The sequence below is a fragment of the Anomaloglossus baeobatrachus genome, chromosome 1 (genome assembly GCF_048569485.1).
Source record: "Anomaloglossus baeobatrachus isolate aAnoBae1 chromosome 1, aAnoBae1.hap1, whole genome shotgun sequence".
Classification (NCBI taxonomy): Eukaryota; Metazoa; Chordata; class Amphibia; order Anura; family Aromobatidae; genus Anomaloglossus; species Anomaloglossus baeobatrachus.
In genome coordinates this window covers 338,896,814-338,968,902 of record NC_134353.1, presented here as the reverse complement: position 1 = coordinate 338,968,902, position 72,089 = coordinate 338,896,814, and the positions used below count along the sequence as shown (strand labels likewise).

Here is a 72,089-nt window from a genome sequence, read left to right as displayed (position 1 = left end):
AGGTAAAAGCTCCACTTATATGTGTGTTTGTTTATGTATATGTCTGTTTACACTCATATATATAAAAAAAATAGTCATATAATCTGTATACATGTGTATGTATTTCTGTCTGTATGTAAATGTGTGTGCCTTCATGCATGTGCCTGTCTGTATTCTTGTGCGACTGTGCATACATGTGTCTGTGTGTCTATCTATTTGTGCATGTGTCTGACTGAATTCTGTGTGCATGCATGTGCCTGACTGCATTCTGTGCATGCATGTGCTTGACTGCATTTTGTGTTCACCCATGTGCCTAACTGTGTTCTGTGAGCATACATGTGCCTTTGTGCGTTTTTATGCATGTCTGTGCATGCATGTGCCTGTGTGTTTTTTTACATGTATATTTGTGCATGTGCCTATGTTCTGTGTGCATGCTTGTGCCTATGGGTCTGTTTGTTCTTGTACATGTCTACATATATATGTGTGTGTGTGCGCATGTGCCTGGCTGCGTTCTGTGTGCATGTATGTGCCTATGTGTGTGTGCATGCATGTGGCTGTGGATGTGTGCGTTCTTGTGAATGTCTACATTTGTGTGTGTGCATGTGCCTGGTTGCGTTCTTGTGCGTCTCTTTATATGTGCGTGCGTTTGCGTGATTATATATGAAGGGAGACATTATTAAATTAAGGGGGCCAGGATGATGGACATAATTACTATATGGGGCCAGAATGAGGAACATACATTTTTCGTTTATGGTGGCAAATGGTGGACATACCGTATTTTTCGGACTATAAGACGCACCTGACCATAAGACGCACCCTGGTTTTAGAGGAGGAAAATAGGAAAATAAAATTGTAAGCAAAAAATGTGGTCATGACACACTTATGGGGCGAGGATCTGCTGCTGACACTGTTATGGGGTAATGTCCTGCTCATATACTCCCCAGCTTGCTCATATACTCCCCAGCCTGCTCATATACTCCCCAGCCTGCTATTACCCTCATCCTCCTCATATACTCCCCATCCTGCTCATATACTCCCCAGCCTGCTCATATACTCCCCAGCCTGCTCATATACTCCCCAGCCTGCTCATATGCTCCCCAGCCTGCTCATATGCTCCCCAGCCTGCTCATATGCTCCCCAGCCAGCTCATATGCTCCCCAGCCTGCTCATATGCTCCCCAGCCTGCTCATATGCTCCCCAGCCTGCTCATATGCTCCCCATCCTGCTCATATACTCCCCAGCCTGCTATATACTCTCCATGCTGCTCATAATATACCCATATCCTGCTATATGCCCTCATCCTGCTCATATACTCATCATCCTGCTCATATACTCCCCAGCCTGCTATATACCCTCATGCTGCTCATATACTCCCCATGCTGCTATATACCCTCATCCTGCTCAAAAACTTCCCAGCCTGTTCATAATATTCCCCTATCCTGCTATATGCCCCCATCATCCTGGTGTATGGCCGCATCCTGTGGCACATAAAAAAAAATAAACGTTCATACTCACCTCACCTCACTCCCTGCAGCACCGCTCCTCTTAGCGTCTATGTCAGCGGCAGCGCCGCTGAATGCAGCCGTCCCCCTGCAGCGTCGCGATGTCCTCCGGTGGTCTGTGCCGGCAGCTGTGTGTGGACACGTGCGCGCAGCGATGACGTCATCGCTGTGCGCGCCGCTAGTCACGCAAGTCAGCTGACCGGACAGACGGGAGGAGGAGCGAGGCTGCAGGGGAACTGTGAGTAATGTGTACTGATTCACTGCCCCCCGCACTGATGATGATGCGCGGGGGGCAGTGAATACAGCCGCACATGATCACTCCAGGCTGCAGTTGCCAGGGGTGATCATGCGGGCTGGCTGTTTATCCCTGCCCATCCTCCCGCCCACCTGTCAGTGCCTGCTTCAGCGCTAAGAGATGGGCGGGAGGATGGGCGTGCATATTAAATGAGCGGGTCCACGTGGTCACGGCAGACTGCTACAGCCTGCTCGTGCCCCCGATGACCCGCTCCACAGCAGCACCCTCATTCCCCGCAGCCACAGTCAGACCATAAGGCGCACCCCCAACTTTCCACCAACATTTGGGGGGAAAAAAGTGAGTCTTATGGTCCGAAATATGGTAATTACTGTAGGGGCAAATTAGGAGACATTATTACTGATGTAATTTAATTTTGAGGATACTGTCTTTAATGGGGGGAACAAAAGTCTGCCATTTTGTAGAAATTGGGGGAAAAGTGTGGAATGTGCTCTGGAAGCGATCAGCTATAAGTGACTGTTATTTTCTGCAGTCACGTTATGGCAGGAAGAAGTGATGGCGGTCAGCGTCGGATGAAGAGGAAAATGAAGATTAATAACTTCAACTAGAGATGTCACTAGTACGTCAGTGTATTACCTGTGTACACACACACACACACTATACTATATACAGAACTCCGGTTTATAGAGTTATCGGTGATCACTGTATTACCTGTATGCTATATACAGAATTTCTGTGTATAATGTCACAGGTAATCACTGTATTACCTGTACACTGACATTATATACAGAGCTCCTGGGTATAATGGCACTGATGGTAATATTATTGTTATTGGTATTGTTTTTATTCATGATCATTACTGCAGTGTTATTCGGTCACTGTGTGGTCTGGTCATGCGGTGTTGGTATTTGACTCTTGTATGTGGTTGTATTCGGTCACTTTGGGGTGGTAATATGTGGTCTGGTCACAGTGTGGTGGTATTTATGTCTTGTATGTGATATTATTTGGTCACTATGTGGTCAGGTCATGGTGTGGCAGTATTTTTCCGTTGTATATGGTTGTATTTGGTCACTATGTTGTGGTAATATGTTATCTGGTTACGGTGTGGCTATATTTCTCCCTCATGTGGTATTATTGGTCTTTTCACCAAAGAACCCCTTTAATGCAAAGTACCGTAACTGTACATCCCAGTTATGATGTGTGCACAATAGATGTGCAGGGGCCGCCTGTGTTTTACACTCAATGCTCCACTATAATGGGGATAATGGCTAACACATATTTGCACCCCAGTCTGACACTGTCCACACTATATCCTGTATTACAGTGTATCTGTATATAGTGTGTAGAGTATGGTGCTGTGTATACACTATATATGCCCTGCAGCCTCTATTGTGTATACACCCCACAGACTCGTGTATTCAGCCTCTATTGTATATGCAGCCTCTATTGTGTATACCAATGAAGAGTAAGCCCGGCTCAACCGTGTGGGACGGTGCTCTGAAGTAAAATTTAGCCAATATAGAATAGAGAAACTTCGGCACACGTGAAAGAATAGAGGAAAATTTGCTTGAATTTAATGTCTTTATTTTGGGAAAAAAAGGGGTAACAAAAGAACGTCCCTCATACCACCGACGTTTCAGCGTGTAGCCTTTATCTGGGTGATAGGGATCTAGCAAAGACAATAACGATGAAGAGAAAACACTGAAAAATACGTTTCGTGTTGAATCAAAGAGGCTCTCCATTGCGCTGGGGGGGGGGGGGGACTGTGTGAAAGGCCCTATCGATCCTCCAGGATCACTATTCTTGTGAGATGCCAAATGAAAGGATATAATATCCCTGTATGTAGGACAATGAATAAGGATATGGTAAATCCTTGTGGTATATATTTTGTGGAGCACTAAAGGGTTTTGGCATGCGTTATGTCCCTTATCTGCAAAGTTGTACAGAGGTATGTCCCTGTATGTCCAATAATGAATTACGCGCTTAATGGATAGTATTAATCCAGGGAAAAGATGGTGAATCCTGTTCTCTGGATCAAGGTGGAAGGAGCAAATGGCCTTGGGCAATGTGATACAGCGCCTGCAGTGGTGGCTGGAGTGAGGGTGAGAAGTGGCAGGGACATACCTCTGTACAACTTTGCAAATAAGGGACATAACGCATGCCAAAACCCTTTAGTGCTCCACAAAATATATACCACAAGGATTTACCATATCCTTATTCATTGTCCTACATACAGGGATATTATATCCTTTCATTTGACATCTCACAAGAATAGTGATCCTGGTGGATCGATAGGGCCTTTCACACAGTGACCCCCCAGGGCAAAGGAGAGCCTCTTTGATTGAACACGAAACGTATTTTTCAGTGTTTTCTCTTCATCGTTATTGTCTTTGCTAGATCCCTATCACCCAGATAAAGGCTACACGCCGAAACGTTGGTGGTATGAGGGACGTTCTTTTGTTACCCCTTTTTTTCACAAAATAAAGACATTAAATTTAAGCAAATTTTCCTCTATTCTTTCACGTGTGCCGAAGTTTCTCTATTCTCTATTGTGTATACAGCCAGATACTCTTTTGTGTATACAGCCAACAGACTCTTGTGTATTCAGCCTCTATTGTATATGCCGCCTCTATTCTGTATACAGCCACCAGCAGCCTCTATTGAGTATGCTGTATACCCAATAAAGGCTATGGGCTGCACTCCGCAGCCTCTATTGGGTATAACACCCTCAGCAGCCTCTAAAGGGTACTTTACATGCTGCGACATCGCTAGCAATCTCGTTAGCGATGTGAAATTTTAGATCGCAAGTGCGATCTTTCGAGATCGCACATAGGTCAATTTACGCATGTGCGATCTCGAAAGATCGCACTTGCGATCTAGAATTTCACATTGCTAGCGATGTCGCAGCATGTAAAGTACCCTTAAGTCTTTATAATCTGCATATATGAGTACACAAGCTGCATATAAATAGGAGAGTGGGCAGTGGGATTGTGGAATGTTTGAGATATGGAGGTGGAGCTGGGGTGGAGCTTGGGTGGAGTCTCAATAGGGCCCAATTATTTTGGCAGTATAGGGCCCTTAAATTCCTAGTGGCAGCCTGGTCTCCAGCCATCCCATTTTTTACCCTTTCCTAAAAAATTTACATGACACCCTATTGCTTTTCAATTGAACAGAGGTTTTTTGTGTATACACACAATATGTTATTTGTATAATTTTATTTGGAATTTAGAAAAAAATGGTAGGTTGCTGTTGTTGTTGGTTTGCCAGATGGTAGGTTACTGTTGTTGTTGGTTTGCCAGATGGTAGGTTGCTGCTGTTGTTGGTTTGCCAGATGGTAGGTTGCTGTTGTTGGTTTGTCAGATGGTAGGTTGCTGTTGTTGTTGGGTGTGCCAGATGGTAGGTTGCTGTTGTTGTTGGTGTGCCAGATGGTAGGTTACTGTTGTTATTGGTTTGCCAGATGGTAGGTTGCTGTTGTTGTTGGTTTGCAAGATGGTTGTTTGCTGTTGTTGTTGGTTTGCCAGATGGTAGGTTGCTGTGTTTGTTGTTGGTTTGCCAGATGGTAGGTTGCTGTTGTTGGTTTGCCAGATGGTAGGTTGCTGTTGTTGGTTTGCCAGATGGTAGCTTGCTGTTTTTGTTTTGCCAGATGGTAGGTTGCTGTTGTTGGTTTGCCAGATGGTAGGTTGCTGTTGTTGTTGGTTTGCCAGATGGTAGGTTGCTGTTGTTGGTTTGCCAGATGGTAGGTTGCTGTTGTTGGTTTGCCAGATGGTAGGTTGCTGTTGTTGTTGGTTTGCCAGATGGTAGGTTGATGTGGTTGGTTTGCCAGATGGTAGGTTACTGTTGTTATTGGTTTGCCAGATGGTAGGTTGCTGTTGTTGTTGGTTTTCAAGATGGTAGTTTGCTGTTGTTGTTGTTGGTTTGCCAGATGGTAGGTTGCTGTGTTTGTTGTTGGTTTGCCAGATGGTAGGTTGCTGTTGTTGGTTTGCCAGATGGTAGGTTGCTGTTGTTGGTTTGCCAGATGGTAGGTTGCTGTGTTTGTTGTTGGTTTGCCAGATGGTAGGTTGCTGTTGTTGGTTTGCCAGATGGTAGCTTGCTGTTGTTGGTTTGCCAGATGGTAGGTTGCTGTTGTTGGTTTGCCAGGTGGTAGGTTGCTGTTGTTGGTTTGCCAGATGGTAGGTTGCTGTTGTTGGTTTGCCAGATGGTAGGTTGCTGTTGTTGGTTTGCCAGATGGTAGGTTGCCGTTGTTGTTGGTTTGCCAGATGGTAGGTTGGTTTGCCAGATGGTAGGTTGATGTTGTTGTTGGTTTGCCAGATGGTAGGTTGTTGTTGGCTTACCAGATGGTAGGTTGTTGTTGGTTTACCAGATGATAGGTTGTTGTTGGTTTGCTAGATGGTAGGTTGCTGTTGTTGTTGGTTTGCCAGATGGTAGGTTGCTGTTGTTGTTGGTTTGCCAGATGGTAGGTTGCTGTTGTTGTCGGTTTGCCAGATGGTAGGTTGTTGTTGTTGTCGGTTTGCCAGAAGGTAGGTTGCTGTTGTTGTTGGTGTGCCAGATGGTAGGTTGTTTATGTTGTTGTTTTGCCAGATGGTAGGTTGTTGGTTTGCCAGATGGTAGGTTGTTGATGTTGTTGTTTTGCCAGAAGGTAGGTTGTTGTTTTGCCAGATGGTAGGTTGTTATTAAGTTGTTGATGTTGTTGTTTTGCCAGATGGTAGGTTGTTGTTGTTTTGCCAGATGGTAGGTTGTTGATGTTGTTGGTTTGCCAGATGGTAGGTTGTTGTTTTGCCAGATGGTACGTTGTTGATGTTGTTGGTTTGCCAGATAGTAGGTTGTTGATGTTGTTGTTTTGCCAGATGGTAGGCTGTTGATGTTGTTATTTTGCCAGATGGTAGGTTGTTATTTTGCCAGATGGTAGGTTGTTGATGTTGTTATTTTGCCAGATGGTAGGTTGCTATTACGTTGTTGATGTTGTTTTGCCAGATGGTAGGTTGTTGTTGTTTTGCCAGATGGTAGGTTGTTGTTTTGCCAGATGGTAGGTTGTTATTTTTGCTAGATGGTAGCTTGTTGTTGTTTTGTCAGATGATTGGTTGTTTTTTTGCCAGATGGTAGGTTGTTGATGTTGTTATTTTGCCAGATGGTAGGTTGCTATTAAGTTGTTGATGTTGTTTTGCCAGATGGTAGGTTGTTGTTGTTTTGCCAGATGGTAGGTTGTTGTTTTGCCAGATGGTAGGTTGTTGTTGTTTTGTCAGATGGTTGGTGGTTGTTGTTATTTTGCCAGATGGTAGGTTGTTGATGTTGTCATTTTGCCAGATGGTAGGTTGCTATTAAGTTGTTGATGTTGTTGTTTTGCCAGATGGTAGGTTGTGGTTGTTTTCCCAGATGGTAGGTTGTTGATGTTGTTTTGCCAGATGGTAGGTTGTTGATGTTGTTGTTTTGCCAGATGGTAGGTTGTTGTTTTGCCAGATGGTAGGTTGTTGATGTTGTTTTGCCAGATGGTAGGTTGATGTTGTTGTTGGTTTGCCAGATGGTAGGTTGTTGTTGGTATGCCAGATGGTAGGTTGCTATTAAGTTGTTGATGTTGTTTTGCCAGATGGTAGGTTGTTGTTGTTTTGCCAGATGGTAGGTTGTTGTTTTGCCAGATGGTAGGTTGTTATTTTTGCTAGATGGTAGCTTGTTGTTGTTTTGTCAGATGATTGGTTGTTTTTTTGCCAGATGGTAGGTTGTTGATGTTGTTATTTTGCCAGATGGTAGGTTGCTATTAAGTTGTTGATGTTGTTTTGCCAGATGGTAGGTTGTTGTTGTTTTGCCAGATGGTAGGTTGTTGTTTTGCCAGATGGTAGGTTGTTGTTGTTTTGTCAGATGGTTGGTGGTTGTTGTTATTTTGCCAGATGGTAGGTTGTTGATGTTGTCATTTTGCCAGATGGTAGGTTGCTATTAAGTTGTTGATGTTGTTGTTTTGCCAGATGGTAGGTTGTGGTTGTTTTCCCAGATGGTAGGTTGTTGATGTTGTTTTGCCAGATGGTAGGTTGTTGATGTTGTTGTTTTGCCAGATGGTAGGTTGTTGTTTTGCCAGATGGTAGGTTGTTGATGTTGTTTTGCCAGATGGTAGGTTGATGTTGTTGTTGGTTTGCCAGATGGTAGGTTGTTGTTGGTATGCCAGATGGTAGGTTGCTGTTAGGTTGTTGATGTTGTTGCTTTGCCAGATGGTAGGTTGTTGTTTTGTCAGATGGTTGGTTGCTGTTGTTGTTTTGCCAGGTGGTAGGTTGTTGATGATGTTGGGTTGCCAGATGGTAGGTTGTTGATGTTGTTGGTTTTCCAGATGTTTGGTTGCTGCTGTTGTTTTGCGAGATGGTTGGTTTCTGTTGTTGTTTTACCAGATGGTAGGTTGCTGATGTTATTTTGCCAGATGTTGTTGTTGGCAGTCCTATGTAGAGTAGAGATAAACAACAATGTTTAAGGACAATCCATTCACAAGATTTGGATGAGCTGTCCCCAGGACTGAAAAATCACCTGCAATAAGCGTTTCTAGGACCTGACCTACATTTTCTGGCGTTAACCACTATACATTGAATTCAGCGGCATATTGGATCACTACTGCATGTGTTTACGTTTAGCCGGAGCTTATAATGGGGGGGGGGGGGGCAGGTGTTTGGCCCAAACTAATCTGATATAGATGACCGATACTAAGTATAGTTAATCAATATCTTGTGATGTAAAAGGATACCACTTTTAAGAAACAGACAAGCTATATTTTTATGACTTATTATATTATTTACTACATAGTTTGTTAGAACTACAAGGATGGCATTTAATGTTGAAACCATCCAGCATGCTATGGCAAAATGGTGGTCGATTTAAAAGAAATGCCTTTACAATTACTGTATGTAGTCATTGGGACTGCTTACACTTTAAAAATATTTATATGTTTTAAAACCGTTCATTTAAAGAGGTCCTTACAATATCGTAATATGGTCTTAATTTTGTACATACATATTTATTGGTTTAGACCAATGCAGCTTCTATTTAAGTTTTACCCTTTTGGCAAATCTTCCCCCCCTTCATGTTGCCCTCCCACGTCTCAAATGCTATCAGTTAAACATATGCAGTGTTGTCCCTTCTTTTCTGCAGCTAACTGCGTTATTTCACTCCATTGACTGTAATGTAATCATGAAATAGCGCAGGTATAACGCAGGTAGCAAGTGATGTGCGCTATTCCTGCGTTATACCTGCGTTATACCTGCGTTATTTCGCGTTTTCAAGACATAGTGTACTTCCCTGCACTGCGTTTTGCAGGGAAGTGATGTCACTAGGACAGGAAGAGGAAGGAGAAGAGAAAAAAAAAAGCGTGGGCTCCGCTGTATTTTTACCTTCCAGCCGGGTAAACACACAGCAGCGGTCCGGTATTCTCAGGCTGGGGAGAGCGAGGGACAGGGTTAATGCCCCCTCCCCCTCCCGCAGCCGAGAATATCAGCTGCAGCTGCCCCGGGACTGTCGCATCCATTATGCGACAGTCCCGGCGTGTTACCGGCTCCTCCAGATGCCGTGATGCTGGGGCAATCCAGGTAATATGGAGTTAACAGCAACTAATAGCTGCCGCTAAGTCCAAGATTAGTGATCGCAGCGTCTATGACACGCCGTCACTACTCCATACCTCCCAACCGTCCCGGATACAGCGGGACAGCCCCGATTTTATAGTCTAGTCCCGTTCTCACGCCCGGGAGCTCCGTAATCCCGCATTGTAGTGAGAAGTAGCTGCCACGCCCCCGCACTCTGCTGACCACGCCCCCTCCGGATGCAGGCCACACTCTCCGGATGCCTTCCATGGCATCTATGTGCTGGGCACGCCGCTTGCTGTTGTCCACACCCCCTCTGAATGCTGGACACATACACTCCTCGGGATGTCTTCCTTGTCCCCTCCTGCTGCTCGCTCTATGCTGGCCACGCCCCCTTTGCCTGCCTCTTCTGCCCAGAATTCTCACATGTGACCGGCTCTCCACAGCGGCTGCTTCGTTTGTTCTGCAACTGAGGTAAGAGCACCAGCAGAGAGAGAGCAGAGTCAGTGCAGGAGGACAGAGCAGAGTGAGTGCAGGAGGATAGTGCAGAGTGAGTGCAGGAGGACAGAGCAGAGTCAGTGCAGGAGGACAGAGCAGAGTCAGTGCAGGAGGACAGAGCAGAGTCAGTGCAGGAGGACAGAGCAGAGTCAGTGCAGGAGGACAGTGCAGAGTCAGTGCAGGAGGACAGAGCAGAGTGAGTGCAGGAGGACAGAGCAGAGTCAGTGCAGGAGGACAGAGCAGAGTCAGTGCAGGAGGATAGTGCAGAGTGAGTGCAGGAGGACAGAGCAGAGTCAGTGCAGGAGGACAGAGCAGAGTCAGTGCAGGAGGACAGAGCAGAGTCAGTGCAGGAGGACAGAGCAGAGTCAGTGCAGGAGGACAGTGCAGAGTCAGTGCAGGAGGACAGAGCAGAGTGAGTGCAGGAGGACAGAGCAGAGTGAGTGCAGGAGGACAGAGCAGAGTCAGTGCAGGAGGACAGAGCAGAGTCAGTGCAGGAGGACAGAGCAGAGTCAGTGCAGGAGGATAGTGCAGAGTGAGTGCAGGAGGACAGAGCAGAGTGAGTGCAGGAGGACAGAGCAGAGTCAGTGCAGGAGGACAGAGCAGAGTCAGTGCAGGAGGACAGAGCAGAGTCAGTGCAGGAGGACAGAGCAGAGTGAGTGCAGGAGGACAGAGCAGAGTGAGTGCAGGAGGACAGAGCAGAGTGAGTGCAGGAGGACAGAGCAGAGTCAGTGCAGGAGGACAGAGCAGAGTCAGTGCAGGAGGACAGAGCAGAGTGAGTGCAGGAGGACAGAGCAGAGTCAGTGCAGGAGGACAGAGCAGAGTCAGTGCAGGAGGACAGAGCAGAGTCAGTGCAGGAGGACAGAGCAGAGTCAGTGCAGGAGGACAGAGCAGAGTCAGTGCAGGAGGACATAGCAGAGTCAGTGCAGAGTGAGTGCAGGAGGACAGTGCAGAGTGAGTGCAGGAGGACAGTGCAGAGTGAGTGCAGGAGGACAGTGCAGAGTGAGTGCAGGAGGACAGTGCAGAGTGAGTGCAGGAGGACAGTGCAGAGTGAGTGCAGGAGGACAGTGCAGAGTGAGTGCAGGAGGACAGAGCAGAGTGAGTGCAGGAGGACAGAGCAGAGTGAGTGCAGGAGGACAGAGCAGAGTGAGTGCAGGAGGACAGAGCAGAGTGAGTGCATACCTCCCAACCGTCCCGGATACAGCGGGACTATCACGCTTTGCATTGTTTGTCCCGTTGCCACGGGCGGGACGGCCGTCTCCCGGGCTCCGCCCACCCACTCTCTCCCCGCCTCCCTGCTTTTCCTTCCTACCATCCTAACACGTGACGTGGCATAACAGAGAGGAGCTCGCTGCCCGAAACTAGTCTCTGTCTGCTCTGTGGTGGATGGCCGGCCGCCTCTCTGTGCGGTCGGTCGGCCGCCTCTCTGTGCGGGCGCCCCCCGTCGTCTGTCTGTGCGGGCGGCCCGCCGCCTCATTGTGCGGGCGGCCCGCCGCCTCTCTGTGCGGCGGCCCGCCGCCTGTCTGTGCGGGCGCCCCCCGGCTGCCTGCGTGTCCATGCTGGAGGCCCGCCGGCTGCCTGCGTGTCCATGCTGGAGGCCCGCCGGCTGCCTGCGTGTCCATGCTGGAGGCCCACCGGCTGCCTGCGTGTCCATTATGGAGGCCCGGCGGCTGCCTGCGTGTCCATGCTGGAGGCCCGCCGGCTGCCTGCGTGTCCATGCTGGAGGCCCGCCGGCTGCCTGCGTGTCCATGCTGGAGGCCCGCCGGCTGCCTGCGTGTCCATGCTGGAGGCCCGCCGGCTGCCTGCGTGTCCATGCTGGACGCCCGCCGGCTGCCTGCGTGTCCATGCTGGAGGCCCGCCGGCTGCCTGCGTGTCCATGCTGGAGGCCCGCCGGCTGCCTGCGTGTCCATGCTGGAGGCCCGCCGGCTGCTTGCGTGTCCATGCTGGAGGCCCGCCGGCTGCCTGCGTGTCCATGCTGGAGGCCCGCCGGCTGCCTGCGTGTCCATGCTGGAGGCCCACCGGCTGCCTGCGTGTCCATGCTGGAGGCCCGCCGGCTGCCTGCGTGTCCATGCTGGAGGCCCGCCGGCTGCCTGCGTGTCCATGCTGGAGGCCCGCCGGCTGCCTGCGTGTCCATGCTGGAGGCCCACCGGCTGCCTGCGTGTCCATGCTGGAGGCCCGCCGGCTGCCTGCGTGTCCATGAGGAATAATACCTCAAGGAACATAGTGTACAGCACCATCCACTCGTCGTTTACCACTACGGCGCGCCAATGGACGCCCAGAAGGCGCCAAGCCGCAGCGGGCACGTCCAGGCCACAATCATGGGAACAACGTTGCCACGAGAGTAACCCAAAGGGACGCGCCAGCGGCCGCACAGCGCGAACAGGGCGAACACCCGCGCGCACCGGTACCACGGGGGATGTCACAAAGAAAGGAGGGGTATATCTAACAACCCTATGTCTCATATAGAAAAACCCATAAAGGACCTCCCATACGTAGTAAAACACACTTTCTGTACAACCAGATGTATAAAAACAGTACATGATATTCCACCTAATCCATAACAGATATAAATTCATGTGTGATGAATGGACTCCATATAGTCTTCCGACGGGTTCCAAAAGAAAAGTAGACCTCTCAGGTGCCATACAGGAGTAGCAACGGGATCAGGATGCGACATGGGTGATAGGGCTAAAGAAGAGAATATAAAAACAATTAAAATCAAGACCAATACGGTGCATAGCAAAGTACATGGGACAAAATATACCAAATTATATAAATATAGGGTGTACCACGCTCCTGCTAATGGGGGTCAAAGAAGACGGCCATAGTCAAGAATATTTTTATAAAAAGGACACAAAACTTAAACACTCATTCAGCCCTTTGGGCTGTAGGGTTTTCAAGGTCCATATCCACTCCGTTTCACGTTGTGCGAGGAGTCGACTGATGTTACCACCCCGGACGTCTGTTGTGATCTGATCAATCCCTCGTACCCGCAATAAAGTGTGGTTACAGTGGTGATGCCTCTTGAAATGTCTGGGTATTGTCTTGAGGCCCTCAATGTCCACTACATCCACGGCGGCCTGGATGTCCCGTACGTGCTCTCTTACACGGACCTTAAAAGCCCGTGTAGTTAGGCCGACATAGATGAGTGGACAGGGGCAGACGGCATAATATACAACAGCCCTAGACAGGCAGTTGATTTTTCTCTTAATGGGGAAAACCTTCCCATCTGACGATGTAAAGTCAGTAACTGTATCCACATTGGGGCATGCAACACACGAGCCACAGGGTGAGCAGCCAAATCTAGACCTCCGAGGGAGAGTAGAGAGCGGCAGAAAAGGGAGGACATTCTTATCTTTTTTATCATAGTGACTGGAAGTCAAAATGTCCTTCAAATTCTTGGCCTTACGGGCTGCAACTATCGGTCTATCAGGCAGGTAGTTCCTTAAAATGGGATCAACAGTAAGAATGGACCAAAAGTGAGACATCCCATCCATCATCCTACCCCAATGTGAGTGATACTGAGTGATCATTCTCACATCGTTCGAGGTTTTCTTTGTTTGATTGCCGTATAATAGCTCAACCCGTGGGGAGTTCCTAGCTCTATTATAGGCCTTTTTAATAGACCTATTACTATATCCACGTTTGCGGAACCTGTCCTTAAGCTCCAAAGCCCTTGATTCAAATACAGAGTCCGAGGAACAGATCCGCCGCAGACGGAGGAATTGCCCCACGGGGACCGCACGTATGACGTGGGCGGGATGGGCAGATGTGGCGTATAGAACCGAATTTACAGCAGTATCTTTACGATAGAGGTCAGTTTGTAACTGGCCAAGTCTATCCTGTACGACCAGCACATCCAGAAATTTCCAGGTGGCATATTCACGTCTTTGTGCACTTTCGGCAGTAGATACAGTGTCGGTACCTTAGGCTCAACCACAAGCAGTGAGTCGAACAATCCCCTCTCTATAATCCCACCATCCAAAGCCTCCCTCAGCAAATGATCTAACTCTATCTATCTATCTATCCCTCTATCTATCTATCTATCTATCCCTCTATCTATCTATCTATCTATCTATCTATCTGTCCCTCTATCTATCTATCTCTCTATCTATCTATCCATCCCTCTATTTATCTATCTATCTATCCCTCTATCTATCCCTCTATCTATCTATCCCTCTATCTATCTATCCCTCTATCTATCTATCCCTCTATCTATCTATCCCTCTATCTATCTATCCCTCAATCTATCTATCTATCCATCCCTCTATCTATCTATCTATCCCTCTATCTATCTATCTATCCCTCTATCTATCTATCTATCCCTCTATCTATCTATCTATCTATCCCTCTATCTATCTATCTATCTATCCCTCTATCTATCTATCTATCTATCTATCCCTCTATCTATCTATCCCTCTATCTATCTATCCCTCTATCTATCTATCTATCCATCTATCCATCCCTCTATCTATCTATCCCTCTATCTATCTATCTATCTATCTATCCCTCTATCTATCTATCCCTCTATCTATCTATCCCTCTATTATCTATCTATGTATCTATCTATCTATCCCTCTATTATCTATCTATCCATCTATCTATCCATCTATCTATCCCTCTATCTATCCCTCTATCTATCCCTCTATTATCTATCTATGTATCTATCCATCTATCTATCCATCTATCTATCCCTCTATCTATCCCTCTATCTATCCCTCTATTTATCTATCTATCTATCCCTCTATTATCTATCTAGCTATGTATCTATCTATCTATCTATCCCTCTATTATCTATCTATCTATCCATCTATCTATCCCTCTATTTATCCCTCTACTTATCTATCTATCTATCCCTCTATTATCTATCTATCTATGCATCTATCTATCTATCTATCTATCCCTCTATTATCTATCTATCTATCTATCCCTCCCTCTATCTATCTATCTATCTGTCCCTCTATCTATCTATCTAATCTATCTGTCCCTCTATCTATCTATCTATCGATCTCTCTATCTATCTATCTATCTATCTATCTATCCCTCTATCTATCTATCTATCCCTCTATCTATCCCTCTATCTATCCCTCTATCTATCTATCTATCTATCTATCCATCTATCCATCTATCTTATCTATCTATCTATACCCCTAAATATCTATCTATTATCTAGCTATCTATTATCTATCTATACCCCTAAATATCTATTATCTATCTATATCCCTCTATCTATTATCTATATCTATCCCTCTATACTCTATCTATTCCCCTAAATATCTATATCTATCTATCATATATCTATCTCTGTATTATCTTTTTTTTTTTTTTCAATGTGCTTTATTGCTGTAAAGGCATTAAAAAACGCAGGGACCAACATGAAAGAAAACGCACCGAAAACGCATGAAAAACGCATGAAAGACGCTCCCTGCTCCAGCCGCGTGTGACAGTTCTCCACGGGTCAGTGAGCGAGTGCTGAATGCTGCTCCTGAGCGAGGCTGCGGGGAACTACAGGACATTTCTCACGGCCGGTAATGTGAACACAATACCGGCCATGAGAAGTGCAGTGTGTGGGGGGGGGGGGGGGAAACATCATAAATAAAGCTGGAATGTCTATCCCTCTATTATCTATCTATCTATCCCTCCCTCTATCTATCTATCTATCTATCTGTCCCTCTATCTATCTATCTAATCTATCTGTCCCTCTATCTATCTATCTATCTATCTATCTATCTATCTATCGATCTCTCTATCTATCTATCTATCTCTCTATCTATCTATCTATCTATCTATCCCTCTATCTATCTATCTATCCCTCTATCTATCCCTCTATCTATCCCTCTATCTATCTATCTATCTCTCTCTCTATCTATCTATCTATCCCTCCCTCTATCTATCTATCTATCTATCTATCTGTCCCTCTATCTATCTATCTATCTCTCTATCTATCTATCCCTCTATCTATCTATCTATCTATCCATCCCTCTATCTATCTATCTATCCCTCTATCTATCTATCCCTCTATCTATCCCTCTATCTATCTATCTATCCATCCCTCTATCTATCTATCTATCTATCTATCTATCCATCCCTCTATCTATCTATCTATCTATCTATCCCTCTATCTATCTATCTATCTATCTATCTATCCCTCTATCTATCTATCCCTCTATCTATCCCTCTATCTATCTATCTATCCATCCCTCTATCTATCTATCTATCTATCTATCTATCCCTCTATCTATCTATCTATCTATCCCTCTATCTATCTATCCCTCTATCTATCTATCTATCCATCCCTCTATCTATCTATCTATCTATCTATCCCTCTATCTATGTATCTATCTATCCCTCTATCTATCTATCCCTCTATCTATCTATCTATCTATCTATCCCTCTATTATCTATGTATCTGTAGTGGGTGAACAAACCCCCTACCAAAAAAAAGTATAGTTAGCCCGGAAATGCTGTTAATAAAAATGTTGTATTTCTTTGTGTAGTGTGTTAGGGCACCCCTAGTGGCCGGGTGGGACGGCTGTCGCCACCGTGAAGGAGGAGCCGGCTGAATCACTGGGGAATGTGTGTGTGTGTGTGAGTAGTTGGATCCGGGACGGGAGAGCGAGAACATCGAGGGGCAGAGTGTGTGAGCGGGACCAGCAGGGGGTGCCGGTGAGAAAGGAGTGGAACGTAACCTCAGGGTGTGAAGCAACTGGTGTGGGTCCGGTGTGCGTGTAACCGAAGAGTGGGAGCCCGGCGAAGTAGAGTACCCCGGGCATATCCCCATCAGAGGGTGCGTTAGGGCAGGCTGCCCCCAGCTCCACCGAAAGTGCCTGATTCTGCTGCCGGATGATTATGTACAATAAAGGATGTCTTTTATTAACACCACCCTTTGCCTGAAGATCGTTTGTACACCGTCCGGCGAATGCACCATCACACTCTGCCCCACCAAGTCAGCTCCCGACCTTGAGGTAGTGGTGAAGCCAGGGACAAGCCTGAAAACTACAGCCACGACTACAAGGCCGGAGGCTCCCCTGGCTCATCATTACATGTGGCGTAGTCGGCAGGATGCGAATTCCCTGCCAGGGACCCAAGAAGCCGGAGATCAAGTGGTGCCTACGGCACGGGATCCGGACTATGATAGAAGATTTCCAGTCCCATTGTGGGAAGAAGAAGATACGGTGCCTGTAGCGTTGGACCGGGCACAAGATGGCGGCAAGATGGCCGTCGTCTGTGAGGAAACAAAAAGCGCACGAAAAAGTGGCGCCAAAAGAAGAGCCTGGGGCTGGCCGGTGCCGAAAAAGAAGTGCAGAGTACTCCGCCCAAAGAGGGGAGGTGCCGGTCCCAGGGCACGAAGAAAAACATACGAAGTGGGCGGTGTTCTGAAGAAAAAGAAGAGCCGCCGCGGAGCAGTCGAGATGATGTGTGAGGCTGGGGGTGGAGTATGCCCAAGAGCGGGAAACATAGGCCCGCCTCCACTTCCTCCAGTCTCAGCATCGACTCCGCCGCCATTACTAGCGACACTGCAAGATAAAGAGATGGAGACCTCCGGCCAACAGCAGGAACTCGCCACCGCCATGGCCCTGACTAGCCTAGGCCGGGAGCGTCCCCAGCACGCTACCGCAGCAGAAGCGTCCCTGCTTGATATCCCGGCCGTGCCAGGAGGCCCAGAACGTCCGGCGAAGGTGACCTGGCTGACCACCTGGGACGCTGCAACCGGAGGCACTACAACTGAGGTACGGGCGACCTATGCCACCCAGCTACCGTTGGGGAATCGGCCCCTGGGGATCACTTATGCCCCCTTGGAGACACCTCCGCCCGTCGCCACGGTCGCAGCACCATCCGTCCCCGTGCGGGAGCCGGCCGAAGAACTTGCCGGGAAGCTGGAGCAAGACCACCGGGGCTTCTTCTGGGACCCCGTATACCCGTCTCCCAAACCGTACCTAAGGGCTCCGTCCCCGGTACCAGACCCCGTCCAAGAGCGGCTGCTCGTGGAGACCATCGCCCGGGAAATGATGGCCGGTCCCGGCGGCGAAGAGCTGGCGCTACAATTCACCACCGGTATAGTGGTGAAATTTAATCAGCAGGAAGGTTATGGGTTTATCCGGGAAGAGAGTACCGGAGATGACTATTTTTATAACCGGGTACACCTGGATGTGGAGGGTCTACCGCAGCGTCTTCACACACTTTATCCGGGTGAGAAAGTGCAGTTTTTACCCGAGGCGGGAAGCCACGGCCTTTTCGCGGTCGGTGTAACTAGGATGCCGACCCCACGTGAAGCGGCCCAATGGCAACAGGAGTTAGAATGGGAAGAGCACCAAAGTCGGCGACGCAACCAGCCAAAACCGGTGTCGACCGAAGCATCCCACTCCCGACGTACCTTAGCGGTAGCACCGGAGGTGATGCCCGGCCGCTGACCCGGAAAAGAGCACCCCGGCGGTGGTGGCGGTCAATCAGAGCGTTACCAATCGCCCGGTAATTGTCCTGGATGTGCCGCAACCCGTGACCCAACCACCCCGGGTCGCGCCTCCATCACCCCCAGCGGGGACTGAAGAGGCCACGCCATCACCAGCAGAGGCCCCCTACGCTCCTGTGTCTTTCCGGAGGGTCCGCCGACAGCCTGGACAGTCCCTGGGCGACTACATCCAGGCTCAGGCAGCCGAATGGAAACGGTCCTGGCCTCCGGAGTAGATCGTCCTAGACGGCGTGTATGAAGACCGGTACTGTTGATTGACCGGCAGAAGTTTGTGTTCCAGTTGCTAAGCCCGGAGAGAGTCCGCTGCTAGACTGAGCCAGGGACTCCCCCGCAGGGCGAAGAGTTTGCAGTTTGTTACGAGTTTTACATGCCTGTTGTTCACAACCAAGACCGGGAGCGCTGCTAAGCCTCCGGGCACCACCAAAGACCGGGAGCGCTGCTAAGCCTCCGGGCACCATCAAAGACCGGGAGCGCTGCTAAGCCTCCGGGCACCGCCGAAGATCGGGCGTTGGACTGGTGCCCCTTTTCCCCATACGGGCCGCCTGTTGTGGACTGGGCTGAAGGTTATCACCATGTTATGTCTGATTTTAAAGTTTATGTGTTTTTTATAGATAGAGCCTTGCCGGGAGGCTCAGGTTTTAAGAGGGGAGGAGTGTAGTGGGTGAACAAACCCCCTACCAAGAAAAAGTATAGTTAGCCCGGAAATGCTGTTAATAAAAATGTTGTATTTCTTTGTGTAGTGTGTTAGGGCACCCCTAGTGGCCGGGTGGGACGGCTGTCGCCACCGTGAAGGAGGAGCCGGCTGAATCACTGGGGAATGTGTGTGTGTGTGTGAGTAGTTGGATCCGGGACGGGAGAGCAAGAACATCGAGGGGCAGAGTGTGTGAGCGGGACCAGCAGGGGGCGCCGGTGAGAAAGGAGTGGAACGTAACCTCAGGGTGTGAAGCAACTGGTGTGGGTCCGGTGTGCGTGTAACCGAAGAGTGGGAGCCCGGCGAAGTAGAGTACCCCGGGCATATCCCCATCAGAGGGTGCGTTAGGGCAGGCTGCCCCCAGCTCCACCGAAAGTGCCTGATTCTGCTGCCGGATGATTATGTACAATAAAGGATGTCTTTTATTAACACCACCCTTTGCCTGAAGATCGTTTGTACACCGTCCGGCGAATGCACCATCACACTCTGCCCCACCAAGTCAGCTCCCGACCTTGAGGTAGTGGTGAAGCCAGGGACAAGCCTGAAAACTACAGCCACGACTACAAGGCCGGAGGCTCCCCTGGCTCATCATTACATATCTATCTATCTATCCCTCTATTATCTATCTATCTATCCATCTATCTATCCCGCTATCTATCCCTCTATTATCTATCTATGTATCTATCCATCTATCTATCCATCTATCTATCCCTCTATCTATCCCTCTATTTATCTATCTATCTATCCCTCTATTATCTATCTATCTATGTATCTATCTATCTCTCTATTATCTATCTATCTATCTATCCATCTATCTATCCCTCTATCTATCCCTCTATTATCTATCTATGTATCTATCCATCTATCTATCCATCTATCTATCCCTCTATATATCCCTCTATTTATCTAAATCAAATCAAATCAAATAAGCTTTATTGGCAGGACCAAATACAAATTAGTTTTGCCAAAGCAAGTGTACATTAGGGACTGGGGCTGTGGGGATGGTGGGTGGGGACTGTAGGAAGGATGGATGGGGCACATCCAAGGTGGGGACTGTGGGGGCACTTCTAGGATGGGGGCTATGGAAGTCCATGGCTTATGATGGGGCATATCCAGGGTGGGGACTGTAGTAACGGTGGTTGGGGCATATCCAGGGTAGGGATTGGGGGGCCACATCTGGGATGGGGGGCTATGAAAGTCCATGACTTATCATGACTTATCTATCTATCTATCCCTCTATTATCTATCTAGCTATGTATCTATCTATCTATCTATCTATCTATCCCTCTATTATCTATCTATCTATCTATCCCTCTATCTATCCCTCTATCTATCCCTCTATTTATCTATCTATCTATCTATCTATCTATGCATCTATCTATCTATCTATCTATCCCTCTATTATCTATCTATCTATCCATCTATCCCTCTAGCTAACTATCCATCTATCTATCCCTCTATTTATCTATCTATCCCTCTATTATCTATCTATCTATCCCTCTATTTATCTATCTATCCCTCTATTATCTATCTATCCCTCTATTATCTATCTATCCCTCTATCTATCCATCTATCGATCCCTCTATCTATCCCTCTATTATCTATCTATGTATCTATCCATCTATCTATCCCTCTATCTATCCCTCTATTTATCCATCTATCTATCCCTCTATTTATCTATCTATCTAACTATCTATCTATCTATCCCTCTATCTATCTATCTATCCCTCTATCTATCTATATATCTATCCATCTATCTTATCTATCAAATCAAATCAAATCAAATAAGCTTTATTGGCAGGACCAAATACAAATTAGTTTTGCCAAAGCAAGTGTACATTAGGGACTGGGGCTGTGGGGATGGTGGGTGGGGACTGTAGGAAGGATGGATGGGGCACATCCAGGGTGGGGACTGTGGGGGCACTTCTAGGATGGGGGCTATGGAAGTCCATGGCTTATGATGGGGCATATCCAGGGTGGGGACTGTAGTAACGGTGGTTGGGGCATATCCAGGGTGGGGATTGGGGGGGCCACATCTGGGATGGGGGGCTATGGAAGTCCATGACTTATCATAGTTCTCTTTCTCGAAGTCTATGACATTCGCTCACATACTGCGCTGCTATCTCCACTGCGCTCTCTTCTTCCCCCAGCAGGATATATATTTTCTCTTCCTCCTTCATGGAGCTGAAATCCGGGAAGAGATGGGAGAGTCTCCTGAAGTGAGTGTCCCTCACTGCTGAGTACTTGGTGCAGTGTAGCAGGAAGTGGGTTTCATCCTCCAGGGCCTCTAGGTCACAGTGTTGGCACAGTCTGTCCTCCCTGGGCTTGTAGCTCTGCTTGTGTCGACCGGATTCGATGGCTAGACTGTGGGCACTGAGTCTATATCGCTCAGGGTCCTGCGGTCTCTGGGATCCGGGAGTTTTTCCAGATATGAGGCCAGTCTGTAGTCTCTCTGTAGTCTCTGGTACGTGGTCAATTTCTGTGAGGTGTTGATGTCGGTCCTCCAGTCACTGACATACCTCTCCTGGCCCTCGTCTACCATCTTCCTGATTCTGGTTCTTGTCAGGCTGCTGTGATTGGTTATTTTGTCCAGTTGGGTTTGGGAGAGCTGTGCCAGGGGTCCTGGTTCATCTGGCCCACGTATATATATCAGAGCTTTGTGGTGATGGGAGCTTGGATTGCTACTCTGTAGGTGAGCCTGAAATGATAGTGACCTCTTCAGATCTGCTAGGTGTAGAGGGAATCTGCCCAGCTCAGCTCGACAGGCGCTGTTGGAGGTGCTTCGATGGACCTGGAGAAGGTGCTTACAGAATTCCAGGTGGAATATTTCTGTTGGGCTGGAATCCCACCTTGACCAATCTGGGTAAGTGTGAGGGCCCCAGACTTCGCTGCCGTACAGGAGGATTGGGGCAATGATGGAATCGAACATTTTTAGCCAGACCCTCACTGGTGGCTTCAGATGATACAATTTCCTTCAGATGGCATAAAAGGTTTTGCAGGCCTTGTTTTTCAGGGTCTCTATGGCTTGTTTGAAGCTCCCTGACTGGTGAATTTCCAGGCCCAAGTAGGTGTATTTGTCTGTTCCTGTTAGAGTGCAGCCGTTTACGACAAAGGAAGGATGCTGGTCAAATCTTCTTTTTCTCTTCTGGAACACCATGATGTTGGTTTTCTTTAGATTGATCGGTAGTGCCCATGTGGAGCTGAATTTCTCCAAAATTTGTAGGTTGTCTTGGAGACCTTTCTCGGTTGGTGACACCAGCAGTAGGTCATCTGCATAGAGCAAGAATTTCACCTGGGCGTCATGGAGTGTGAGACCTGGAGCAGTTGAAGATTCTAGAGCAGTAGCCAGCTCATTGATGTAAATATTGAAGAGCGTTGGACTTAGGCTGCAGCCCTGTCTGACTCCTCGGCTCTGCTGGAAATAAGCCGTTCTTCTACCGTTCACACTCACACTGCAGAGGTTCTCGGTGTAGGAGCTTTTGATGACATCGTAGGTCTTTCCTCCTATTCTGCTTTCCAGAATTTTTAAGAACAAGCCCGGGTGCCACACTGAGTCAAAGGCCTTTTTAAAGTCTACAAAGCAGGCGTATATCTTCCCATGCTTTGTATTGTGGACGTGGCTCTGAATGAGACTGTGCAGGGTGTAGATGTGGTCCGTGGTGCAGTGGTTTGGCACGAACCCTGCTTGGCTTTTGCTCAGGACATTGTGCTCGGTAAGGAAACTGATGATCCTTTTGTTTAGGATGCTGTTGAACAGTTTTCCCAAGTTACTGCTGACACATATGCCTCTGTAGTTGGCAGGGTCATACCTGTCCCCACTCTTGTGGATCGGTGTAATGAGTCCTTGGTTCCAGGTACAAGGGAAGTAACCACCACTCAGCACAATGTTGAACAGTTTAACCATTGCAGCTTGAATTTCTGGTGGGCTGTACTTCAACATCTCTGGGGGGATTCCATCCAGACCACTAGATTTTTTACACTTTATGGAAGTGATTTTCTCTGCAACTTCCTGTAATGTAATTGGTGTGTCCAGTGGGTTTTGGAAGTTTTTGATTTTCTCTTCCATTGCCTTTAGTTTTGATGTTATGTTTTCCTGCTCTTGGCTTAGTCCTTCTTTTGGGATGTCTTTGTAGAGGTCTCTGAAGTACTGGAGCCAGATGTTGCCATTTTGGATATGGGTGTCATTCTTTTTCTTGCTCTTTGTGTCCATGTGGCTCCATATTTCCCAGAAGGAGTTGTCTTGGAGGGCGTCTTGGAGTTGGCTAAGTTTGGTAGAGATGTAGCTCTGCTTCTTCCTCCTGAGGATGGTTTTGTACTGCTTTTGTATGGTGTCATAGGCTTCCCTCAGGTCTGGGTTGTTGGGGTCTCTGTGTTTATTGTTTGAGGCTGTTCTCAGGGTCTTTCGAACGGCTTTACACTCTTTGTCAAACCAACCATTGATCTGCTTTTCTTTTGGCCTCTTATAGTTGACTTGTTTGAGGTCGGACAATTTGGCCATGGTGTGGAATATTTTCTTGAGGTCTTTTGCAGCTTGATTCACTCCTTCTGGGTTTGACTTGTACTTGTAGCTGTAGAAGTTGTGGAGCATCTCCTGTAATTCCGGTCTGTTGGGAGCCTCTTTATATTTTATTTCTGACGTCTTGGACCATTTATAGGATGGAGGTCGGTTGTAGAGGCTGCTCTGCTGTGGCTTTTGTGTGGATGGTTTCTCTGTAGATTTTATGAACAGGAGAAGTTGGCTGTGGTCTGACAGGTGCGTTTGTGGGGTGACTATGAAGGCGGTAATATTTGCCGGGTCCATATCTGTAATGGCGTAGTCTACTACACTCCTTCCTACATGGGAGTTTAGTGTATATCTTCCCAGTGAGTCTCCCTTTGTACGTCCATTAAGAATATGAAGACCTAAACTTTTACATACGTTCAGGAGCTTTTTGCCACTTTTGTTGACTGTACTGTCATAGCTGTTTCTCTCTGAGTGTTCTGAGTCGTGACTGCCGTTCTCTGCCCCAAATATGTAGATGTTTCCATCTGTGGTCAGAAAGTCTTTTTCTCTCCCTGTTCTTGCATTGAGGTCTCCAAAGATGAGAACTTTGCCCAGGACCTGATAATGGGTGGCTTCTTCTTGTAAGATCTCAAAGCTGTCTGGATTGAAGTAGGGGGACTCTGGCGGTGGTATATAGGTGGTGCAGAGGTAGACATCGGACTGAGAGGTGAGGATGGAGCTGCTGATTCTGATCCATATGTGGCTGCCTCCTCTCTTCACTGGTTTGATGTACTGGTGGAGCTCTTCTTTATACCAGATCAATATTCCTCCTGAGCAGTGGCCCTGTTTGGTGTTTTTATTTTTAAGGGCAGGGACAGAGATTTCCCTGTATCCGATTGGCACCAGAGATTCGTTTTCAGCTCTGGTCCATGTTTCCAGGAGGATCTGAATGTCTATATTCTTTAGTCTTTGAATAAAGTCGGGGTCATTTGTTTTACATCCAAAGGCCGAGGTGCTCAGGCCTTGGATGTTCCAGCTGCTGATTGTGAATGAGGTCATTTTTTTTTTTTTCTATATACCTCATGTGTATATACCTTGTAATGAGTGCGGCTGTGTAAGACACTCTGGATTTACGACTGGTTTATAGGTGTGTTAGTTTCCTGCACAATGTGCTGAGCAGGGTTCTAATCTCTTCCATATCTCTGCCCTGCATGTCTCTGTGTGGGGCTGATGGTCCCCTCCTTGGTGGTCTCCTCCTCTGATGGCCCGATGTTGGGTGAAGGGCTTTGTTTCTGGCCCCCTGTGATGAAATTGGGGTTTCCTGTCTTTTTATTGTTGGGGGTCTTTCCATGGGATTTTGGTTGTTGTTGAGTCCAGGCATGGGGTCTCTGTTTAGTATAATGTCCTTCAGCTCTTTGGCCAGTAGGCTGACCCCTTGTTTGTTTAGGTGCTTGTCATCATAGAGGTGTTGGTGTTTTATGGAGGGGTGTTGTGCCAGGATCACGTCGGGCACAGCCTTGATTCTTGTGGTCAGGTCCGTGTTGATGCTCTGGGTAGTTTGGCTGGATACATCATTTCTTGGGAGCAGAGATGATAGAATTATTTTGCTGTCTGGGAATTTTAGTTTTGCCGTCTTTGCTAGTTGGGTCAGTTGTCCTGCGATCTGCTGGTGTTGGGCTGGCAGATTGTTTGTTCCTGTGTGTATAAAAATATGATTTGGGCTTGTGAACCGTGGGTTATTGATGACTGCTGTCACCTGCTCAATTGTTGCACAGTGGATTTTTTTGACCCTTTTTCCTGGAAATAGTCGCCAAGTTTTCAGGTATTTCCCATTTGAGTCCATTATTAGGATGGTATCAAAACGTTGTGAGGTCACGGGTGGGGTACGTGGGTGAAGCTGGGGGTCTGTGTTGGAGATTTTGCTGGTGGCTGGTTCTCTTCTCTTTTCTATATCTCTGGTTTGTGGTTCACTTATGTTATTTTCAGGAGCATTCATATTGTTGGAGTTATTTGGTATCTCAGTGTCCTGGCCAGTGGAGGCCATGGTGTCTGTACTGGTGTTAGTTACCATAGCTCCCTCCTGGCCAGTGGAGGCCATGGTGTCTGTACTGGTGTTAGTTACCATAGCTCCCTCCTGGCCAGTGGAGGCCATGTTGTCTTCACTCCTCTGTGTTTCTATGGCGTCCTCCTGTTTCAGGCATCCAGGAGTCTTCAGCTCTGTTATCTCCTGTCTCAGTCGGGCATTTTCTTGCTGCAGTTCACACATTTTGCTTCTTATTTCCTGCAGGGCCAACCTGTATTCACATCTCAGTTTGCTTATCTCATTCATTACTTGGTCATTTGCATTTCTGTCACCAAGGTTTCTTTGAAGTTCTTCTTTAAATTGTACAAAGTCTCTTTCTAGTTGAGATAAACAGTCTCTGAGGGTCTCGGGTGAGGGGTGTGAAGTGTTGGGGGCTGCAGTTCTGTCTCTGGAGGTCTCTGTAGAGGTGATGGTGGCTGCTGGGGTTTGTTGTTCTTTGCAATTTTGTGCCTGGAGTTTAATTTGAGAAAAGCTGTCTTCAAATTTATGTAAGTTTTCCTCAGCCCCTTGTACCATGATTATGCCGTAATTGTACACGTTTATAGTCAGTGAGTTGGTCTCGTCTTCTTTTTGGTTTCTAATTCTGATCTGCCGGCCCTTATTAATGCCGTTCTTGGATATATACTTATATTGATTGCACAGAGCGGTGTGCCAGGCTAAGGGTTGGTCTGTGAAAAATAATAAATTGGTTTTCCTTTTATCTTTCTCTTTAGAGGTAAAATCAGAAAAGAGGGTCTCTGGATCTTCTCTAATCTTTGCAGGTTTTATGGCTTTTTGCGCATGAATGCTTTTCTGCCCTTCAGAGTATGTGATTTCCAGAGTGTGTGACCCCCTGGTGTCCTGTGTCTCCAGCTCTGCTCTCTGCCCAGTTACTTGTTCTACATTTATATTTTCCATTTTTATAATAATCCTTATTTATCAGAGATGTAATTACAGCACTGTCTGTAGGTTGTGGTATGGATGGAGGATGGTCCTACCTTTGGATGTGCAGATCTCTGGGTGTCAGTTTGGAGTCCTCCTGTTGTATGTGATCTGTCCTTCAACAGGTTTTTTCTTATGTCCTTTAAATCCTCTGGATGAAGGTGAGAATAAAGGATGACCGCACTCTGTCCGCTGTGAAGGATTTTCTTTTATTCAAACACGTGCATAGTGGAAAGCCGGAGGCACACTGTGAGCTGGCTCCTCAGGACTGGACGACGGCCGTTTCGCCCACAAATTGGGCTTCCACGGGTCCTCATGTGGACCCGTGGAAGCCCAATTTGTGGGCGAAACGGCCGTCGTCCAGTCCTGAGGAGCCAGCTCACAGTGTGCCTCCGGCTTTCCACTATGCACGTGTTTGAATAAAAGAAAATCCTTCACAGCGGACAGAGTGCGGTCATCCTTTATTCTCACCTTCATCCATGGATTTTGTTCTATGACGAGCACCCCGCTCCTGGATTGTTGGACTTTCCAGGCTCTCCACCCGGACTTGGGCACAGGCGATACCGCAGACGTTACTGCAGGTAATGTGCAGTGGTGCAGGACTCAATTATCTCCCTTTGCTATCCTTTAAATCCTCTATTTCCTCTTTTTTTCATAAAAATCTTTAGTCCAGCTCAGTCCAGCTCGTTTTCCTGTTCCACAGAGTCCAATTTTTCCAGGTTTTGTCTTACTGTTTGCTCATTACAAGGTATAAATGATGAAAAACTCAGGAGCTCATCTTCAATGCTGCTTACTCCTAGGAATGGTGGGCGGGGTCTATCTATCTATCTATACCCCTAAATATCTATCTATTATCTAGCTATCTATTATCTATCTATACCCCTAAATATCTATTATCTATCTATATCCCTCTATCTATTATCTATATCTATCCCTCTATACTCTATCTATTCCCCTAAATATCTATATCTATCTATCATATATCTATCTCTGTATTATCTTTTTTTTTTTTTCAATGTGCTTTATTGCTGTAAAGGCATTAAAAAACGCAGGGACCAACATGAAAGAAAACGCACCAAAAACGCACCAAAAACGCACCTGCGTTATTGGTGCGTTTTTTAACGCAGGTGCGCTAATCCTTCACTCTCAAGAAATTTCTTAAGAAATTTCTTAAGAAAAATCATTTTTCTAGTGTGAACATAGCCTAAAGCAGATTCCAGAATGACGGTAAGACCTGGGGATGTACATGTACAGAAAGAATCTTGTATACTCACAGTTTTAGTGCTTGCTGAAGCAGCACATCCAGGACAAAAATCGCTGGAGCCTAAAAAAATAGAAACAAGGTAACACGAGTGTTAAGCAAACATCCTCCATTTCCAGAGATACTGTGATATTGAGTATATGCCCCTACTATACAAATATGTACAGAAGGCACATGAAATATGGGGGGGGTATCTGCTGAACTCTTAGTACAGTAGATAAGTAGAACAGTTTATAGTCTGTCCTAAGGTCACTGTCCATATGAATGGAAGTGCCTGGTACTGCAGCTCAGACCATTCAAAAGAACAAAACTACTAACCCCTTACCAATATCCTCCATTCATGTACAGCACAAGTCGGTAGTGGGTGTATGGAGCAGGCTCAGCTCACCGGTATAGGTGTGCATCATTATATGTGCCCATCGGTAACATGATTGCAGCGCACAGATGAAGGCCTCCTTGCCGGTCATTAGTGGACAGGCTTCAAAGAAGAGAATGATTTTTACTATATGTAGCTACATTGTAGTAATGCTGTAAAGGAGTGTGTGTAGGAATACAATAATGATATCTGAATGCTAAGGTAGGCAGAGGTCTGCGTCAGCAACCCGTGCACACAGGCAGCGACGGGGCCCTGGACAGTCAGGGGGGCCCACTCACCGTCGTCAGTTCTGTGGCCCCTGGGCCAAGTTCTCAGGGCAGCAGTACATGGGTCGGCCCTTTAATCTACACTGGCACGCAGCGCTCACTGCTAAACGCTGTGTGAACCTGCACTGAAGTTCATCTGTAGGCGAAGCTAATAAGCGGTATGCTCCCATCCCACAGATAAAGAGGAGCTACAGCACCAGCCAGCGTCTCCCAGCACAGCGTGTTCCCTCCCATGCTGTATGGGCCCCACTCCAGCTGAGCTGTATGTTATATCCACCCCCTGATCTGTATGTGCAGACCCCGAGAGCTGTGTGCCACCCACCCCAGTAATGTTATGCCCCCCCCCCCAGTAACATGTATGCCCACAGCCCCTCCTTTGATGTATATACAGCAGTGTCAGTGTGCACGATGTGCGGCCAAGTCTTTTAAAATAACAGCCATCATGCAGCGGCCTGCACAGCTACATGACTGGAAGGAGCTAGACGGAGACCAGTGGAGGGGGTGAGTGAGGCTGCTACCGCCTTCCCCATATTAAAAATGTCTCTAATATGTCTGAATGTGTGATGTGTGTATCTATGTATGTCAGTGTAAATGATTGTGTATAGATTTGTCTATTTATATGTATTTTTGTGAATTTGTCTTTAAATATGTATATGTACATATGTCTGCATGTGTACGTATCTGTATGTACGCGTCCTTGTCTTCAAGCTAAGGCCCCGACCTTGTCTTCAATCTAAGCTGTCTCCGGCAGCTTGCAGGGGCCCCCCGCCGGGTGTATTACAATCACCTGCGGCCATGGCTCGCAAGGCTATTCCCCGCATCCGCATGTGATGATATTTTATGCAGCAGTGAGATTATGATAGCACCAGTAGCTACCGTGGGGGCAGAGGGGGCGGTCCTGATCTGGGGGGGCACCTGGAGCTTATGAGCAGCGAGCGCAGCAGGGGCAGAGCAGAAGCTCCATCCAAGAGGAAGACAATGCATCTACTGGTTTAGCAGCCAGGACCTGCGATGATGTCATGCCCATGTGACCGTGTGGGAGGATCTGCCTGGTAATGAGGGATGAGGGGGGCATGGGGAGGGTGCCGGGTGAGTGGCATATGAGGGGTTCAGAGTGTGACAGAGAGGTGTTAAGGGATACAGGGTGTGTGGATTATGGGGTTTCATTGTTTTAGAGGGGTAATTTGGGGTTCAGCCAGGCTGTGTGAGATGTGTGTGATTTGGGCGGTGCACGGTGTGTGCAACAGTCCCTGCAGTGTGATGTGAGTGAAGTCCACACAATAACCATATATCAGTAGGGATTAGGGAAAGAGGGATAGTAGCAGTCAGAGTATGGGATGGGATTAGGAAAGCTGGGTGCTGAGCTGAGAGAAAGAGGCACTTTTCCTCATAACCCAGCTTTCCCATTCTCTGATATCATTGGAAAGCTGGGTGATGAGGACAAGATGGCTATCAGAACATAGAAATGCAGAGAGCTGAGGAAAAGAACTGAGTCTCCAGAGTATTTTCCTGTACCAAGTATCAAGTGTCATTATCCTGTACCCCCAGTGTCATTATCCTGTACCCCCAGTGTCATTATCCTGTACCGCCAGTGTCATTGTCATTATCCTGTACCCCCAGTGTCATTGTCATTATCCTGTTATCCTGTACCCCCAGTATCGGTGTCATTATCCTGTACCGTCAGTGTCATTATCCTGTACTCCAGTGTCATTATCCTGTACCCCCAGTGTCATTATCCTGTACCCCCAGTGTTAGTGTCATTATCCTGTACCCTCAGTGTCAGTATCCTGTTCCCCAAGTACCAGTGTTATTATCCTGTACCCCCAGTATCAGTGTCATCCTGTACCCCGAGTCTCAGTGTCATTATCCTGTACCCCGAGTGTCAGTTTCATTATCCTGTATTCCGAGTGTCAGTGTCATTATCCTGTATTCCGAGTGTCAGTGTCATTATCCTGTATTCCGAGTGTCAGTGTCATTATCCTGTACCCCGAGTGCCAGTGTCATTATCCTGTACCTCCAGTGTCAGTATCTTGTACCCCCAGTGCCAGTGTCATTATCCTGTAACCCCAGTGTCAATGTCCTTATCCTGTACCCCAGTGTCAGTGTCCTTACCTGTACCCCGAGTGTCAGTGTCATTATCCTGTACCCCAGTCTCATTATCCTGTACCCTCAGTGTCAGTATCCTGTATCCCAAGTGACAGTGTTATTATCATTGTCATTATCCTGCACCCCGTGTGTCAGTATAAAAAACCTGTATCCCCAGTGTCAGTTTCAGTATCCTGTACCCCAAGTGCCAATGTTATTATCCTGTACCCTCAGTGTCATTATCCTGTACACCCAGTGTCATTATCTTATACCCCTAGTGTCAGTGTCATTATCCTGTATCCCCAGTGTCAGTGTTATTATCCTGTATCCCCAGTGTCAGTATCCTGTACCCCGAGTGTCAGTGTCAGTATCCTGTACCCTGAGTGTCAGTGTCATTATCCTATTCCCCCAGTGTCAGTGTCATTATTCTGTACTCCCATTGCCAGTGTCAGTATCCTGTACCCCCAGTGCCAATATCCTGTACCCCCAGTGTCAGTGTCATTATCCTGTACCCCCAGTGTCAGTGTCATTATCCTGTACCCCCAGTGTCAGTGTCATTATCCTATTCCCCCAGTGTCAGTGTCATTATTCTGTACTCCCATTGCCAGTGTCAGTATCCTGTACCCCCAGTGCCAATATCCTGTACCCCCAGTGTCAGTGTCATTATCCTGTACCCCCAGTGTCAGTGTCATTATCCTGTACCCCCAGTGTCAGTGTCATTATCCTGTACCCCCAGTGCCAGTATCCTGTACCCCCAGTGTAAGTGTCGGTGTCGTTATCATGCACCCTCAGTGTCAGAGTTACTATCTTAGGCTATATATAATTACTCTTCAGGGGGGCCTCTATATGTGATGATAGTTCAGGACAGGCCTCTATATGCAATGATAGTGGAGGAGGGGCCTCAATAGTAATATATGGGGGAAAAAAACACCCTGATCTGCCTATAGAGCAGTATTGTCAGAATATACAGGACTAGTAAAGGGTTTATCCAACATGTAACACTAATTTGGAAACCATAGTGATGCTTGTAAAGGGCCTCTGTCCCCACAGAATGACTGGCCACATCCAGTACAGACACTCCGATCATTACCTGATAATTATGTAAATTTGTGAAGGTGGACAGAAGAGAATTCACCAGTCTCCACGTGGAAGAGTGTATGGAGGGTAATGCTGCACACCACCACATATTGACTCTTATAGGGGATCTGCCAAGTCAGTTGGGACAGACCCTATATGGTGGATAGATGGCGGCATAGGGGGATTAATTGTAGTAATCTTTTCCATTTGAAGAGGCTGGATAACATTTTGCTTCTTTTTGAATATTGTTTGGCTGATGGACTCGGTGGTTACTGACTAGGAATGTCCGTGTGTTAGAAAAACTGCGACTGATTGTAAATAACAGATTCCATTATTAACTACAATAAGGCTATGTGCGCACACTGCGAAATTGTTTCTCCAGCGAACAACGCACCTACCTGAGGAAAAACCGCATAAAATGCATGTGGTTTTACCGTGGTTTGGTGCAGATTTACTGCGTTTTTGTCTATGGTCTTGTCCCTGCGATTTCCCATGGGAAAAACGCAGAAAAGCAGTGACATGCTGCTTATTTTTGCTGCAGAAATTATGCAGCAAAACCTGTAAGGAAAAAAAATGCAGTGTGTGTACAGCATTTTGTTTTTCTCATAGAGTTTGCTGGGGAAGGACTGCAGAAAAGTTATGAACAAAAACTGCACCAATCCTGCACCAAAAACTGCGGCAAAAAACGCAGTGTGCGCACAGGGCCTTAACATGAGGCTGAACAAGAAATCCTCTGACATAGTGCTGTGCCCAATACAGGTCTCTTCTGCGCACTGTATAGTTTTCAAAAAGGCTCAAGTTCTAGTGAGAGAAGCCGAAAATGAACAAGTAATAAAGACATTTATGGTAGCTATAGTGTGAGCCCCTAGAGTCAATTTCCCTGGTAGGCCCCTGGAACTCCAGTCCGACCCTGCCTGCAGCGTCTCTCTGCGCTGTGCCTCTGACAGCTCAGTACAGTGGAGTGTGATGACGTCATTACTGTGCGCGCTTGTGTGCTGAGCTGTCAGCGCGGCAGAACCGTGGACACACTGAGGATCCTGGAGCAGTGGGGGAACGAGGAGAAGTGAGTATGTATTAATCACAGTGGCCAGATGACTATGGGGCTGCATAATGCTGCTACTTGGGGCTGCATAATGCTATGTGGAGGAATATGGAGGCTTCATAACCCTATTTGTAGGAATATGAGGCTGCATTATATTATGTGAAGGAATATTTGGTGCATTTTTCTACACTACAGTTCAACAGTTTAGGGTCATTTAGATAATTCCTTATTTTTGAAAAAAAAAATAGCACATTTTTTTTTCAATGAAGCTAAAATTAAATTAAACAGAAATACACTCTATACATTGTTAATGTGGTAAATGACTATTCTAGTTGCAAACGTCTGGTTTTTAATGCAATATGTACATAGGTGTATAGAGTCCCATTTCCAACAACCACCACTCCAGTGTTTCTAATGATACATTGTGTTTGCTAACTGTGGTAGAAGGCTAATGGATGTTTAGAAATCCCTTGGAAAACCTTGTGCAAGTATGTTAGCACATCTGAAAACAGTTTGGCTGATTAGAGAAGCTAGAAAACTGACCTTCCTTTGAGCTAATTGAGAATCTGGAGCATTACATTTGTTGGTTCTATTAAACTCTCAAAATGGCCAGAAAAAAAGAACTTTCATGTGAAACTCAGTCTATTCTTGTTCTTAGAATAAAGGATATTCCATGTGAGAAATTGCCATGAAACTGAAGATTTCCTACAACAGTGTGTACTACTCCTTTCAGAGGAGAGCACACACAGACTGTAACTAGAGTAGAAAGAGAAGTGGGAGACCCAGCTGCACAACTGAGCAACAAGACAAGTACATTAGAGTCTCTAGTTTGAGAAATCGACACCTCACAGATTCTCAACTGGCAGCTTCATTAAAGAGTACCCGCAAAACGCCTGTATCAAAGTCTACAGTGAAGGGGCGACTCTGGGATGCTGGCCTTCAGGGCAGAGTGGCAAAGAAAAAGCCATATCTGAGACTGGCTAATAAAGGAAAAAGGTTTAATATGGGCAAAAGAACACAGACATTGGACAGAGGAAGATTGGAAAAAAGTGTTATGGACAGACAAATCGAAGTCTGAGGTGTTTGGATCACAGAGAAGAACATTTGTGAGACGCAGAATAACTGAAAAGATGCTGGAAGAGTGCCTGACGTCATCTGTCAAGCATGGTGGAGGTAATATGATTACTTTATGAAATTAACATCTAGAATGCCAAAGATCTGCAAAGCTGTAATTGCTGCAAAGGGAGCATTTTTTGATGAAATCAAGGTTTGAAGGAGAAAATTATTATTTCAAGTAAAAATCATTATTTCTAACCTAGTCAATGTCTGGACTATATTTTCTATTCGTTATGCAACTCATTTGATAAATAAAAGTATGATTTTTTCATGAAAAGATGAAATTGTCTGGGTAACCCCAAACTTTTTAACGGTAGTGTATATGGAGGACTATGGGGGCTGCATAACATTGTATGGAGGAATATGCGGGGGGCATTATATGGTGTAATATGAGGCTGCATTAAATTATGTGGAGCAATATGGGTGCATTATGTTATATAGAGGAATGTGGGGGCTGCATACTTCTATACCCCCACAGAGCTGTATATCCCCTCCACCCCAGTGCAGTATACCCCCAGAACTGTATGTCCCCCTCCACCCCAGTGCTGTATACACCTCAGAGCTGTATGCCCTTCCATTGCTGTAATGCTTGCTCAGTAATGTGTATGCCCACTGTAATGTGTATATCCCCAGCCTCTCCTATGATGTATATGTGGCGCCCCTGCGGCTTCAGGCACCACAGGGTACTGCACCCCCATTAGGGTGTGGTACTTATTCCTGGTCTAGGGAAGGTCGATGCTGGTATTCACTTACACAAACATACAGTTAGTGGGTTGCCCTCCCCAATGGGGATTGGGCCTGGGTCGGCTCACAGTAGGGGGTCACTACAGTGGTGGGTTTACAGTACGCCACAGCACCAGGGCCTCCCCGATCCACTGGAACTTGGGACTCCGGGTCAGGGAGAAGCAACCACCAGGGGGAGTCAGGAGCACACAGTGGGAAGAGCAGGTTGACCTAGTGAGAGTAGTGAACCAGCCGGTGGTAGCGGCTGGGGGCAACGGCTCAGGACACACAACACAACTACAACAAAAGGAGAATAGCTTCCGACACAGAGCAGAGCGGACATGCAATGAGCAGCTCTGTGGGCCAAGGCGTTCAACATGGTCGCTGGGGAGAAGGAGGCGGCTGCTTCCACAGGACCGGCGCTGTCGGGATACAGATTCCTAGGGTAGATATACTTCACATTATCTACCAACTCTGCAAGGGTCGCGGGGAATGGCTAGCACAGTCACCGGACCCATCCTAATGAGTCTGCAGCCAAATAGCATATAGGGTCCGGGGTTGAGGACCGGCCCCATAACGGAACCGTGCTATCAGCATACAGAACGGGACACTATACTGACACGGGGACCTTCAAGTGCTTCATGCCACGGGGGTCCGATACTTAGCGCATCAAAGGAGGAAAGGGCTCACAGGCTGACACACACACACTGGACTTGACCTTTCACGGATCCGGGATTGGCTGGAGCTCATCGTGCCGGAGACCGGTACAATGGGGCAGCGCCTAAATGACTTGTGAGTAAAAAGACCTGGAACTGCAGTTCCTGTCTCTGCCTCTCCTTTACCGTCACCGTCGCCCAGTGCTGCAGCGCCAACAGGGACTACCACCACCCCCACCATCCTCCCCGAGGTAATCCTGCTCCGCCTGTGGGGAGCGACACCATCCCGGCTGCACCCGACATGTGCCCCAGTGAGAGACCCTGTAGCGGCGGCCCCCATCCCTGGCCACGTACCACAGGTGGCCTCATGATCCTAATAGACTTTCCTAACCTTCAACTACTACCTCCATCCTCCCTACCACCCTCCAATCCTCCTTCCTGTATGCCTCGGGGTAAAGGAACTGGGGCCACCCCGTGACAATGCAGAGGATCTGCACCCCCGGCCCAGCAACGAGTAGGTTAAAACACCTGCCCCGTGGGGCTCTACTTATATACAACATTGTCAATGGTCGGCCATGTCTGTTAGTGACTGCCACCAATCAGCGCAGCACAGCCACATGCCTGGGAGGAGCTGGACAGGAGACAAGTGGGGGAGGTGAGAGGCTGCTGCTGGATTCCCCATATTAAAAATACTTCTATTGTGTCTGTATGTGTGTATGTTTGATGTGTATCTATGTATGTCAGTGTATATGACTGTGTATATATTTATGTCTGTTTGTGTTTTTCTGAATTTCTCCTTAAATATGTATATGTACGTATGCCTGTATGTGTATGTATCTGTGTATGTGCGTGTCTGCTTGTGCATGGGGCCCACTAAACTCTTTCACCCGAGGACCACAAAAACCTGGAGCCAGCCCTGATGGAGATCATGAGCCCCATGGCAGTGTGCTGAAGGGTCCCTGGTAATAGTAAAGTGACAGTGCATTTAGATGGAGATCATGAGCCCCATGGTAGTGTGCTGAAGGGTCCCTGGTAATAGTAAAGTGAAGATTGCAAGCCAGATAATAGTGTAGTAAAGGCATACCTCCCAACCATCCCGGATTCTGCGGGACTGTCCTGATTTGAGGGCTCTCTCTTGCAATCCTGAGGCTCACAGCTGTTGTCCCGGCTCCTCCCCTCAGTGCAGTGAATAAATTAAATTAAATTCTCATCTGCTCTGGTTTACCAGGACTCAAACTCGTGAACTCATTGTCTATAGGCAGCAGCTCTACCTACTGAGCTACTGCCTATAATGAAAAACATAGGAAGATTTGGTAATCGTGACCTCTATTGCAGTAGAGAAACAGAAGCAGATTATTCGGCTAGACGGATGGACGGAAAGATAGATGAACAGATAGATACAGTCATATGAAAAAGTTTGGGCACCCCTATTAATGTTAACCTTTTTTCTTTATAACAATTTGGGTTTTTTCAACAGCTATTTCAGTTTCATATACTTAATAACTGATGGACTGAGTAATATTTCTGGATTGAAATGAGGTTTATTGTACTAACAGAAAATGTGCAATCCGCATTTAAACAAAATTTGACCGGTGCAAAAGTATGGGCACCCTTATCAATTTCTTTATTTGAACACTCCTAATTACTTTTTACTGACTTACTAAAGCACTAAATTGGTTTTGTAACCTCATTGAGCTTTGAACTTCATAGGCAGGTGTACCCAATCATGAGAAAAGGTATTTAAGGTGGCCACTTGCAAGTTGTTCTATTTGAATCTCCTATGAAGAGTGGCATCATGGGCTCCTCAAAATAACTCTCAAATGATCTGAAAACAAATATTATTCAACATAGTTGTTCAGGGGAAGGATACAAAAAGTTGTTTCAGAGATTTAAACTGTCAGTTTCCACTGTGAAGAACAAAGTAAGGAAATGGAAGAACGCAGGTACAGTTCTTGTTAAGCCCAGAAGTGGCAGGCCAAGAAAAATATCAGAAAGGCAGAAAAGAAGAATGGTGAGAACAGTCAAGGACAATCCACAGACCACCTCCAAATACCTGCAGCTACATCTTGCTGCAGATGGTGTCACTGTGCATCGGTCAACAATACAGCGCACTTTGCACAAGGAGAAGCTGTATGGGAGAGTGATGCGAAAGAAGCCGTTTCTGCAAGCACGCCACAAACAGAGTCGCCTGAGGTATGCAAAAGCACATTTGGACAAGCCAGTTACATTTTGGAAGAAGGTCCTGTGGACTGATGAAACAAGGATTGAGTTGTTTGGTCATACAAAGAGGCGTTATGCATGGAGGCAAAAAAACACCGCATTCCAAGAAAAGCACTTGCTACCCACAGTAAAATTTGGTGGAGGTTCCATCATGCTTTGGGGCTGTGTGGCCAATGCCAGCATCGGGAATCTTGTTAAAGTTGAGGGTCACATGGATTCAACGCAGTAACAGCAGATTCTTGACAATAATGTGCAAGAATCAGTGACGAAGTTGAAGTTACGCAGGGGATGGATATTTCAGCAAGACAATGATCCAAAACACCGCTCCAAATCTACTCAGGCATTCATGCAGAGGAACAATTACAATGTTCTGGAATGGCCATCCCAGTCCCCAGACCTGAAAATCATTGAAAATCTGTGGGATGATTTGAAGCGTGCACTGCTGACCATGCTCGGCGACCATCAAACTTAACTGAACTGGAATTGTTTTGTAAACAGGAATGGTCAAATATACCTTCATCCAGGATCCAGGAACTCATTAAAAGCTACAGGAAGCGACTAGAGGCTGTTATTTTTGCAAAAGGAGGATCTACAAAATATTAATGTCACTTTTATGTTGAGGTGCCCATACTTTTGCACCGGTCAAATTTTGTTTAAATGCGGATTGCACATTTTCTGTTAGTACAATAAACCTCATTTCAATCCAGAAATATTACTCAGTCCATCAGTTATTAGATATATGAAACTGAAATATCTGTTGCAAAAACCCAATTTGTTCTAAAGAAAAAAAGGTTAACATTAATAGGGGTGCACAAACGTTTTCATATGACTGTAGATAGATAGATAGATCGATAGATAGAGAGATACTGCATCTCTTTGTAGGTGAAGGAGAGTCAGATTCATTTGTTCCCATAGTACAACTATAAAGAAAAAAAAATACAAATACATATAAAAAACTTTTCTTTATCATCACCACCTTGGATTCAAACCAGTAACTTTCAAACACGTGTCCAGCAGCCCTTAGCTGCTGAGCCACAAGGAACAATAATGTAAGAGGGAGGATTTTATATAGATGAGCCTACAATACAGTCTCTTATACAGCCTCTCACATAGGACACAGAGCTCCATTGCCCAGAGCAGCGTCTCTACCTCCTGTGTTCTAAAGGGGGAGGAAAAGAGTTTTTCTTTTCTTCTAATAAAATTACTAAAATAATAATACAAAAAAAATAAATAGAATAGTCATTTTATTACACTTTTTTTTATAAAATAATAATCATCACAAATCAGCAAATAACACGGACATATTTGGTATCCCTGTAATCGTAATGACCCGAACAAGACAGCGATCAGATTATTTATGAGGATCAGAAAATAGCGTAAAAAAAAGGCACAATTTATTATTTTTCTTTATTAAAACCCAGGAAAAAAATATAATAAAAATGTATTTTTGAGGCCGTGTTCACACGTTGCGTAAATGCTGCGTTTTTTCTGCAGGTGTCCGCACGACAAGGGGCGTAATAACATTCTTCTCTGATTATTGCGTGTGTGCGGTATTTTTTTATGCATTGTCCTCCTTATTTGATACATGTTTGTTGCAGATGTGAATCCTGAAGCTTATAAAAAAAAAAACCCCACCAAAACCGCACAGTTCAGCAGCGTCTTTAGACGTAAAAGGGGCGGAGATTTCATTACGTCTCATCCACTTTGCTTGGACAATTATAATAATAATAATAATTATTAATTATTATTATTATTATTATTATTATTAAATAATGGAGAAAAGGCATAAAAAAGCAACAAAAATGATTTATTTAGTTTAGAGCAGACAGCTGCAGAAACTAAAAGAATCAGAATTTATGCAACGTGTGAACATGGCCTTATAGGCACAAATAAGCAACATGTCATATAGTGACACACAGTAATAAGGAATCATCTAGACAGTTTGCTCAGTAAATCTTCTCTTACCTGGTCATGCGAGTGTTCTGCTCCTGTTCAATTTCGGTAGTCTCCTCCAGTTCAATTTCGTTGGTCTCCTCTCTGTAGTACATAAAACATATATTATCTCATGGAAATGTACAAGTAACGAAGGAGATTAGGATTTGTAAAAGGGGGATTTTCAAGAGGACGACAGACATAGTATATTCCCTATTTTCTGAATCCAACCCAAATACTTTCGTGACAAGCTTTGTACATTTCCTACATCACAGATAAAGGGATTTTCCAAGATTTCACTACTGATGACCAATCGTTAGGATCTCCCACCAATATTAGGGCAGCAGATGTCCGAATCCTCATGTAAACACCACTGATTACCGAACACTGACTTAGTAGCGTCCATGCAGGGTCCACAATTTAGAAGAACACTGTAATGCCTCATTCAGATGTTGAAATGGTTTTTACATTGCAGGCCCTTTAAAGGGAAGCTGCTGTGATTGTAATTTTTGTAATAATACTGATTATGGAATCAATTATTTTTAATACAAAATTAAATTAATTGTTTAGTTTTTATTTAATTCTATTTTTACTCAAACACTGGGTGATGCCATCTTGGATGTACAGTGTGTGACGACAGTTACACTTCTCATATACGGCAGCTCCTGTGCATAGAGATAATAGGGTCGGACACCGACTATCTCCTGCACTGTAGCTGCTTCCTACTGTAATCTGAGCACGCCCCCCGGGCTGTCCTATCACAGCAGAGGGAGGAGATCGGCGCCATCTCTGTGGAGCCCACAGCATATACGGTGCACTCACTTCCCCCTGAGCACAGTGTCGGCGAGCGGTAATCACAGCCTGACCCTGGTATTGTACTGTACATGGCAGGCTGCGATCATCATCACCGCTCCCATGTATCGCATGTACTCACCTCCGACCTCCACTCCTGGCAACTCCTCCTGTCACCGCTCTGTGCTCTAAGTGCTGACAGGAGGCGCTGCCAAGACACCAGGCTGACATGAAGAATTGCCGGGAGTGGAGGTCCGAGGGGAATACATGCAGCATGGAGCGGTGATCGCAGCCTGCTATCTACAGCACAATACCAGGTCAGGCTGTGATCACGCTCGCCACCGTCTATACTCACTTTGAACATCTACTCTTGACAGTTCTTCCTGTCAGCACTCTGTGCTCAGCGCGAGCAGGAGTTGACAGGAGGAACTGCAGGGATAGGAGGTAGCACAGTAATATGGTGGCACAGTATATGGGGGCACGGTAATATAGTGGCACAATAATATGGAGGCAGAGTATAAAGTGGGGCACATTATACTGTGTAGCACTATGACAGCTGTCCTTGGTGACACTTTCCATAGTTCAGGATCACTTGCAGTCACCAACAAAATGGCTCCGCATGTGATACTAAACTTCATCCTCCCTTATCCTTTTGGAAACACCCAGAAGTAGAAGGTGAGGTGACACACAGGAGAGCAGATTCCACCCACTTTTACTGCAGTTGTAATGTGAGCTAGTTGTACACTAGGTTTTCAGCAGCTGCTCCCCCTAGTGCTTAAGAGTGGAAAATAGCAAACTTTTTACATTTTTTTTATATTTTGGTCAGTTAAAAGCTAATTACAATATTTCCACAAAACATTAAAACATTAATACTTTACATTTTTTCAGTTATTTCATTATTTTATTTTATTTTTTTTATAGCACCTTCCTTTTAATATTAACTCCTGAGATTCCATGTATGCTGTTATTAAGCTGAACCACTAGAAATAGTCAGCCAGGTGGATCGCCTGTGGTGGTAAAACAACTACGGGATAACTAGGGAGTAATAGAGAGCACTGGACCAGCGGGGGTGAGCAATAAATGTCTGGGTCACTACAAATGCTGCCCGCCACCACTGGGCCACTACAAATGCTGCCCTCCACCACTGGGCCACTACAAATGCTGCCCTCACCACTGGGCCACTACAAATCAAATGCTGCCCTCACCACTGGTTCTCTACAAATGCTGCCCTCCACCACTGGGTCACTACAAATGCTGCCCTCCACTACTGGGTCACTACAAATGCTACCCTCCACCACTGTGTCAATACAAATGCTGCCCTCCACCACTGGGTCATTAGAAATGCTGCCCTCCACCAGTGGGCCACTACAAATGCTGCCCTCTACCACTGGGTCACTACAAATGCTGCACTCCACCACTGTGTCACTACAAATGCTGCCCTCACCACTGGGTCACTACAAATGCTGCCCTCACCACTGGGTCACTACAAATGCTGCCCTCACCACTTGGTCACTACAATTGCTGCCCTCCACTACTGGGTCACTATAAATGCTGCCCTCACCACTGGGTCACTACAAATGCTGCCCTCCACTACTGGGTCACTATAAATGCTGCCCTCACCACTGGGTCACTACAAATGCTGCCCTCCACCAATGGGTCACTACAAATGCTGCCCTCCACCATTGGGCCACTACAAATGCTGCCCTCACCACTGGGTCACTATAAATGCTGCCCTCACCACTGGGTCACTATAAATGCTGCCCTCCACTACTGGGTCGCTACAAATGTTGCCCTCCACCACTGGGTCACTATAAATGCTTCCCTCACCACTGGGTCACTACAAATGCTTCCCTCCACCACTGGGTCACTACAAATGCTGCCCTCACCACTGGGTTACTATAAATGCTGCCCTCCACTACTGGGTCGCTACTGTGGCACCTTGGACAAGCCAGGGGTCACAGATAACAACACCTACACACCCCACACTCCCGGTCAGGCACACCGAAGTCAGACACAAACCCTTGTTGCCTCCCTCCAGGGGCTGATGTCCACACCAGGGGGTGGGCCAGGCGGTTGGCCCCGCCCACCGAGGAGTTCACAGTCCTGGAGGAGGGAAAACCAGGCAGATCAGTTTGAGTAGAGTTGAGAGAGGAGTAAAGTGGTAGTTAAGCAGCCTGAAGTTGGTCCGGGTGTGTGGCCCGGACGGATCAGCAAGGTTGGCAGACGGTGGTGACCGTCTGCAGGAGTGGCCTATTGGAGCTAGCCGTAAGGACCGTGGACGGGCGGTGGCCCGGCGGTACCGGACCGGTACGCAAAGAGAAGCCAGCACCATCCGGCAGGGGCTTACGGACCCCGGCAAGGCTAGGAGTCGCCGTGAATTTGCCAAATCCGTTAGCGAAGGGAACCTCCTGGGTTTCCCAGCAGCCAAGTCCCAACAGAAGGCAACCGTCCAACCGAGAGAGGGAAACACAGTCACTGCCAAGGCTAAAGTTCCCAGGGCCAGAGCCTGCGGGCAAAAGGGGCTCCTTCAGCACCCATCCAAGCTGGGGAGCGGGTTACCGGTGGGAACCCATTGGAACTGTTACACTACATAGGTGCAGGGAAAGGCAGTCACCATCAACCTGCCGGGAGAAACAACACCGCAGCCGTCTGTGGGACCCGTCCATCCAGCCGAGTGTTTTACCGAGAACTGTGTCCTGATCATTGGCTGAGTGAGTACCACCGTGCCGTGCGGCACAGCGCTGCCTCTGCGACCCTGCACCTCACCAGGCCCTGTAACCCGCCTGCCATCCATCCCTACCCCATCACCGGGCCCCGGGACAACCAACCCCCCTACCCACGGAGGGGAAAACTAACATCAAAGCTGCTCCCTGTCATCGCTCCCGGGATCCCCGTCCAGAGCAGTGGTGGTGTCACCAATATCACCACAACCGTGGGTGGCGTCATGGACAATATCCAATCCCCACAATCAATCCCCACCCTTTTCACTCACGGGCGAGGAACGCCGCTCGAGTCCCCGGGATTCGGCCCACCGCTCGAGCCACCACCGAGCAGCGGCAGCAGCAGCAGCCGGACCCGAGCAGTGGGAGAGCGCAGCATGCCCTCCTCCATCCGCGACAACTTGGCGTCACGAACAGGATCTTACCGCTCTGCCGTCTGGTAACCGCCGGAGGTGTCCGGCCGGAAAATTTGAGAAGCCGCCTTCTTGGGCGCGAAGAATTCCCGCTCGAGCGTCTCCTCGAGTAGTGGAGGCGCGAAGGCCAAAACCCCGCCTCTGTAGAGGAGGAGCCGGAAAGAGACTAAGGGGGACGGAAGCAAGATGTCTGCGCCCGAAGAAGCCGCTGGAGGAGCGGCGGACGCAGTCGTGGGAGCACCCGTAGATGGGAATGGGCCTGCACAGGTCCCGGCCGCGCTGGCGGGGGGCGCCGCGGCCCCAGCTCTCGCTCAGGTGATGCCGTTCTCTCTGCCCTATGTGCCCGGAGCTGCCTGGTTACCGCAGTACGATGGGAAACCTGATGCCTTGCAGGTTTTCCGGAAAAAGCTTAGTCCGCTAATAGAGCTGTACCCCCTGACTGATAAGCAACGTGCAGCGCTAGTGCTGGGGCAGCTAACCGGCGTGGCTGAGCAAGAGGCGGAGACCTGGGCCGAAGGGGACAGGTCCTCTGTAGCCACCATCTTTGAGAAGTTGCAGACTGCCTTTGAGACCCGTACTGAAGCCAAGTTGCGGATGCAGTTCTATCAATGGCGGCAACGGCCCGCAGATAGTATTCGGGACTATGCCTTGCGCCTGCAAACCGCACTCCGCACACTGAAGCGGGTGGACACCATCAACAGTGCGGACAGTAACAAAATGTTAAGTGAGCAGTTTGTGTAGGGGATGAGGTCCTCAGAGGACCGCAAACAACTTCGGCTGTGGGCCCTAGAACACCCTGATGTGGACTTTGCCGTATTAAAGGAACGGGCCATCAAAGCCCTGCAACCCCCCGCATCGGAAGCCCCTGAGCCAGCCCCGTGGCCGGTGGAGACTGCTCCCGTCGTTATGGCCCCTACCCCACCAGCACCTCCAGTGCCTGCAGCCCCAAGCGGAACGATGGAAGAACTCGCTGCTCAGGTTCGCCGCATGGATGGGGACCTCGCTAAGATCCTCGCCGCACTCCAGCCTCCGACCAGATCCCAGGCCCCGGTGAAGATGCAGCTCGCCGACAGCCCTGAGGACGTCCCCTGGATGCAGCGGCGAAGGGCCAATGACTCACGGTATGGACCCCCAATCTGTTAAACGAGCAACCCCTGGGGTCACGGGCCAATCCTCAGGAGTAGAACCCCATGGCCCCCCAGACTGGAGGGACCGGTACATTGGGGCCCGGCCCATCATCCCCGTGGCTGTGGACGGCATACCAGTGATGACTCTCCTGGACACTGGATCACAGGTAACCACCATACCATACACACTGTATCAACGGTATTGGGGAAAAGACGAACTGGCTCCCCCAGATGCCAGTATGACACTGATTGCTGCTGATGGACTCCCATTGACCCATGTGGGGTACAAGCAAGTGGCTATGACTGTGGGACGAGCTGAACTGCAACACCAGGGTATGATTGTGATAAAGAATGAACCCAGTGATCATAACCCGAAGGTAGTGCTAGGGACTAACGTAATGGAGCACTATATGAGTGATGTGCTGACCCTACTGCAGCAGCTGGCCGCCACGGCGGCGGGGAGCCGACAGAGAGCTGTGTAGCGTCAGATCCGAGCCCTGATGTACCGCCAACATGTGAACTCGACAGGAGGAGAGATTGGTGGGGTGAGAGTGATGGATGTTGCCCCTTTGATTGTACCTCCCAGGAGCGAGATGATGATTTGGTGTAGGGCAGCGGTAGGGCCCCAGGGGTGTGACTACCCCGCCATGATAGAGCCCATGCCCTCTGAACACTGGCCCACAGTAATGGCCGCCCGAGGGGTGGTAAATGTAAAGAAGGGGAGGGTGCCCATAAGGGCGCTGAACTGCGGGGAGGAAGAAGTCAGGCTTCCCCGGTACGCTACCCTTGCCAAGTTGTTCACTCTGGATTCCCACACCATCCGCGAGGCCGTTCCCCCAACCTCACCACCTACTGCCAGCACTCACCCATCCCAAGGGGAGTTAGACGAGTGGTGCCGACAGCTACATGTAGGCACTGACGATACCCCTACACATCACAAAGAAGGGGTATACCGGGTGGTACGGGAGTATGAGCGAGTTTTTAGCAAACATCCCCTAGACTTTGGTCAGATTAAAGGGGTCCAACACCATATCCCCACCGGTGAGCACCCCCCTACCAAAGAGAGGTACAGGCCTATTCCCCCTGCACACTACCAATGTGCCAAGGACATGTTGAGGAACATGAAGGAGGCAGGAGTTATTAGGGACAGCTGTAGTCCCTGGGCCGCCCCGTTGGTACTGGTTAAGAAGAAGGATGGCACCATGCGGATGTGTGTGGATTATCGGAAAATTAACCAGATAACGCATAAGGATGCTTAACCTCTGCCCCGCATTGAGGAATCTCTGGCTGCGCTGAGAACCGCTAACTATTTTTCCACCCTTGACCTCACCAGTGGGTACTGGCAGGTGGCTGTGGCGCCCGAAGACCGAGAGAAGAGTGCATTTGCCACCCCTATGGGACTCTGTGAGTTTAATAGCATGCCGTTCGGGCTGTGCAATGCCCCTGGAACCTTCCAACGACTGATGGAATGCTGTCTGGGGCATCTAAATTTTGAGACCGTCCTGCTGTACCTGGATGATGTGATTGTGTACTCCCAGACATATGAAGCCCACCTGGAGCACCTAGCCGAGGTGTTCGTGAAACGCCCACGCCGGGGCTTGCAGGGCTCGCACGGTCACCGGGCCGGTGGTATTCGGGGTCAGGCTGTGAGTGGCCCGACCCGGCTTCCGTGACCCCCGGCGGGTATCAATAAAAAGGAAAGTTCGACCGTCAGTCCGGTATTACAAGGGGGACGGAAGGAGGGTAACGGGGTCCCTGGGGGGGCTTGCCATCGCTCTTCCCCAGGAAACAGTACGGGACGGGGACGGGGGTGCTTGCAGCGCCACCCGTGGTTTGCGGCCAGGTGTTAAGCCGCCGCTGCGCAGTCTCTCTCTGGGGCAGGTGTTACGGGCAGCCGGATAGAATCGCTCCCCACGGGTGGAGCGGGGGAGCCCCGGGAGGTTAATGAGACCCAGGGCAACAGTCCTCAGGGACACCGGGGGCACAAGGCGGCGGCATTACTCACAGCAGTCACGGTGTGCGGTTCCAGTTGTTCTTTATTTAAAGTCCGTTTCCCATCGCACCCGGGTGCTGGTCCTCGCCGCCTGTAGTCTTTGGTCGGTCCCGGGCAGGTAGGAGGAAGGCGTGTCCGGTGAGGTGTTCTGGGGGTCTCTGCCTTTCGGTGTGTTAGTGCCGTCCCCGTGGCATAGAGCATCTTGGGAACTCGCCGCCTCTCTGTCTCTCTCCTCCCCAGTAGCGGACCTAACACAACCGCCACCGGGTACAACTTGCTCCAGGGAACCCCAGTCCTCAGCTCCATTCCCCTCCTCTAGGTGTTATCAGCCCTGGTCTCGTGGCATCTCCTCAACAGGAGCGGTTCTCTGGATGTCTGCACTCCCTTGCAGCCCCTGACGTTCTGCCTAAACTTCTGTGTGCTCTGCACTAAACTCACTCCTTCAGGCCCCCCTCCCCTTGGTTGTCATGGGAACCTGCCTGTGTCCAGCCACCTGCTCATTAATGAGACAGGATGAGTCATGGACTCAGAACAAACTTCATGCTGCAAATGCTGTTAACTCCTTCCTGCCAGTGTGATGTTAGTGTGTGTTGTGGGGACCCTTCTTCCTCCTGCCCGGGAAAAATGGGGTAACATTTAATACCCTGTAACGACCCGTTTACAGGGGCGTTACATTCGCGTCCCTTGCCAAATATGGGATGAAGTTGAAGCCCTCAAAGTGTCATCTGCTGAAACCCAGAGTGCAGTACCTAGGGCATGTGGTCAGTGTAGAGGGTGTCGCCCCTGACCCTGAGAAAATCTCCGCCATCCAGGACTGGTCGAGGCCGACCACGGTGAGAGAAGTGAGGCAGTTCCTAGGCCTAGTGGGGTATTACCGTCGCTTCATCAAGTGGTACACGAAGATGGCCGCCCCCATGCAAGACCTCCTCGTGGGACAGACCAAAGGTGGTAGACCCCTAGGAGCCCCATTGGTGTGGGAAGAAAGGCATGAGGAATCCTTCCGTCAGCTGAGAGCGGCCCTGACCGGAGAAGAAATCCTAGCATACCCTGATTACAACTACCCCTTCATCCTCTACACCGATGCCAGTAATGTAGGCTTGGGGGCAGTCCTATCCCAGGTCCAAGACGGAAAAGAAAAAGTGATTGCTTATGCTAGCCGAAGGCTTCGACCGACCGAGAGGAACCCTGAGAACTACAGCTCTTTCAAGCTTGAACTCCTGGCACTGGTGTGGGCTATCACCGAGCGGTTCCGCCATTACCTGGCAGCGGCTAAGTTTACCGCTTTCACGGATAATAACCTCCTGACCCACCTGGACACAGCCAAGCTGGGCGCGTTGGAACAGCGGTGGGTGGCTAGGCTAGCCAACTACAATTTCACCATCAAGTACAGGGCCGGCCGTGCCAACGTTAATGCCGATGCACTCTCTTGGATGCCCCACCTGTTGGAAGAAGGGCCCGAGGATGACGACCTCGAAGAGATTGAGTTGCCCGCATTTCATCAGCCACCGACTGAGAAGGTGCATGTCCATCAACAACGGGTAAACCTGGACCCGCTGCCCAGCCAGGAGTGGCAAGAAGCCTAGCACCAGGCACCCGCTATCCGCCTAGTCAAGATCTTGGTGGAACAAGGCGCTGCTGGGATAGACCCTGCCGCCCCAGCCGAAGCCCAACGCCTGTGTACCGTGAGCTGATTAACCCGAAGACTCATGAGAAGATCCGCCAGTTGGTGATTCCCCAAGCTAACGTGCTCACCGTCCTGCAAGCATACCATGATGGTGCTGGACACTTCGGATGGAAGAAACTAGAGATGCTGTTGAGAGAGCGGTTCTATTGGAGTGAAATGCGGGAATCTGTAGAGGCCTGGTGCCGAGAGTGTGGCCCTTGCACGCTGAGAAGGAAGGATGAGGCCAGCCAGAAGGCGTCTGCTGGCCCTTTCCAACCTGGAGATGTAGTGCTGAAGCGAAAGAGGAGGACCCACAAGCTGGATGATCAATGGGAGCAAACCCCATATGTCATACAGCCCACAGGATGGGAAGATGGGAAGGCCTACCAGATCAGTCTTGACCAAGGGGGCACTTTGGCCACGGTTTCCCGGGACCATCTAAAGAGGTGCCCACCAGCATTGAGGGCAGCGGCTGAAGCTCCGGTTCCTAGACCGGCGGAGAAGGCAAAAGAGGTAATCCACACCATAATGGGTGACTTTACAGCAGACTGGCCTACACAGAATGGCGCGGTGATTCTTCCAGTGATACTGTTCCCACAACCCGTGGATGAGGAAGTGATGGAAGTGGTCAACCATGAGCCAGTGCCCAGGGATGAACCTGTACCCAGCTCCCCTATGCCTCCGCCTGCCCCACACGATAGCAGGGAAGAGGAACTGATTGTTCCCTCTGCCCCACTGCCTGTCACCACTGACACCGGACCCCGGAGGTCCACTCGTCCTAACCTAGGTAGACCCCCACTTAGCTACAGGGAAACTACTCTTTAAAGAGGGGGAATTGTGTCTGTGTGTGTTAAAAGTACCGTTTAAAAGTTGAAAATGAATGTTAAAAAAGAATGATAACCGAAGATTCACCTGATTGACAATCCGTGATTGAAACCGGTCGTTGCCGGCACCGTTGTCCCCGTGGGAACTGTTTTCAAGTTTTGCGTAAGGGACTCCTTATGGACAAGCCTGAGAACTTGCAGGGCAACCACGAACTTGTGGCTTGTAAATAATAATGTTTGTGGCTTTCACCGTTGCCGCCTCCGGAGAGGCAGATTGGAGGAAGGGCCCGCAGTGGAGCAGGCTGGGGCCCAGCCATCACCGGAACCGGTGGCAATCCTCTGGGGGTTTCAGGGGTTCCCCATGGACGTGGGTCCCCTGAAAAGGACAGAACCCGCTCGGGTAACTTGTGCTGGACTGGGGTCAAGGGGTGCTGCCTGTTTGCTTAGGGGCAGCATCAGGGCCAGGTTGCTTGGGTGGGAGAGACCGGAAGCCAACACCGTTAGTAACGTTTAAGTAAGAGTACCTCCCGATGTGGGAAGATGTTATTATGCTTGTAATATGTTTACCGTTTATCTTTTCCAGCTTGTGAAAATAAAACCGGTGATGGACGGGCAGCCCGCGGACGGTCTGCATTTTACTAAGGGGGAATGTGGCGCCCTGGACAAGCCAGGGGCCACAGATAACCACACCTACACACCCCACACTCCCGGTCAGGCACACCGAAGTCAGACACAAACCCTTGTTGCCTCCCTCCAGGGGCTGATGTCCACACCAGGGGGTGGGCCAGGCGGTTGGCCCCGCCCACCGAGGAGTTCACAGTCCTGGAGGAGGGAAAACCAGGCAGATCAGTTTGAGTAGAGTTGAGAGAGGAGTAAAGTGGTAGTTAAGCATCCTGAAGTTGGTCCGGGTGTGTGGCCCGGACGGATCAGCAAGGTTGGCAGACGGTGGTGACCGTCTGCAGGAGTGGCCTATTGGAGCTAGCCGTAAGGACCGTGGATGGGCGGTGGCCCGGCGGTACCGAACCGGTACGCAAAGAGAAGCCAGCACCATCCGGCAGGGGCTTACGGACCCCGGCAAGGCTAGGAGTCGCCGTGAACTTGCCAAATCCGTTAGCGAAGGGAACCTCCTGGGTTTCCCAGCAGCCAAGTCCCGACAGAAGGCAACCGTCAAACCGAGAGAGGGAAACACAGTCACCGCCAAGGCTAAAGTTCCCAGGGCCAGAGCCTGCGGGCAAAAGGGGCTCCTTCAGCACCCATCCAAGCTGGGGAGCGGGTTACCGGTGGGAACCCATTGGAACCGTTACACTACATAGGTGCAGGGAAAGGCAGTCACCATCAACCTGCCGGGAGAAACAACACCGCAGCCGTCTGTGGGACCCGTCCATCCAGCCGAGTGTTTTACCGAGAACTGTGTCCTGATCATTGGCTGAGTGAGTACCACCGTGCCGTGCGGCACAGCGCTGCCCCCGCGACCCTGCACCTCACCAGGCCCCGTAACCCGCCTGCCATCCATCCCTACCCCATCACCGGGCCCCGGGACAACCAACCCCCCTACCCACGAAGGGGAGAACTAACATCAAAGCTGCTCCCTGTCATCGCTCCCGGGATCCCCGTCCAGAGCAGAGGTGGTGTCACCAATATCACCACAACTGTGGGTGGCGTCACGGACAGTATCCAATCCCCACAATCAATCCCCACCCTTTTCACTCACGGGCGAGGAACGCCGCTCGAGTCCCCGGGATCCGGCCCACCGCTCGAGCCACCACCGAGCAGCGGCAGCAGCAGCAGCAGCCGGACCCGAGCAGTGGGAGAGCGCAGCGTGCCCTCCTCCGCCCGCGACACTACAAATGCTGCCCTCCACCACTGGGTCACTATAAATGCTGCGCTCACCACTGGGTCACTACAAAGGCTTCCCTCCACCACTGGGTCACTATAAATGCTGCCCTCACCACTGGGTCACTACAAATGCTGCCCTCACCACTGGGTCACTATAAATGCTGCCCTCACCACTGGGTCACAACAAATGCTGCCCTCACCACTGCGCCACTACAAATGCTACCCTCACCACTGGGTCCCTACAAATGCTGCCCTCCACCACTGGGTCACGCAAAAACCTAACCTTGTATAACGACTTCTCCTATAGTACTTTATTCCCAGAAATGACATACGTACTGGATTGTCTCAAGTGGCGGTATCCATCCTGATTTTGCATATTTTGCTTCGGTGAACGCTTGAGGTGTGGTCCTGATTTTGTGGATCCATCTGTTTCAGAGGTGGAGAAAACAAAAGCAATAACAGATTTCACAACAGCAAATGTATCACAGTGACTCCAACCTACAATATACTGGTAACATATCAAAGAGATCGTACCATTCAGGGTGCAGTGTGACTGCAGGGGGCGCCATCAGGGTCGGACTGGGTCATCTGGGGCCCACAGAAGGCATTGACTCTAGGGGCCCACATTACAACTGTACGCAATACCTGTTAGTCGTTATCCTCTTTATAGTGGAGCATCCACGGTAAAATACAGGCGGCTCCTGCACATCCAGGGGCGTAACTACTACGGTTGCAGGGGTCACCATTGCGTCCAGGCCCGCAGGGTTAGGGGTCCGCCCTGCAGATCAGCAGCCAGCTCCTCTCTGTAAGAGAGGAGCTGTCCTGGTTAGTGGCAGACCATGATGCCGCTATGTGCCTGTGAGTCAGGGGGGCTCGATGTCAGCGAAGGGCAACGGGACCCCCTCACCCGTCATCACACACAGCAATGATGAAAAATGGAGAGGAGCGCTCTGCTCCATTTTTCTTCATTGTCCCCCTGTGCCTGTGCTCGCAGAGCGTAGTGACATCATCACTGCGTGCTGCTGAGATGAAACAGCAGAGCACAGGATGGGATGAAGCAAACCGAAGCAGCGAGGGAACGAGGAGTGCTGAGAGGACAGTGCAGTGGCTGACATAGCTTGTGCAATTTTTTTACCGGGGCACAGAGGGGAAGGGGCCCCTCGCAACTAAGAGAGGGCCATGCACGTAATAAGTATTATATATGTCTGGGGTCCGACTCACTCACCAGGAAACTGCTGAGTGCCGATCAGCCCCGGAACCAGTAAGAGACCCTCCTATGTTACCGTGCAGCTCTGCTCAGGGCTCTGCATCACACTGTGCCCTTCCACCTGCTAAGAGTGAGGGGAGAAGATGGAGGCCGCAGCCAAAGAGGAGCGGCTGACTCCTAACATTGTGTGTGTGTGTGTGTGTGTGCGTGCGTGCGTGCGTGCGTGCGTGCGTGCGTGCGTGTGTGTGTGTAGAGCTGCTTTCTGCAGGAGTGAAGGTCACAGCTGAGGGGCTCCACAGGTCATCAGTAACTTATAAAGAAATAGAGAGGTGAGTATATACTTATTGAATCTGTGTTTGCTTTTACATAAAAGAAAAAGGTTTTGGTACCGTGTTAGCCAGTTGAAAAATGATTGATTGCTCTCAGTGAGAGAAACAAAATTAAAATTTTGTAGTTGTGATACCTTTTAATGGCTAACTAAAATAAAATATGATGTTATAAAGCAAGCTTTCGAGACATCTCAGGTCTCTTCCTCAGGCATGGTTTTACCGAGATGTCTCGAAAGCTTGCTTTATAACATCATATTTTATTTTAGTTAGCCATTAAAAGGTATCACAACTACAAAATTTTAATTTTGTTTCTCTCACTGAGAGCAATCAATGCTTTTACATACACACCCATGTTGCTGGTACTGTATATAATTCTGCATGTGTCATTTTATATATATATATATATATATATATATATATATATACTTATATATATAAAAGTATATACACTATATATATATATATATATATATATATATATATATATATATATATATAAAATGTGCATAAAATCTCTGTTCATAAGTAGTATGTGTAAAAGTACCGGTGTGTTTGTATGTATAGTATATATGCTTGTGGATATGTGCATGTGTCTATCATATATACTGTATATATGTTATATACAGTACTGACCAAAAGTTTGGACACACCTCATCTCTAGAACAACTGTTAAGAGGAGACTTTGTGCAGCAGGCCTTCATGGTAAAATAGCTGCTAAGAAACCACTGCGAAGGACAGGCAAAAAGCAGAAGAGACTTGTTTGGGCTAAAGAACACAAAGAATGGACATTAGACCAGTGGAAATCTGTGCTTTGGCCTGATGAGTGCAAATTTGAAATCTTTGGACCCAACCACCGTGTCTTTGTAGAATAGGTGAACGGATGGACTCTACATGGCTGGTTCCAACCGTGAAGCATGGAGGAGGAGGTGTGATGGTGTGGGGGTGCTTTGCCCTTGACACTGTTGGGGATTTATGCAAAATTGAAGGCATACAGAACCAGCATGGCTATCACAGCATCTTGCAGCAGCGTGCTATTCCATCCAGTTTGCGTTTAGTTGGACCATCATTTATTTTTCAACAGGACAATGACCCCAAACACACCTCCAGGCTGTGTAAGGGCTATTTGACTAAGAAGGAGAGTGATGGGGTGCTACGCCAGATGACCTGACCTCCACAGTCACCAGACCTGAACCCAATCGAGATGGTTTGGTTTGAGCTGGACCGCAGAGTGAAGGCAAAAGGGCCAACAAGTGCTAAGCATCTCTGGGAACTCCTTCAAGACTGTTGGAAAACCATTTCCGGTGACTACCTCTTGAAGCTCATCAAGAGAAAGCCAAGAGTGTGCAAAGCAGTAATCAAAGCAAAAGGTGGCTACTTTGAAGAACCTAGAATATAAGACATATTTTCAGTTGTTTCACACTTTTTTAAGTATTTCATCCCACATGTCTTAATTCATAGTTTTGATGCCTTCAATGTGAATCTATAATGTTCATAGTCATGAAAATAAAGAAAACTCTTTGAATAAGAAGGTGTGTCCAAACTTTTGGTCTGTACTGTATATATATATATATATATATATATATATATATATATATATATATATATATATTGTGAGGTAGCGCGGTCGGCTGCGCAGCAGAAGACACGGGATCCAGGCATCAAGGTTCACAGCACACGGTGTTTAATGTCCAAACAAAAATCCACAGCAATATACATGTCTCTCCAGCAGAGACTCAGGGAGTTGTGATCACTCCCTCACACCCGGCACACCTGCCCTCGTTCCTGATTCTATTTAACCCTTCCTTCAGTCTGTAGGGAAACAGCATTAACCCTATAGTGGATTCACTTTCTATCATGGAGTGAGCACAACCTGGGCGAGACATACCGGCCGTCATAGATAACCCCGGTCACAGTCTCACATACCCCCCCCCTTAGTTCAAGCGTGCGGGGTTGAACTCCAGCCATCAAACACGGGCCGCGGGACAAGGCATCGGCGTTGCCCTGCAACCTACCGGCCCGGTGTTCAACCGTAAACCGGAAGTTCTGCAGAGAAAGGAACCACCGGGTAACCCGGGCATTCCGTTCCTTGGCGGACCTCATCCAGACCAGTGGAGAGTGATCCGTCACCAAGCGAAACTGCCGTCCCAGCAGGTAATAGCGTAGGGACTCCAAGGCCCACTTGATCGCCAGGCACTCCTTCTCCACTACGCTATAATTCCGCTCGGGAGGGGTGAGCTTCCTACTTAAGAAGGTGACGGGGTGTTCCTCCCCCTGAACCACCTGAGACAGCACTGCCCCCAGGCCGACCTCCGAGGCGTCAGTCTGTACTATGAACTCCTTCCGGAAATCAGGGTTGACAAGAACGGGCCGTCCGCACAGGACCCCCTTCAGGGCCCGGAAGGAGTCCTCGGCCTGCGGAGTCCAGCGCACCATGACGGACTTCTTGCCTTTGAGAAGGTCAGTCAAGGGGGCTGATAGTCCCGCAAAATCCTTTACAAACCTCCTGTAGTACCCCACGATACCCAGGAAGGCCCTAACCTGCTTCGTGGTCAGGGGTCTAGGCCACTTCTGGATCGCCTCAACCTTGTTAATTTGGGGCTTAATCACTCCTTGGCCTATCACGTAGCCCAAGTAGCGGGCTTCCGTGAGTCCCAATGCACATTTCTTGGGATTGGCTGTCAATCCGGCTGTTCGAAGCGCGTCCACCACCGCTTGTACCTGTTCCAAGTGGGTCTGCCAATCGGAGCTGTAAATAATGATGTCATCCAGGTACGCTGATGCATACGCCTGGTGGGGTTCCAGCACTAAGTCCATCAACCTCTGGAACGTGGCCGGAGCGCCATGTAACCCAAAAGGCAAGACAACATAGTGGAAGAGACCCTCCGGCGTAACAAAAGCTGTTTTCTCCTTGGCGGACTCCGTTAGTGGCACCTGCCAGTACCCTTTGGTCAGGTCGAGCGTGGTAAAATATCGCGCCTGTCCCAGCCTATCAATCAGCTCATCCACCCGGGGCATGGGGTAGAGATCGAACTTGGATATTTCGTTCAATCTCCTAAAGTCATTGCAGAACCTTAAGGAGCCATCGGGTTTTGGTATTAGGACAATCGGACTAGCCCATTCACTCCGGGATTTTTCGATGACCCCCAGGCGTAACATTGTCTTTACTTCCTCCGATATGGCTTGTCGTCGAGCCTCCGGCACCCGGTATGACTTCAGGCGTACCTTCAGGTGGGGCTCGGTGACAATATCATGTCGTATCAGACTGGTCCTACCGGGCAGCTCGGAGAAGACATCGGGGTTCTGCTGAACCAACCGTCTGGCCTCTCGCCTCTGTTGCTTGGTGAGGGCTTCTCCAATCCTTACTTCCGGTTCGTCCTCTCCGGAGGTCGCTGGAGCCGGATGTGAACGACCCGAAGAGGAGGGAGGTGGGGAAAAAACAGCCATCAGGCTTTCCCGTTCCTGCCAAGGTTTTAATAGGTTGACATGGTATAGTTCAGGTTTCCGCCTACCGGGCTGCAATACTTTATAGTTAACCACCCCTACTCTTTCCTTTATCTCGTAGGGGCCTTGCCACTGAGCCAGGAATTTGCTCTCCGCCGTGGGGATCAATACCAACACCCGATCCCCGGGTTTAAAGGTCCGCACGGTGGCTTGTCTATTGTAGCCGCCGCTTTGCGCGGCCTGAGCCTCCTGTAAATGCTCCTTCACAATTGGCATGACCGCGCTTATGCGGTTCTGCATTCCTAAAATGTGTTCGATCACACTTTTATGGGGGGTGGGCTCTTGTTCCCATGTTTCCTTTGCCAGGTCCAACAATCCCCGGGGATGTCGCCCGTATAACAACTCAAAAGGCGAAAACCCCGTGGATGCCTGTGGCACCTCACGGATGGCAAACATCAAATAGGGAAGCATCATATCCCAGTCTTTCCCGTCTTTTGAAATCACCCTTCTTAGCATGGTTTTCAGGGTTTTATTGAAACGCTCGACTAAACCGTCCGTTTGAGGATGATACACAGACGTACGCAACTGCTTGATCTGGAGTAGCCGGCATAGCTCTTTGGTCACTTTAGACATGAATGGGGTCCCCTGATCCGTAAGGATCTCCTTGGGCAACCCCACCCGGCAGAACACAGCAAACAACTCCCGAGCTATAAGCTTTGCTGCAGTATGTCTGAGAGGTATCGCCTCGGGATACCGGGTGGCATAGTCAACGATCACTAGGATGTGTTGGTGCCCTCGAGCGGACTTTACGAGGGGCCCCACCAGATCCATCCCTATCCGTTCAAAAGGGACTTCTATAATGGGTAACGGTACCAACGGACTGCGAAAATGGGTCAGGGGTGCAGTAAGCTGACACTCCGGGCAGGTTTCGCAGAACCGTTTTACCTCCCCAAAGACCCCGGGCCAATAGAACCTTTGCAATATTCGCTCCTGCGTTTTCTTGACCCCTAGGTGACCACTCATCAGGTGTTTATGAGCCAAGTCGAGGACCCGCCGGCGATGCGGCTGGGGCACCACCAACTGTTCTACCCCTACGCCCCGTATTTCATCTACCCGGTAGAGTAAATCCTGCTTAAGAGCGAAATGGGGGTACCTTACCTGGGCACCGGGCAGCTGTGCCACCCCGTCAACTACTGTCACCCGACTCCGGGCATGTATTAACGTAGGGTCCTGGAGTTGGGCTGTCCCAAACGTATCCGGGGACGCCTCCAACTCCGGGATGGGCTCGACCGTCTCAGCCTCTCCTGCCAATACCTCTAGGGGCGACCTATCGGGTTCACACTCTGTCCCTATCATGGTGACCCCTACGGCAGGTGTCCCGGATTCAGGATTGTAGGGCTCAGGTCCCGGACCGACCAATATCTGAGGGGACTTAGGGGGTCCCCTCCATAAAGTCCAAAAATAGGGCAGATCCCTTCCTAGGATCACGTCATAAGGAAGAGTGTTAAGAAGTCCCACCTCATGTTGCACCTGACCGCAAGGTGCTGTGATGGTGACAATCCCCGTGGGATAGTCGCGGCGGTCCCCATGTATGCAAACCACCCCCACGGTGCGTCCTGTGGCCTTTACTTTAGCTCTCAAGGTGGATCGCACAAGGGTCACTAAGCTTCCGGAATCCAACAATCCTGTAACCGGACATCCATTCACCTGTATTTGGCACAAGTGGGGCTCTGTCTCTGGGGAGACCAGGTCAGCGGTACACACCACCTGAGCATACATTGAACCCCGCCGGGTAACCCCACAATCCATGGGCTCCGTGGTCAGGGGACACTGGGCTTCCATATGTCCCACCCGCTGGCACCGCCAACATCTAATAGGGAAGGAAACCCCCTTGACAAGTTGTCGTTTAGGGTACATGGCCTTCCGGACCTCAGGAACGGCGGGCGCGGCCTCAGCCAGGATGGTAGCGGACTCCTGTACCGGTGTCGGCGGTGGGTCCTTGGCCCTAGGCTTGGAGGGGCCGGACCGACGGGCGGTACGCAAAGTCTCAGTGTCCCGTATCAAGTCCTGCGTAGCCACATGCCGCTCTACCAGGGACACTAATTGGTCCAGGGTACTCGGGTCACCCTGTCCTACCCACCGTTGAACGGTGACGGGTAAAGTGCGCACAAAACGATCCACTACTACCCTTTCCACCATTTGCGCCGGGCTCAGAGTGTCAGGCTGCAACCACTTTTTTACAAGATGTAATAAGTCATAGGCCTGGGAGCGTACGGGTTTGGCTTCCTCATAGAACCACTGATTTACCCGCTGAGCCCGTACATAGGTATTCACCCCCAACCGAGCCAGTATTTCGGCTTTCAGGGTCACATAGTCAATGGCGTCCTCGGTACCGAGGTCCAGGTACGCTTTTTGGGGTTCCCCCGTCAGATAGGGCGACAATACCTCAGCCCACTGCGGGGTCGGCAGCTTTTCCCGCTCGGCCACCCGCTCAAACACCGCCAGGAACGCTTCCACATCATCACCCGGGGTCATCTTTTGCAACGCTTGTCTCACCGCTTTCCGGACGCTGCCGTCGTCACCCGGTCCCGGGGTTGTTGCTGCCGGTCCGGCACGGATCGACTTGGCCAGGAGAACCATCTGTTCTTGGTGCCTTTTTTCCTGCAATTGTAAGGCTTGCTGCTGACGTGCATTGGCCTGCTCCATCTGTTCTTGGTGCCTTTTGTCCTGCACTTGCAAGGATTGCTGCTGACGTGCATTGGCCTGCTCCATCTGTTCTTGGTGCATTTTGACCTGCACTTGCAAGGATTGCTGCTGACGTGCATTGGCCTGATCCAACTGTTCTTGGAGTTTTTTTTCCTGCACTTGCAAGGATTGGAGCAGGTGTGCATTGGTCTGTTGCTGCTGTGCATTAGCCTGAGCCAAATGCTTTAGTATGTCCTCCATGGCGTCGCCGGGTTTGGGCTGTAGTATAGCCGCTCGAATCCAGTACATGCGCAGCTGGGTCACCAGGGATGGATGCTACACCTCACCGGCTGTCATGCCCGCCGATTCTCCACCATATGTGAGGTAGCGCGGTCGGCTGCGCAGCAGAAGACACGGGATCCAGGCATCAAGGTTCACAGCACACGGTGTTTAATGTCCAAACAAAAATCCACAGCAATATACCTGTCTCTCCAGCAGAGACTCAGGGAGTTGTGATCACTCCCTCACACCCGGCACACCTGCCCTCGTTCCTGATTCTATTTAACCCTTCCTTCAGTCTGTAGGGAAACAGCATTAACCCTATAGTGGATTCACTTTCTATCATGGAGTGAGCACAACCTGGGCGAGACATACCGGCCGTCATAGATAACCCCGGTCACAGTCTCACAATATATATATATATATATATATATATATATATATATATATACTGTACATATATATGTGTGTGTGTTTGTTTTTATATAGTATATGTACCTCTGTGCATAAATAGTGTGTATGTGTGTGTGTGTGTGTGTGTCAATCCTCCTCATAACCAGCAATTCCTCTTTGCGGCTGCTCTTATCTATGTTTGCAGCAGTGATGTCATGACTAAAAAATGTGACTGCTGGATCCAGCCACTGAGCTCAGGCATTACGCCATGGTAGATGGCGTCAGTTGCGCAGCCCTGTGATTAGCTAAAGTGGTCACATGTGACATTATTACTGCAGCCTGTAAACATAGACTGAGTAGCAGAGAGACAACACTGGACCAGGTGAGAATGAGTAACTCTGGTTTTATTATTTTTTCCAAGTGAAAGATGATCAGCACAACAAAACTTACAATGGTAAAATGGAAGACCCCAAGAGGCAGGGGGGAGGTGTGGGAGGGGTTCAAGAGGGGGGGTATGGTCAATTCTTGCACAGGGGCCCTTTGCTCTCAGTATCCGCGTCCCCCCCTGAATGATTTCTTAAGGGTTTTTTGTGTGGTTTTTTTTTTAATCCGTGAGTACACGATGGCCAGAGTCCTATGGGGGTGCATTACATGGTATCGGGACTATATAATTCAATATGAAAGACACCTTATACATACTTTGGGGATGCATTATAATACTTGGAGGTATATGGGGTGCATTAAATGGTATTGGGGCTGTATAATACAATAAAAAGTACTATGGGGCTGCATTAGAAAACATGGAGGACAATGGGGCTGCATTATAATATATGGAGGCCTATGGGTGTGCATTATAACACATGGAAGCCTATAGAGTGGATTAAACGGTATGGGGGCTGCATGCTACAATATGATGGACTATGGAGTGCATTATAAAACATTCAGGACTATGGAGCTGCATTATAATATATGGAGGACTATGGGTGTGCATTAAACGGTATGTGGGCTGCATAATACAATATGAATGACTATGGGGTGTGTGACAACATGGACTCTGTCAGTGCCTAGCGTGGGTTAAGTTTCTTAACATTCAGCCGGACATGATTATATTTTGCTTATAAACTGGGGATAAGCCCCTCATTGTTTCTACAAGACTCTTAGGAGTCTAGTGTTAAAGTTCTTATTGGCTCATGTAATTGCCTTGGCCAGTGAAGGTCAGAAACCCAGACAACTCAATTACGCAACCCTCCCATTGTATTACTGTGTGGTTTGCTAGATGCGATGTAACTTAGCTGTCTCTCCCCCGTCTCTGCCAGAGACCGTTACTTCTAGGGATATTTTGCATACGGTTAGAAATATAGCCAATAAGAGCCCAGTCTTATCCAACAATTGTGAAGACCCCAATGGTCTGTATGGAGAGCTCAGGGGTATAGGAAGGAGGACTGTCCATTGCTTGGGAGACTCTTGCTACATGGTACCAATCTAGGATCTGCGGATCCGATTGGCAAGCCATAACCGAATCTGGATTATAATTCTACATGGACTTCAGCATCGAATGCAAACATTCGGCTGAGATATCAGAGACTACCTAAGGAAGGAATCCAGCTTGGGACGATCCAGGCACTTACTACAGGCTTTGCGGACCTCAGCCAGCTTCCTAAATCTGGCGTTATTCCATTCTCGGTGGGTGCCCGCCGAAAGAGGGGTGCTGCTGGTTTGGAGTAAGTAGCCCTGGAATCTCTGAGGCATGGACATTCTAATCCCTGGTGAGCCAGCGGAAGGGTGAGAAACTTGCCGGTTACATTTTGTGGTTTAGCTGGTTATGTGCTATATGCCGTTAATTGTTTGGGGATCCAATAAAGTCTTCATATTGTGATTCCCTCACCCTGTGTTGTCTGAGTAGTGTTCCACCCACGATTAAGGAGTTCAGGCGTTCAGTTGGGATGAGTCCTGGGCCATGCTGTCTTTCTAAAGGCGGCCAGGCCCGTGGAAGAGAGCACCCACTGACCCCCGTGTCTCCTCAGGCTGCATTATAAAATATGGAGGACTATGGAGGCTACAATATAATATATGGAGAACAGTGGGGTGAATTTTACATGGAGGACTATGGGTACAGTATAATATATGGAGGACAGTGGGTGCAGTATAATATGTAGAGGACTATGCGGTGATTTATAATACATTGAGAACTATGGCATGCATTAAAATACATGGAGGACTATGGGGGTGTATTATAAAACATGCAGGACTATTGGGGGTGTATTATAATATATGGAGGACTATGGGGTGCAGTATATTATACGGAGCTCTATGGGGTGAATTATACATGGAGGACTATGGAGGTGCATTCTAATATATGAAGGGTTATGTGGGACCCATTATACTGTATGGAATGGTATTGGGGGGCCAATATAGTACAGTGGAACCTCAGTTTACGAGTAACTTGGTGTGCGAGTATTTTGCTATACGGGCAAAGCTTGCTGTAAATTTGTAACTCAGTTTATGAGCAATCTTTGCTGTTCAAGCAAATACTCACTGCACACACTTCCGGTTCAGTACTTTCACCATGTTCTGATCCGCACTTGCAGTTCGCACAAACATACACGCACACACACATATTATTCTCACCTTACCTTCCGTTCCCTCGGCAGCCTCCTGGTTCTTGTAGTCCGCAGGTACAGTATGTGTATCGGGTAACCAGGGCCGGCTCCAGTTTTTTGTGGGCCCCGGGCGGAAGAGTCCCAGTGGGCCCCATCCACACGCAGACACACATACGTACACATACATATACATATTTAACGACAAACTCACAAAAATACATATAGAACTGACACATCTATACAGTCATATACACTGACATACATAGATACACATCATACATGCATACAGACAAACACACACAGCTCTGCTGGGTACATACATACAGACACAGCGCTGCTACATACATACACACATAGCTCTGCCACATACATACACACATAGCTCTGCTATATACATGCACACATAGCTCTGCTACATACATAGCTCTGCTACATACATAGCTCTGCTATATACATACACACATAGCTCTGCTACATACACACATAGCTCTGCCACATACATACACACATAGCTCTGCTACATACACACATAGCTCTGCTATATACATACACACCTAGCTCTGCTACATACACACATAGCTCTGCTATATACATACACACATAGCTCTGCTATATACATGCACACATAGCTCTGCTATATACATACACACATAGCTCCGCTATATACATACACACATAGCTCCGCTATATACATACACACATAGCTCTGCTATATACATGCACACATAGCTCTGCTATATACATACACACCTAGCTCTGCTATATACATACACACCTAGCTCTGCTATATACATACACACATAGCTCTGCTATATACATGCACACATAGCTCTGCTATATACATACACATAGCTCTGCTATATACATGCACACATAGCTCTGCTATATACATACACACATAGCTCTGCTATATACATACACACATAGCTCTGCTATGTACATACACACATAGCTCTGCTATATACATGCACACATAGCTCTGCTATATACATACACACATAGCTCTGCTATATACATGCACACATAGCTCTGCTATATACATACACACCTAGCTCTGCTATATACATACACACATAGCTCTGCTATATACATACACACCTAGCTCTGCTATATACATACACACCTAGCTCTGCTATATACATACACACATAGCTCTGCTATATACACACATAGCTCTGCTATATACATACACACCTAGCTCTGCTATATACATACACACATAGCTCTGCTATATACATACACACATAGCTCTGCTATATACATACACACATAGCTCTGCTATATACATACACACCTAGCTCTGCTATATACATACACACCTAGCTCTGCTATATACATACACACATAGCTCTGCTATATACATACACACATAGCTCTGCTATGTACATACACACCTAGCTCTGCTATATACATACACACATAGCTCTGCTATATACATACACACATAGCTCTGCTATATACATACACACATAGCTCTGCTATATACATGCACACATAGCTCTGCTATATACATACACACCTAGCTCTGCTATATACATACACACCTAGCTCTGCTATATACATACACACCTAGCTCTGCTATATACATACACACATAGCTCTGCTATATACATACACACATAGCTCTGCTATGTACATACACACCTAGCTCTGCTATATACATACACACATAGCTCTGCTATATACATACACACATAGCTCTGCTATATACATACACACATAGCTCTGCTATATACATGCACACATAGCTCTGCTATATACATACACACCTAGCTCTGCTATATACATACACACCTAGCTCTGCTATATACATACACACCTAGCTCTGCTATATACATACACACCTAGCTCTGCTATATACATACACACATAGCTCTGCTATATACATACACACATAGCTCTGCTATATACATACACACATAGCTCTGCTATATACATACACACCTAGCTCTGCTACATACAGACAGAGACAGACACGCGCGGCTCCGGGGGGGGCATAAATCGGGGTTGGGGAGGGCACATACCGCTCAGGTCACGGTGGAGAGGGGGCCCACACAGCGCCGGAGGGACACGCTGTGCTGGGGGTCGCTGGCTGGCACTGCAACTCTCATCTGTGGGACTGAGCAGGATGCCGGTCTGTAGCTCCGCCCACAGATGAAGTTCAAACCAGGAAGTCTGCGCGCCTTAAAGAGACGGCGCCGCAGATTCCTGCTGAGGACTGCGGTCCCCGGAACTCGGCCCGGGGACCGCAGAACTAAGGAGAGTGGGCCCCGGCCAAGGTGCACCAGAGCTGACGAGGCCGAGTGGGCCCCCCCGGCTCTCCAGGGCCCCGGCATTTGCCCGGGTATGCCGGGTGCTGACGCCGGCCCTGCGGGTAACCATCGCGAAGGTGGAGGAACTTCCGCTGTCAGAGCTTCTCAAAGGCAGCCAATCAGAGGCAAGCGGCTCCTGCGTATGACGTTGACTGCGGAAACTCCTGCATCGTTGCGATGGTTACCGGATACACATACCTGCAGACTACAAGAACCAGGAGGCCGGCGAGGGAACGGAGGGTAACGTGAGCATAATATATGTTTGTGCGTGTGTGGAATGGCACAATAGGTGGCATTGCACAAGTTGTGGAACGAATTGTCTGAGCTTCCATTATTTCCTATGGGAAATTTTGCTTTGCTAGACGAGTAACTTGGTTTACGAGACCACTCCCAGAATGGTTTGTTCTCGTACACCAAGGTTCCACTGTATTTGGAGAGCAATATACGAGGGGGGACAAAGTTACAAGCATGGGATGGGAAAGTTTTGATTCTCTTTCCCTGAGCACCCAGATTTCCCATGCTCTGATATCATGGGAAAGGTGGGTGCTGAAGGAAAGATGTAAAGCAGAGAATGGGGAAGGTGTGTGCTGAGGACAAGATATCACAACATAGGAAAGCTGAATGCTGATAGAAAAAGGATTTCAGATCATGGGAAACCTGGGTGCTGAAGGAAAGATCCCAGTGTCAGTCACGCTATCCCGTACCCTGATTGTCAGCATCATTATCCCGTACTCCGAGTGTCTGTGTACAGTTGGGGAGGGGCCCAGGTCCAAACTTTACACAGGGGCCCATCAAATTCTAGTTACGCCACTGTGCACATCTACTGTGCGCACACCATAACCGGGATGGACAATGATGGTAATTTGTAATAAAATGATTGTATTTTGAGAAGACGTTATCACCGACACACAGGATCCACAAGATCGGTGTAAACTTATTAATCAGCGATATCCAAACTTTTATCCCTGACAGGGCACTTTTATCCCCATTATACAATGCAGAGGCAGCTCAGTCTGACCACAGCTTTAAAGGGAACCTGTCAGGTGCAATATGCACCCAGAATCATGGATAGGTCTGGGTGCATATTGCTAATATCTGTCTAACTTTCCCAGGCTATAGCATAGATAAAGAGACCTTTATGATAAAGTATTTCTAAAGATTCTGTATGAGATGCTAATGAGCGCAGGGACTAGTCGACTAGTCACAAGGGCGTTAGTTTCTGCACTCATTCTGCCCTCTTAGCATGCCCACAGGGGTGTGCTAACATGCTATTCAATGCCCACTGTCTAGCATCACCAGCAGTGACGTGCGTATCTGTCTCCACTCTCATCGCTATAGACGTCAGGCAGTAGGCATGATCAGAAGTCCCCGGCACTTCTGGTCATGCGCACTACATTTCTCTGAAGCCGGATTTCTCTGAAGCCAGACGCGTACACTCTGCTTCATAGTGTGCATGACCAGATGTGCCGGTGACTTCTGATCATGCGCACTTCCCAGCGTCTATAGCGATGAGAGCAGACACAAGTAGGCTCGTCACCACTGGTGATGCTAGACAGTGGGCATTGAATAGCATGTTAGCACGCCCCTGTGGGCATGCTAAGAGAGCGGAATGAGCGCAGGAACTAACACCCTTGAGACTAGTCCCTGTGCTTATTAGCATCTCTTACAGAATCCTTAGAAATACTTTTTCTAAAGATCTCTTTATCTATGCCAGTGTATACAGAGACGGTTAGGCAGGGATTAGCAATATGCACCCAGACCTGTCCGTGGTTCTGGGTGCATATTGGACCTGACAGGTTCTGTCGCGGGCGGGGAGGGGACGCTGCGCTCACCACGCTCGGGTCCGGCGCTGCTGCTGCTTCGCTTGCTGCTCGGTGGCTCGAGCGGTGGGCCGGATCCGGGGACTCGAGCGGCGCTCCTCACCCGTGAGTGAAAAGGGGAATGGTTTTGGGGATTTATTGTCCGTGACGCCACCCACGGTTGTGGTGAGGTTGTGACACCACCGCTGCTCTGGACGGGGATCCCGGGAGCGATGACAGGGAGCAGCTTAGATGTTGTTTTCCCCTCCATGGGTAGGGGGGTTGGTTGTCCCGGGGCCCGGTGAGGGAGGAATGGCAGGCGGGTTACGGGGCCTGGTGAGGTGCAGGGTCGCGGGGCAGCACGGTGCCGCACGACACGGTGGTACTCACTCAGCCAATGATGAATACAAAGTCTCCGGTAAAACAAACGGCTGCATGGACGGGTCCCACAGATGGCTGCGATGGTTCTTCACCCGGTAGGTTGGCGGTGACTGCCTTTCCCTGCACCTGTGTTATGTTCTCGGTTCTGGTGGCTTCCCACCGGTAACCCACTCCCCAGCTTGGATGGAGGCTGAGGGAGCCCCTTTTGCCCGCAGGCTCTGGCCCTGGGAACTGTAGCCTTGGCGGTGACTGTGTTTCCCTTCACGGTTTGAGTTGTTGCCTTCAATCGGGTCTTGACTGCAGGGAAACCCCGGAGGTTCCCTTCGCTAACGGATTTGACCGGTTTTACGGCGACTCCCAGCCTGGTCGGGGTCCGTAGGCCCTGCCGAATGGTGCTGGCTTCTCTTCGCTCCCCGATCCGGTACCGGCGGGCCACCGCCCGTCCCCGGTCCTTACGGTTCACGTCAATCAGCCTCTCCTGCAGACGGTCACCACTATCTGCCAACCTTGCTGTATGTGCCCGGGCCACGCACCCGGACACCGTCAGTCTGCTCCACTCCTCAAACTCAACTCCCCTCTCTCTCCCCCACTACTACTCTCCTCTCACTACTCCACTGAACTCTTTCCTTTTCCCGCCTCCAGGACTGTGAACTCCTCGGTGGGTGGGGCCAACCGCCTGGCTCCCCCCCCTGGTGTGGACATCAGCCCCTGGAGGGAGGCAACAAGGATTTTTCTTTGACCTTGGTGTGCCTAGCCGGGGTGTGGGGTGTGTTGTTGCAGTACCTGTGATGTCCTGGCTTGTCCAGGGCACCACAGTTCCCTTTAATGGAGCTGCGGTCAGACATCTGAGCTGCTTCTGCATTTTATAATGGGGACAAAAGTAAAGACGTATAATATGCAGAACCTCACAGGTATATGTGAAGCTCGGATCAAACAATCATCACAGATCTCTCACCAGCAAGAGACACTCATGACACAGACCCTCTATATACACTATGAACCCACAAACAGGCCCCCTATATACAGTAGGAGCCCTCACAAAGCCCCCTACAAACATTGATTCCACACACAGCCCCATGTATTCAGTATGAGACCACACACAGATCTCTATGAGCTCCAAAAAGTCCCTTACAGAATTAGCCCCCACATAGCACCCTGTAGACAGAATTAGCCCCCACATAGCACCCTGTAGACAGAATTAGCCCCCACATAGCACCCTGTAGACACTATTAGCCCCCATAGAACACCCTGTAAACAGTATTAGCCCCCACAGAGCACACTAGACAGTATTAGCCCCCACAGAGCACCCGGTAGACAGTATTAGCACCCACAGAGCACCCTGTAGACAGTATTAGCCCCCACAGAGCACCCTGTAGACAGTATTAGCCCCCACAGAGCACCCTGTAGACAGTAATTTAGCCCTCCTATATACAGCCTGAGACCTCACAGCCTCGTATATACAGATTGTGCCCCCCCCACGTAGCCTCCAATATACCTCATAAGCCACTGCACATTCTCCTATATACAGTATGAGCCCCACAAAGCCTCCTATATAAAGTGTGAGTCTCTACATATCCTCCTATGTACAGCAGAAGCCCCCAGAAAGCCCTTATATACAGTATGAGCCTGCATGCAGCCTCCTGTATACTATATGAGTCCCCACATTGCTTCTTATACATAGCAGGAGCCCCGACATAGCCTTCAATATAAAACTTGAGCCTCCACATACCCCATATATACAGTATGAGCCCCCACACGTCCCATACACATAAAAAGAAAACACATGCTCACCTTGCTTTAATTCCCTTGGGTTTCTCTTCTTCTTGATACTGACTCATACATTCTAGAGCCTGGGCTAGCACCGGCTAATACCATCACTGCTCCGGTGACGTGAGCGCCCAGTAGCTGTGCTGCTGTTCTATATTGCCGGCAGCGTAATTCCCAGGAAAGCTCACTGCGCCGAGATCTGCGCCGAGTGAATGGGAGCAAGGTGAGATTGTGTTGCCGGGCAATATGGTTACGGGCCCCGAGTGGAAGCCCATATTGCTCTCATTATAATCAGCCTATGCATATACCACTTCATTGATCAGGAATGTCTGACACCACACACTCCTTTGTGAAGATCGGTGAGAAAATCACCTATATTGATGACCTTATTTTGTTTTCTTAGTATAACTCTGATCCAGGTTTTTGTTCTATTAAGAAATGTAACTGTTTCTTAAAGTTAAAATTAGTCCCCTCGTTAAGGGGTTAAAATGCACCTAAGGCAGCTGAGTTATGCACTCACTATGTTCTCTTGGTGCATAAATTCATTATTTACAATAAAAAGTGATATTTTGGGTTTTCTTTTCAACTTTAATATTATAAATGAAGATTGCATGAGAGTGGTCTTAGGCAATTACTGTCTTATCTGCACTCGTGTTTACATTTGAGGTCTATTGCTCTTTTAGTATCACGTTGCTACATCATACCTTCTACCTTTGAAAGACAGAAATGAAGGTCATGTGTTGTGAGTGCACTCAGCATTCTATCACAGTAGAATAACCTCTTAGGCTGTGTGCACACGTTGCGTTTTTTACCGCGGAAACGCTGCGTTTAGAACCGCAGCGTTTCAGTGGCAAATTGCATGCGTTCAGCTTTCCCTGCAAAGTGTATGAGAAAGCCGAAAAATCAGTGCACACGCTGCGTTTCTAAACGCAGCGTTTTGGATGCCAAAAATCGGTGCGGAAAGAAAAGCAGCATGTCACTTCTTTTGTGCGGTGTGGCTGCGTTCTCTCCCCCATTAAATCAATGATGTGGGTCAGAACGCAGCTACACCGCAGTGAGCTGCTTTTTTGTTGCGGTCCGCGGCCTTTGTCAGCACGCCAGAACGCAGGCATTTACCTGGAAGTGAGGTCAAGAGGTTTCCTGTTGACCTCACTTCCTGGCAAAGTCCAGGAAAGCCCCTGGTGTCTCCAAAGTGCCCGCCCAGACCCCCGACCCCCCTCCCGAAAATCCAACATGGCCGCGCGCACAGTAGCGCACCGGCCGCCCTGCTCCTATGATTTCTGTCGCATGTGCAATAACACATGCGACAGAAAAATGCCCCCCAGGCCCTGCCCGGTCACCCCCTATTCCCCCGGTATTCCCCCTTACCTGTCCGGTCGCAGCGCTGATCCCCCGCGGCCCCCTCCTCCTTCACAGCAGACACCGGTCAGTGCGGTCACATGAGCAGAGCAGCTGACAGCCAGCACTGTGTTCAGAGAGCTGTGCTGGCTGCTCGGCACTCTGCAGCTGTGACCCGGGGAGAGTGGGTGCAGATTTTTGGCACCCACTCTCCTCAAATGGAGGGTCTGCCCTCCTAGAAAATGGGGGATACGTTCCCTGAACGTGCCCCCATATTCTAGAAGGTCCAGAGGCGACGTGGGACATCCAAATGGATTTCTGCGGACACATTTTTTTCAAATTTTTTTATTAAATTGGAGAACAAGGGAATGATTTGGGGAGTGTTTTTTCTAATAAAAAATTTGTTGTCATTTTTTTTTTGCTTTTGTTTACTGTCAATTAGTTATGTCGGGTATCTAATAGACGCCGTGACATCACTAATTGCTGGGCTTGATGCCAGGTGACATTACACATCTGGTATCAACCCCATTTATTACCCCGTTTGCCAACGCACCAGGGCGCGGGATGAGTTGGGGCGAAGCGCTAGGATTGGCGCATCTAATGGATGCGCCACTTCTGGGGCGGCTGCGGCCTGCTATTTTTAGGCTGGGAAGAGTCCAATAACCATGGCTCTTCCCACCCTGAGAATACCAGACCCCAGCTGTCAGCTTCACCTTGGCTGGTGATCTAATTTGGGGGGACCCCACGTTATTTTTTTTTTAATTCTTTATTTATAAATAAAAAAAAAAAGCCTGGGGAGCCCTCCAAATTGATCACCAGCCAAGATGAAGCTGCCAGCTGTGGTTTGCAGGCTACAGCTGTCTGCTTTACCCTGACTGGCTATCAAAAATAGGGGGGACCCCACGCCATTTTTTTCATTGTTTTTTTTTTTTTTTATTGGATAAATACTAAGCTAGGCACCCTTTAGTGCCACATGAAAGGTACTAAAGGTGCCAGCTTAGAATATGCAGGCGGGGGTGGGACGTTATATATATTTGACATCCATTCATCCATTGACGCTTGTTAGGTTGTGTGCCCACAATCAGGGTTTGCAGCGTTATGGGCGCTGAGTGTTTTCCCTGCGTCCATAATGCTGCGTTGTGCAGTAGAAGCACAGTGGAAGGATTTTTGGAGATCCCATGCCCACTGTGCTTCTTTTCTCCGCAGCATAAACTGACCGGTGGCGCAGCTTCCCGAGCCTCAGCATGTCAATTTATGCTGCGGAGACGAGAGTGTTCTCTGCAGGTAGCATAGAGCTCCACAGCAGCCTGAACCCAAATCGTGGGCATGGGCAGCTGCAGGAAGGCTGACACTGTGTACTAGACGCCGTGTCGCTGGATCATGGCCACATAGCCTTAGGCCTCTTTCACACGTCAGTGATTCTGGTATGTTTGTGCTTTTTTTTAAATGTACCAGGATCACTGACATACGCAGACCCATTATAATGAATGGGTCTGCTCACACATCAGTGATTTTTCACTGCACGTGTCTCCGTGCGGCGTACTGTCACGCTCCCCGGGTCCTCGGCTCCCCTTCCCGGGTCCCCTGCCCCGCTCCCCGGCTCACCTGCCACGCTCCCCGCGTCCCAGTCCCTTGTGCCCGTCCTTCCTGGGCTTCCTGGCCGCCGATCCCGGCGCCCGACGGCCTCCCAGGCCCTGCTCGGCTCCCCTGCGTCCTCCTCTCAGCCTCCTTCCCTGGCTTCTGGCACCCGGGCCGCGCGCACGCGCATTAGGGCGCGCGCGCGGTCACTGACCCTTTCTTAAAGGGCCAGCGCCCATTAACAGGAAATGAGGTTAGACAGGTACGGGGTATAAAGGGGGTTCTTGTCCAAGGGGGCGGGGCCTGATCTTCGTGTTTTCTGAGCTAGGAGTCAGGTCTCCTTGTGTTTTCCTGCCATACTTACGTATCTCTCTTCTAGAGCTGATCCCGCCTCGCCATCCAGTCCTGCTGAATCCCGAGCCCCGCACGCTGTCCGTCTGCCATCTGACAGTCCGTACCATCTCGGATCCCTGCGGTGACCTGTCATCTCGCTCCCAAGGTTCCGGACCCCGCCTGACATCATCTCGGCCTCCGAACCTGAGCTACGTCACCCGGACTACCATCTGTGACTCCGTGGTCCCAGGGACTCCTTCGCTACCTTCACTTGCACGGACTGTTCTGCTGCCCATCAGTGCTTCAGCTACCGGACTCCCTACCACCATCTTAGAGTTCGGTCCAGTGGATCCACCTCCAGGGTCTGCCCGACCGCCCGGCCCTGACAGTAAGATCAGGCCATGGATCCCGCTGCAGCACTATTGGCCCTGCAAGAGGAACTCCAACGCCAGCGTGAAGTCCAGACCCGCATGCTGCAATTTATGACCTCCGTGGACACTCGCCTGTACACATTACAAGCATCAATGACGCCTGCAGCACCCAGGTCTCCCACTAGGCAATCCACGGCTCCCGCACCAGTGGCAGCCGCGTCGGATGCTTCCCGACTCCGTTTGGCGTCACCTCCTCGTTATGCTGGAGAGCCCAAGACCTGCAGGGGCTTCATAAACCAATGCTCCCTTCACTTCACGCAGCTGCCCCATCTGTTCGCCTCCGACCAAGCCAAGGTCGCCTTTATAATGTCTCACCTGGAGGGCGAGGCACTGGCGTGGATGAACCCCTTGTGGGAGAAGGAGGACCCCATGACCAAGGATCTTCAAGAGTTCCTGCAGGCCTTTCGCAGTACCTTTGACGAGCCGGGACGCGCCTCTGCGTCTGCTTCATCACTTCTCCGCCTACGTCAAGGAACACTGACGGTGGGCCAATACGCCATCCGTTTCCGCACTTTGGCTTCTGAACTCGGGTGGAATAATGAGGCCCTGACAGCCGCCTTCTGGGAAGGACTGTCAAGTCGCATCAAAGATGAGTTGGCGGGTCGTGACATGCCCTCCACCCTAGATGCCCTGATTGCCCTAGCCACGCGAGTGGACATTCGTTTTCAGGAGC

General features: G+C 48.9%; 1 long non-coding RNA gene across 1 annotated transcript; it reads right to left on the bottom strand.

The window, feature by feature from the left end:
- Nucleotides 1–12,331: 12,331 nt before the first annotated feature.
- Nucleotides 12,332–50,963, bottom strand: LOC142292437 (uncharacterized). Its single transcript, XR_012750605.1, has 4 exons — nucleotides 50,880–50,963; nucleotides 39,209–39,280; nucleotides 27,696–27,745; nucleotides 12,332–12,461 (listed from the first exon to the last, which is right to left on the bottom strand). It is a non-coding gene; the product is annotated as an uncharacterized LOC142292437 (long non-coding RNA).
- Between the last annotated feature and the right edge of the window lie 21,126 nt (nucleotides 50,964–72,089).